Raw genomic sequence first — 56998 nt, 5'->3', positions numbered from 1 at the left:
AAGCAGATCAGTAATCAATGGTATCTATGAAACACAGCAGCGAGTGTACCACTTGCTATTTAATCAGCAACGCACCTCATTTGGAATAATCTTTGGTAGCACTGTGAGACTGTGAAAATGTAGAAATAAAACCAGAACAAGATTCCATGGTGGTAGTGGAAAAAAAAAAAAAAAGGAGGGGGGGGGGGGGGGGAGAGTATTTCTTTATTTCATTTGTAAGGATTTCTGTAAGAGAAGCTGGGTAAACAAAATCACAGATTTCTATTCTCCACATTCTGTAAAATGTATTTTCCTAAGCCAAATTCACAGGCTTTACATTGCAAAGTAATGAACTGAATTAAAAGGACAAAATTTACCCTGAAAAAAAAGCAACCCAAAACCAAGCAAACAAAACCAAGGTTAATGAATTCAGCCTTGAAACTCCTAAACTAAACATGTTAGCCAACAGGTCACTAATACTCATCTTCTAAATATATGTCTGTGTGGCAGAGTGAGGTGCCTGAACAGACACCTGAATTAACTAACCTGGTCTGCCCGTTTCTTGACCAGAAGATGAGTCACCCAATTTTCCTCAGGTTATCAATTTGAGCTTGACAGGCCCTTATTGTCCTTGGGAGGACAAAAAGTAGCAAATCATTTTCCTTCCTCCCTTCCTCCCTTTCTTCCTTTCTCCCTTTCTCCCTTTCTTCCTTTCTTCCTTTTGCAATCAAAAAATGTCAAATGCAGCGCCCACACTTGCTGTTGTAGCTGCTCTAGACCTTTCTTAACCAAAGTTATGATGGACAATGGTGCAAAGGACAGCAGTGACTGGAGTTAGTATTTTTCCTCTTCAGGCTGACAGTGAATTTCTGTTTTGGAGCCTTTCCTTGACATTGACTTGTCAGGTTACCACAATATGTCAAGTTCTTCTCCAATTGTGCTTGAAAATGCATCTTATACTTTTTTTTCGTGGTACTTCATGGTGATGATGGCCAAACATTTCTGTTGTAGCCAAGCTGACAAAAGTAGAAGACACATGTATTTCTTGCCTTAAAAATAAAGCAGGAAAGATAGTTAGCATCTTCCTGTCAGTCCTCAAAAGTCACAGCACAAACCGAGTGAAAGTTATTTAGTCTGTGAAAGAAAACACCTAAGAATATTATAGTCTGTCTAATAAAAATTAAAAATTGAATGTTTCCTTTTTTCTACAAGTGATGCTAAATTACATGCTCCTAGGCCATGGCCTACAGAGGGAAAAGAGTATATAGTGAAATACAAAACAGAATAATTGCTATTTTTCTATAAATTGAAAACTTTTGTCATTTAAGACATTCATCCTCTATATTCTGTTTACTAGAAAGACAGTATTTTAGAATTGTATTCTGTTTACTTCCCTGGGTTCATAATTCCATTGCATTTTAATGAACAGTGATCAAGAATATTTCTTCGCTTTCCTCTCCCCCATATTAAGTTCTTAGTATATAGACTGTGATTAGCAGCTTTGCACGAGTTTACCAGTCTAATGGAAAATTGCCTATTTTAAGATTTTCTTGAGAAGGCTTAATGAATATTAGATGGATTCCTATTAGCTTGATTTGTGTTTACAAAAGAGTTCAAACATGTTTAATATGGCCGATCATTTTAACAAACTGCACACTGAGAGAAATGCTTGAACAGTAAAGATTACTGATTAGAGGAGTTTTATTTCTAATGTAATATCTTCTTCATAGAAACTTGGCATTTTAAAGTGTGTTTTCACCCTTGTATTATACAGGAATGTTCTAAATCTTAGAGGATGCTTTGTAAGCAATGTATTATAGCATGCTGAATAGATAAAGCATGTATTTAATGAAATAAATTGAACTAAACTTTGAAGTGCTGAAAAAGTGTCATATGTATCTGGATAAAAAGGCCAAAAAAAAAGAAGATGTCCTTTATGCTTCCCCTGTACATAATAAAGTTTCTAAGACTTTCTGGATCTAATTCTCCTGTGCACTAGAATATGATTATTAATAAAAAGCAAGGAGTCTTGATTTAGAGCACTGTCAGTGATGCAGAGTCTTTTGCCACATGGGACGATTATTCTAACAGCTGCCTAGTTTTATATGTTTAAAAAAATGGATTTATTTCTGTTCTGATTTACTCTATTTCAACTGTCTGTTGCCAGGACTAAAACGACCATCATGAAAGTGTCTCTCCTGTGTAAGTTTTTACCTGACCAGCAGGCCTCCCTTAAGCTCTTCTTTGGAAGCCAGGCTAAATTCCCTGATTTTTTGTTTGAAGGAATTACATTTCTTTTATTGTTTTTCTATTTCCCAGTTAATTGATTTATCTATCAAATTTGTATCATTCTCTACTAATGATTTTTTAATGAGAAAAGGCTAGTAGCATATCCTTCCCTTTCTCATTTTTTACCTATGTGTTAAAAGATAATTGTTTTTCCACAACGTTTCTGAAGCTGATGCTGCCACCATGTAAGCAGAGACTGCTTTCTTTGTTCCTAAACTTGTAATTTTACCTTTGGCTGCATCATAAATACCTGGTTTTATTATGCCCACCTTACAATAGAATTCAGATTGCTTTGCATCAGAGGCTTCTCCTTTTCATTATCTAAAGATCCTCAATCTTTGTCTTATTTTTAAGTCTATTACAAATGACTTTGTTTCCCAGATGTACTAGACGGAATTGTTAAAACATGTACAGCCAAGGAAAAACTCTGCTAGACTACCTTATGATCATTTCCTCTCACCATACGTTTGAGACCTAACAAGTAGGTTAATCCATTTGATGTGCAGTGTAAAACTTGTTTTGTTGCAATTTTGTAATCATATATTGCATGTTAACAAAGTCACATACTGTATAGAAATCTACATATTTTATATTGAGGATGTTATGCACCACCTTTGTCAACCTAACTTGTATCCTCTTTTTAAATAAGAAATCAAGTTACTTTGGTGGGATACATTTTCACAAATCCAGGTTGGTTGGCATTAATCATGTTATCCTCCTTTAATTCTTAATTATAGTCTTGTAACATCCATTCCACTATTTTACATATGATTGACATCCAGCTGACAGGTCTATAATTGCCCTCTTTAAAAGCTGAAACACGTTTTCTCTCTACCCGCTGTTCTAGAACTGACAAAGTGCTTCAAGAGTTACTGAAAAGCAATGTTAATGGTGCACAGGGTTTGTCAGGCAGCATTTTAAAAAGTTTTGTATGCAAATTATCTGGAGACAGTGATTTTAGAATTTAAGTCTGCAACATTTTCTGGTATTACTACTAGAATGTAAAGAATTCAGCCCTCATTATTGTGTGACATAAATACGGAAATATTTCTGGTTTGTATTTTGGCAGAAATTAACTGTTATGTATAATAAATATTATTTTTCATGTGATCACCTAATGGATCAATGTGATTGGAGGTTTTTTCTCCTGATTAATGGATTTCATTCCGCAAAATATTAAAGAGTCAGCACTTACCATCTTTAACTCTGCTAAGCGACTCTCTTGAGATACATAGATACATAAGAAGTATCTATACTTCTTATCTCCTTATTTAGAGTAATTATTATCAACTTGCATTTTTTTTTTCATTTCTGGATTTTTTTTTTTTTTTATACTTTTTCTTCCCTTTTGAGACTAATGGTGTGTTTAACCAGCGTGGCCTCTGTCTTCGTTGACTCCCCTGTGGCTCCCTGGGCAGCTGGCAAGATGTTTGCTGGTGTTCTGGATTGCAGCCTGTATCCTACAGCCATTTTTTTTCTCTGTTATTGTTAACAAGTATTAAAGTCATAGTTCTCTACAAGTTACTTTGTTTTAAAATGTTTAGAATAATCTTCTCCTCTCAAAAACAAATCAGGTCTATGAAACTGCTATATCAAAGCAGCAATTCTCCAAGGAATGCCAGTTTTAGGATGCCACCCTGCATTTTTTCCCCATCCTTACAAAAGGGTATAAAAATACTGTTCATTTCCCAAAAAACTGTTTTCTTTCTCCTCCAGGGAAAAGTAAGTGGTACTGACAGAATTAGAGAGCCCAGATTCACCATGCGGACCACTAGTAATCAGGTCATACTGAAGATGATACAGTCTGATTAATTTTGTAGTTCTGGCTTCTGTTAGTGTAAAGAGATCACAGAATCACAGAATCGTCTAGGTTGGAAAAGACCTTGAAGATCATCCAGTCCAACCATTGACCTAACACTGACAGTTCCCAACTACACCATATCCCTCAGCACTATGTCGACTCTACTCTTAAACACCTCCAGGGATGGGGACTCCACCACCTCCCTGAGCAGCCCATTCCAACGCCTAACAACCTGTTCTGTAAAGAAATGTTTCCTAATATCCAGTTTAAACCTTCCCTGGCGCAACTTGAGGCCATTACCTCTTGTCCTGTCACTTGTCACTTGGTTAAAGAGACTCACCCCCAGCTCTCTGCAACCTCCTTTCAGGTAGTTGTAGAGGGCAATGAGGTCTCCCCTCAGCCTCCTCTTCTCCAGACTAAACAACCCCAGTTCCCTCAGCCACTCCTCGTACGACATGTGCTCCAGACCCTTCACCAGCTTCGTTGCCCTTCTTTGGACATGCTCAAGTGATTCAATGTCCTTTTTATAGTGAGGGGCCCAAAACTGAACACAGTAATCGAGGTGCGGCCTCACCAGTGCCAAGTACAGGGGCAAGATCACTTCCCTGTCCCTGCTGGCCACACTGTTTCTGATGCAAGCCAGGATGCCATTGGCCTTCTTGGCCACCTGGGCACACTGCTGGCTCATGTTCATCCTGCTATCAGTCAACACCCCCAGGTCCTCTCTGACTGGCAGCTCTCCAGCCACTCCTCCCCAAGCCTGTAGCGCTGCTGGGGGTTGTTGTGGCCAAAGTGCAGCACCCAGCATTTGGCCTTGTTGGAACTCATACCGTTGGCCTTAGCCCATCGCTCCAGCCTGTCCAGGTCTCTCTGCAGAGCCTCCCTACCCTTGAGCAGATCAACACTCCCACCCAACTTGGTTCATCTGCAAACTTACTGAGGGTGCACTCGATCCCCTCATCTAGATCATCAATAAAGATGTTAAACAAGAGTGGCCCCAAAACCGAGCCCTGTGGGACACCACTCGTGACGGGCAGCCAAACGGATTTAACTCCATTCACCACAACTCTTTGGGCCCGGCCATCCAGCCAGTTTTTTACCCAGCGAAGCGTGTGCCCATCCAAGCCGCGAGTAGTCAGTTTTGTCAGGAGAATGCTGTGGGAAATGGTGTCAGATGAAGGACAGCAAAGTACTTTTAAAGAACCTCTTAAAATACTTCACAAAAGTAGTGTCTCTACACCTTGTTTTATTTTTAAAAAGCCATTAATAATTGTAAGGTCATGAGTTACATTGCCTGTAGATATGGTGAAAGAAAACTAGTTAAAAAGCCTAGCAGGCTGATGAGTAATTGTAGAATTGTTATGTTTTAGGAGGCCTTGACTAGGTAAATGACAAATCAATAAATGGAATATTATTTACCTTATATTTTCTTCCATTTATATGACATGGACCAAAATATTGTAGCTTGTTTAGTACAGAAACCGGTTTTGCTCTTTCCCTTTGTTAAAGCTGTTCTGTTTCAGCTGATGATGTGCTCTTTCTATAATTCGGTGATTATTTATCTGAGTTAATATTTAATAGAAATACTGCAAGAGACATTCTGTAATTAGATATGAGTAAACAGAGTTATGAAAGGCAAGAGATTGACTTGTTTCTATACAAGACTGATTTTTTTGTGCTTGGATACCTAGCATAAAAGTGAACGTTGGTCTATCACAACCATTTATTTTAATTTTTTATTAAATATGTTGCTTACACATCTTAAAAAAATCATAACCCTTTTAAGGATTGGGGATCATAAACATAAAAAAATGCTCTCTCTCCTTTTCATACTGTACATATGTTCCTTATCTTCCACCAGGGTGGAGAAAGTATATGGCATTTTTAGACTAACAATCTGACCTGATTTTTTCCAAATTAGTGTCTCTGATTCTGCTTTTTTATAGGGTCATTCAACCAACATAAGTCAGTGTGAATTGACTTCCAGGAAAAAAAAAAAACAGTTCTTTGTATGAAACCACCAAGTATAACATGTTATTTTACATCTGTATCATCACAATAGTTGCCTGGAAAACAAGTGATTGAATGATAAATACCAAAAAAAAAAAAAAAAAGAAAGAATTATTTAAAACAAACAAACAAAACAATGCTGTATGTGTGAAGGGATGAAATAAATAAATACTTTTATTTTTAAATATTACTTCAGACAGGCAAAGAGTGGATAAGTCACTGAAGGAACAATACCTTTCAGCTACCGGCAGTACATGAAATGAGTACCTACTAGTCATAGATGTTTTGAATTGTACAGAACCTGCAACACCAGAGTGATAATTAATTCCATATTTTTGTCTTATTTCATACTAAAACTGTTTGGTTTTTTTTTCCAAGTTTGCCTTTGATATAAAACCATAGTTGCCTCTGTACATGTGGTGATTTTAATTACCTCTGCTTTAGTGAGGATAAACATTGCTGCTGAACTGCATTATGCTGTGTGCCATGTCTGTAATATGCAAGGCCTGGAGATGCATTTTCAGGATGACAGAGGTCTACTCAGTGATGCATTGATCAATCCCTTTTACCTATTGCACTTTTTCCATGACACTAAAAGAATGAGTTTATGAAAAGTTACGAAGAGTGAGAGTCTATAGAAAAGATAGTTCATTTGCATTATTGTTTGTCTTTGAGATGTCATGGAAGACAGACAGGTCTCATTAGAGAAGGACAGACCTAACAGGAAGAAGAGGAAGACCTGATTGATAATCGCTCACTATGATATCCAGAAAAATTATTGCTAACTATTTAATTTATAATGTCTATAAAAAAATAAGAAAAAACAGATGGGATGGATTAATGGAGAAAATTATGTCAAGTCAGATAGCTATTTTTTCACAGGGTGCTTGGCCTGATGAATACGGGGGGAAAAAATCAAAGGATGCAGCTCACTTTCAACTTTAGCAGGGTTTTTGACAATCCTAGATTCTTATAAAAAGCTACAACTACATTGTAAAAATCAGTGATTCCCAAGCTCAGGTTTGAAGGCAGGTGGGGAACTTCCTCCCCCAGTTTTCATGAGCCTGTGTATTTATAGTTAATATCAGCAACCATCCTGCGAAGTGCTCCTGGTCCATCTCCACCTTCAAAAGACAATTTCTGAGCTACTTCAACCTGTCAAGCATTTGGTATCTTTTCAGCTTCTAAGGCATCAGCCTTTTGGCCTGATTTGCATTTGAAGTCTGAGCAAATCCTGTGTTACTAAGCTCCCCAGGGAAATAGGTATTTCCTTTGGTGTCGCTGTAAATAAGTCAGTCACTGTCTGCTGCAGCTGCAAGTTCATTAGGCTTCCTTCCAAGACACATGTCTGCTATCTGTCCTCATTTTAGGGATTCCTTGACTGTGTGCTGTAGGAACAAAATCTCTGTGTGCCACAAGAAGTGTGGCATGCTGTGGCATATGGTCACATCCCTATTTGTTCCCACACCAAGGTCTTTCATCTTCTATGGTTGGATCCATTCCATTCTGCTGCCCAACTGCTGCCTGAGGTTAACCCTTCCTTCATATTTGGTAGTTAGAAAACCAGTCAGAGTCACAATTGCATTAACTGGGAATAGTTGTGGGAATGCGATACTGCAGTCATACTGAAGACAGTATGGATGTCTCAGGGACTCAGCACTTTCCCATGACAGGTCTAGCAAAGAAATAACATTTTCTTAAAACTAATGTTTGGTTTGGAGTAGCACGGCTTCAAAGTTTCTGACCAAATGTAGGAACTCCAGAGAATAGGAACAATAATACTAAGAGTTTTAGAAAATGACTTTGCCAAACTGGTAAAAGTTTAGTTTCTTCTAGAAAATGGAAAGCTAGCCAGCCTGTGATTGCATGGCCTGTGCACTTAGCAATGCAGTTGCCCATATCTGATGGGTTTGTGTACTGCAAATCTGTTTCATCATTGCGTTCCTGCCATCCCAGCCACCCTCAAAACCATGTGATACCTCTCAACATTTTAGTGAACAGGGGGCTGCTAGGTTTTTCTGTCAGAAAAGCATCAGTCACATCTTGCAGCCCAATGCATACTTTATAATACAGTATGCAGCGGTAGCAGGAAGGTGGAGATTGATGGGAACACTAGCATTTCTGAAAGTTGAGAAAAGCAAAGAGGATATATACAGCTTAATATGTCTAATTCCATTATCCACAAAAAATGGCCTCACTTTAATTTCCACATACATCTAATAGAGCAAAACCTTATGTAACTCGATAGACCTAACTCACCCCTAGCTTTCCATTGATTAAATGTATACTTTAGGGTAACTTACAACTGTAGCTGAAAGCAGTAAGAACATAAGAAACACCTCATTGGGTGAGATGAATGGTTTGCCCAGACCAGTATTTTTCCTTCAGCAGCAGTAGCAGGTGATGCTATTTACTGGGAGCATGCAGGTTTGGCCGAGGCCTCCAGTGCATTCCCCTTGCCTTCAATCATGCCCCCCTTTGCCTTCTCTCCAGGGTGAAGAATACCATCCTCAGTCCCTTTCATCGTTTTCGTTGCCATTTGTTGTATCCTCTTTAACTCTATTGACTCACCATCTCTTCTAAAGGTCTTATATTCTGGAAGCAGAAAAAACAGTTTAGCACTTTATTGTTTAAACATGAGATCCCTATATATGGGACAGTCCTGAGGATGACAACAGTATTCATCATGGCATATGAACCATATCTGGAGGAACACAATCCATGTTCCTTGCTATTTCTATTCAGTTACCTCCAGACATAGATCAGGACGAGGTCATTAATCCTGATTTTAATTGCTTTTCTCTCTCATTAAGTTGTCTGTGTTAGAAAGCTAGATCCATCCAACTGTGGAGAAGGGACAATTAAAATCTTTTTGATAGTTATTGCCTAATAACCATCAGTTGCAAGACAAGAAAATGTTTCTAAGCAGAAGAGAAAGGATTGTCTATACTGGACATAAGTATTAAAGGTATTCCAAAAGGACAGCTTTGAGGATTTGATTTTTAAAACACGATAACTTGTGAATGACAGTTGTATCCCTGCTTCTTACTTTCAATGACAATAGAAGGATACATGCCTTCGGTACCATTGTGCTTAATTTTTTGATCTGTAAAAGTTTAGTATGAGCTAGCAATATCTATGTTGTATGACCTGTCCAGCCAGATAAAAGAATATCTCTGAAAATTACATGATACATTTCTGGTTAATTCTTCAATCTGTAACAATAACAGCTGCTTAATGGTACAATTCATGACAGGCTTTTCTATTTTTCGGAAAGGAATTTTAAAAGGAGTAAACTGATATACAGCAAGCACTGTAGTAAACCTTGCCAGAAAACTTTTGCATTTTCTCCTTTCTTAGTTATCCTAGCAATTTTAATTTTTTTCTCATTATTTAGCTTAATGCTAAAATAAAGTTAATAGTGAACAGTGATCATTTTAATAAGCGCTTCCAAAAGCAGTTCACCCATTAGAATTTTGGCTCTGATATTTGTACACCTGTAGTTGTAGTATTTACTTTTTATTTATTTTTTCTGCTATGGATCTTTTCTACGTTGAGAGAAAAAAAATACCTTGCCTACTTGTTTGCTGAACTTCTGCTGTTAGCTTTTAGCCAATAAATTTTATCTTGTTTCTATATCCATCTCTTATAATGGCTACTGTGATATAGAGTAACAACACATAAAACCTGGGCTAAGGAAGTGTTAGCTATGAAGTCTGAAATGTTTGAAAGCATTGGGAGTGAGATTCTCTTTGCAGATATGATTTGGATTAATACTGCTCATTCATTGTCATACTTGATCAAATACTTTTTCTTTCATAGACTGTATCTATTTTTTTCCTAAAATGATTCTCAGAAAATAGCAAGCATTTTTTTTCACTGAATTTTATTCACCTTGAAAATAAATGGCGTGGAGAGTCTAAGCTCAAATACTTAAGATTTTACAAATTTATAAGCAACAAGGTCTTTATAGAAGGTCTTTAATTACAGCGTGAGCTGCAGCACTAATCCATTGCTTGGATTACAACTGAGTGTACACTCTGTGTCAAACAAGCCTGTACCGTGGATGACCTTGGCTGGGATGAATCCTGAATTTACAGATCCCTGTCGCTCCATTTTGACATCCAACATTCTGTCAGTGTGTGGAATTTGCTTCTAGACAAATGTGGATTGTATATCTTTTTCCTATTCAAATTGGGCTGGGCCCAGGCAGGGCTCATCTGTGACGGCAGATTTTGCTGAGCAAGGGAATAGACCCTATGCCTCTGTCCCCTTTCTTCCTATTAGTAACTTGCAGGATCCGTGTGGCATCTGTCTGACCTTTGGCAAGGTCAGGATATATTCAGCTAAATAGAAATTCATTAGGAGGCCCAGATTAATTATTAGTAAAGGCTTTCTCTGGTGATTTAGGTTTATTTCCAAGATTTGGATTTATTTCCTCTTCCCTTTCCTCCCCTCCTGTGGGAGCAAAATAACAACAACCAACAGAGGCTTTTACTATATGCTTTTCTCTTAGTTTAACATTTCTGTTCTACGCAACCCCTATATACGTAAAATAATACAAGCAAAGCAGCATATATCTCCAGAGGTCTATTACATGTTTTACAAATCACCAACACCTTTTTTCTGCTCTTTTTTTGGCTCCGAGCCTGGCTACGCTCCTCTGTACATAATTACTCTGGGCAGAGAAAGGAAACTGAAATTTTGCCTGAGAAGCCCTTTAAGGATGCCAAATTCATCTATGTGTTTTTCCAAAAAGTAAAGCTTACTTTCTGGAGTTAACATTCCCTTTAGGCAACTTGTGATCCATAGATTATTGACACAAAATGCTGTAGCTGCTATTTTGAAACCTTTATAGCTTACAGAGCCTGTGTGTGCTAATTCTAAAGAAATAATTACGGTTTGTCCTTACAGTTTTGTGACCTCCATACAAAAGAAACTTTTTTGCTGAAATGTTACCACCTCTGCTGTTCCTGGTCCAGTCATTATGATTACTCAGGATGCAATGTTGCAGTTTTGTTATTCCACTAAGAGCCCTGTGAATAGTAGGTATTCTGCAACACACTTCTTAAACGTTGAATAACTTTATTGTGTTTGTTTAAATGATGTTACGTTCTATTTTAAAGATTGTCCATAACACTTGCCACATATATAAGGCTTGTCCATAAGGCTTGCCATATATAAGGCTGGCCACAGAACCAACATTTCTATGAATAGTAGAAAAAAATCTGTCCTAGGTCTCAGAAGTTTAAAATTTCACTCCCAGCTGTATTGCTGTCTTAAAAAGTTTAATAAGGTTGCCTAAACTCCCTTTTCAATTTTATAATAGCAATGATACCTACTTCCTGCATAAAACACTTCACAATCTACTGAGCAAAAGCTCTAACAAAACAGTAAAAAAATGGTTGTATTTTCTATATGTTACCTATTGTTTCAGTATTCCTGGAAATTATATTCTCTTAATTTAATGCAAGGATAAACCAGTATAATTAGGTACCTACACTTCAAACAAGTGTACCCCAAGAAATGAGTTTTCTTCATCCATAATCATGATTTATTTCAAATTGAGCTCTCCTGGAATGTAAATACATATTTTACTTTATATGCCTCTATATTTTGATCCCTCCACAAGAAGATGAAGATTTGAAAGAAACTGCACTAGACGGACACAACAGAAAGGATACAGCAAAAAATCAAAAATAAAATTAAGATGTTACTGTCTTTTCTATTACATAAAAATCTTTATTTCCTATACATAAAAGACTGCTGCACCATGCTGCTTATCTACCTGTTTTGTCATTCTCCACAGCAACTTTTGAATCTGTAGGCTAATTTTGAATATGTTGAACAGAGAGGCAGAACTCTTAATGCTAATTAAGTTTCTACAAATTTTATGAGAATAGACAGCTACTAGGAGGTAAGAAATCTTGTTAATACTTCTGTTGAGAAAAAAATTAAAACACAACTCATGCTTATTAGACACCAAAGAATCAACCTGAGGACAAGCTATTAAATGCAATTCAGCCATAAAAAAAAAAAAGCTTCAGCTGAAGTTTGTGTCTTGGTGGGTATTAGATATTAAAGAATTCAACCACAAGATATTAATCTATTGTCAGTCAGGCTCTGTTAGTTCTGAGAGCATAGAACTAAGATTTCTCTCAAAGTTATCTTTTCTCTCATAAGAAACGTCAACAGCATAAGCAGACTTGTAATGCTTTGCTGGCATATCCATATCCAGGCAGTGCCTCCAAGGAACAGAAACTGAACTCTTCAAGATATTTTGTACTTAAGGCAAAGAAGCACAGAAGTTTCAGGTTTTTTTCCAGCAATTCTAGTACAGAAATATTATACAGGAAAGAGATTGGTCAAGTTGAGAAACTCTGGAAAAAATCAATAAAAGTTCCTTTCACTTTTTTGGAAGTCATTAATCTGAGCAGGTCAGTTAACCCAATTTTAGAATTTCTTTTCTGCTGCTTCCAGCAGAAAAAAAAGCTGGATGGGGAAGTATTATGAGTCAGAAGCTGAAAGGCAGTTAACTCAGAACAGAGATATGAGAACAATGACTCCAATCTGAAGTAAAAAGCTGTGTGGAAGGAGAGGTATAGTTGAAGCCATACAAAATAGTAGTTTTGGTAACTGTTGGAAGTGAACAAATCCATCACACATAGAATTAAGGATGTTATGATCTCATGCAGTGGCTTTCCTCCTTCACAAACATAAAGAATATGAGTGGCCATATAAGTCAAAAGAGAAAGGCTCCTCAGCAATGACAGTGGTTGAATGTGTGGGGAAGAATATGAATGCTTCCCCTGAATATTTTCCTAGTCTTCTACTAATTCTAGTTTATGGACTTCTTGAGCTGCATACTGTTCCTATGCATTTAGTAATTCTTGGTGGATTTATCTTTCATGGACTTGTTCCAGATCCATGTAAATATTCAACATGCATAACTTCCTTTGACGAGGAGTTCCACAGGTCTGTCACCCATAAACCTTTTCTTTCTTTGTTTTGAACCTAATACCAACACTTTGTGGCTTTTGTACTTTCAGAAGAGAGTCAACAGTTTATCCACCAGTCCATGACACTCAGTTTTGTAAACCACTACTAGTTGTTGCTTTTCCAGCCGAAGGACTCCTCACTGTCCTGATTGTTCTTCACGTGAAGCCTGTTCCATACACACCTCCCCTGCCTTTCTCTCAGTACATCACCTTTCTGCTAAACAGTTTCTGAGGCAGGGGAACTAGAGATGCTCACAGTATTCAAGTTGTCAGTGAATCACAGATTTATACAGTGGTATAATGATGTTCTCTGTTTTACAGTTTCTTCCTTTCCTAATAAATTGTAGCAGCAGAATTGTGTTTTAGACTGCTAGTGGGTATTGATAAGTAAAACCACTCATGCAGGAACCTATAACTTCTCACTTGTTTGTTCAAGTCTAACAAACCTGTTCAGCATAAAAAAAGGAAAACACTAATAGCTTTAGATTTCACTTTTTTTTTTTTTCCTCTTAGCCACCCTCTGAAGACCTGTCCTAGGAAAGAATTAGGGTGTTACAGTAGATGTGTCTGAGGCTTGTGTGAATAAAATTCATTCAGTATACACTTTATATAATGTAAATAATTAATTTGGTAAAAAAATATTTTGTGTAAGTAGTAAATGGTATAATTTTTTGCAATTAAATTTTGCTCTCTTCTTCAGCAACTTATTTTAATAATGTCCCACTTATAAAATTATTAATGCAGCCAGTATATGTAAGTAGTTAAGCTTAAGTCTTATTGAATTAATCCTTAATGTGATTAATTTTTACATTCAAAAAATTATAGACTAATTGACCAATTATTATAATGGTTTGCCATACTCATCAGTTTACTTTGAGTAATAAATATAGGGTTACATATCTGATTCTAGACTCAGAATTCTGTAGTCTTTTCTATCTTATCCCATTTAATCTTGTGCTATTTTTTTAAAAAAACATTTACCAAAAATTTGTAAAATATTTTAGTTATTACACCATTTTGTCAAAAAAGCTGTGAATGAAAATGTAAGTTTATGAAAACGGATGATATTTCACTTTTCTCTGCATTGTCTACTTTTTTTTTCAGGAAAGATGGAAAAAGTAGGTGAACAAAACCCTAGTGGTTTAGTTTAGATAAAAAGTTTTGAATTTCTTGTAGAAATTCGCACATTTTTTAGCAACTCTGTTCATCTTTCTTATACTCATCACCTTCAATCCTTATTTTCATTTTTGTTGATTAGACCTCATCCAAACAATTTTTTCCCTAGATTATTAATGTCCCGTGTACCTGTCAATCAAAAAAAGTGAGGTTATTTTCACATTCTGTTCTAAAGCCTTGAGGTGCAAAAATTTCTTTTTTCCTTATATTAACATTTGCACAACAGCCTTCTCTAATTTGGTGTGTCAGGTACCTGAAGAAATGCTCAGCTCAGGCACCCCGTTGCTTAGTCTACTGACCTGTACCAGTAAATATTGACTGGGTGCTCCTTTCACACCAAACTTCAACATTTAATATTTCCTATAGCTATTGTGATCATGGACACATCCATTTTTCCTAGCCCCTCTCTGATCCTTTTCTGCCGTATGGGGTTTTTTTAACACAGAATGGTTTAATTAGGCTTCAAACATGTCCCTGAGTAAAATAATTTCTTATTCCTAGACTGTAAGACTAGAAAGGACCTCTGCTATTGTGGTGGGATGACCTTGGCTAGGCACCAGGTGACCACCAAGCAGCTCTATCACTGCCCTTCTCAGCAGGACAGGATGGGGGAGAAAATAAGATGGAAAAAAACCTCATGGGTCAGTTTAATAAAGCAAAAGCAAAGGCCGTACATGGAAGCAAAGGAAAACAAAAGATTATTCTCTACTTCCCATCAGCAGACGATGTCCAGCCACTTCCTGGGAAGTAGGGCTTCGGTACGTGTAGGGGTTGCTCTGGAAGACGAACGTCATAATAACAAATACCCCCCCTCCTCCGCCTTTCTCTTAGCTTTTATTGCTGAGCAGATGTCATATGGTGTGGAATATCCCTTTGGTCAGTTTGGGTCAGTTCTCCTGACTGTGTCCCCTCCCAAGATCTTGCCCACCCCCAGCCTACTGGTGAGGGGGGGAGGTTGGAGAGAGCCTTGATGCTGTGGGAGCACTGTTCAGCAGCAGCCAAAACACTGGTGTGTTATCAACACCCTTCACAGCACTGTGGGGGCTGCTATGGGGAAAATTAACTCCATCTCTGCCAGATCCAAGACAACTATCTAGTTTGTAGTCCTGGATAAACAAAGGTCATGGGGCGTTACTGAATTAATCCCCTACCTGAACTAAAATATAATATCTCATCTGATCATTAGATGTCCTGTTAGAGGAAACTTGCTAGCACTTTTGGGAAACTGCTCTTGTGGCCAACTGCTGCTGTCACTGCAAAAATTTTCAAGCTCTTCTGCTCTGAGTTTTATTTTACAATTGACTAATAGGTTCAAGAATCTTTTTATTATTTGCTGTCTGTTTTGCCCTAACAGATTCTGGTCAAACCACCCTGTGACTGGCTCTGGTTGGTAGATTTTGCTTCCAAGTGTGAGGTTGGTAAAGTTTCTATCCTGTGAGGCACCATTGGAAATTGTCCCCTCTTTTACAATTACATTCAAGACACATCAGATAGCACTTATTTAATCAGTATAATGGTTGTCCCATTAAGCAGTGATGGTTCTATATTTATGGAAGCAAAATCAAGTAAAATGCCTTGTATAAATATAGGTCATCAGTGGTTACCTTTCCCAACTACAAATCTTATTAGAAAATAAATTAGTTTGAAATGAGCTAGATTCCAAAAGCCCATGTTGATTGGATTAATCGATTCAGTTATTTATTATTTGAGCCCATAATTTGCTAGGATTAATCTCATGGTGACAGGCCAATAATTACTCAGGGCATCTCATTTAACCTTTTACAAGATGCTGTATTTACTTTGTTTTGATCTTCTCAAATTTTCCTGTTGTTTCACAACAATGTCGAAAGTTTTTGTCCAGCTTTTCTAACACTTTTAGTTGCTGGATTTTAAAATGTTGATTTGAGAATTTCTAATTAAATTTTTCTGTCTTTTTGTTTTATTGGTCTCTTTTTCATCTGATAGGAGAATGGCAGTACTGGTATGATTCTGTCTGCTTCTAATACACTTGGACAGCTCTTGTTGCTATCGGTCACTTTCCTATGAACTACTTAATCTTATCTTTTTATTTTTTAAAATTAAACTAAAATTAAAACAAAAATTTAAAAACCTATTTAAACTATTAAAATATTCTTCAACCATTCCCCACTACCAGTCAGTGTAATTTTTTCTATTTAAATTATTTCTCTGAAGCGACTTGTCTGATAATTATTCCCAGTTCTTATCTGGCAGCCAATATGCATGTATGTATATATGTGTATATATTTGTATGCAGTGTGTATATATCTATAACTTTTTCGAACAGAAAGTAGCAAAAGTAACCAAGTCTTTTTGTAATTAAAATAAACACTCATAACCATAGCAAATGAGGATTTTTCTATCCTTACAGTATTTTTTTTTTAAATTATCTTCCTGAAGGACAGAAATTAATCCTGTATCATTGTCCCCACTGATTTGGTATAAACAAGATCAAACCATATTATCTAAACTGAGACGATTAGACATCATAGAGATTAGCGGTTTGCTAAGAATTGAAACTGAGAATTCATCTTGGTGGGTGTAGCAGCATGAACTCTTACTCTGGAAATGACAGGAGAGAAGTTTAAGAGCATGAGGGAGGCTTAACAATAGCTCTAATAAATACCATAGTTAGATTACACTCAATTAGCAGAAATAAATGTTATCTTTTTCTAGTTCTTATCATCCTTCACTTCTGGGCTTTTTTTTTGGACATATATACTGAGGGAAAACTTTGTATACTTCATTTTTTCTTATTTAAAAATGCACCTATATTATAATTCTTTCATAACATTGTAGGTCATGTACTAACAGGGCATGATTATTCTAATGAAATGGAAGTCATTTGGCCTTCAACCTCACAGAATTTACTATGTACCTGAGGCATAGATTAATGGCCTGGTAATACATCCCATTTAATATCCCATTCCTTAAATTAACCAGCCCAGGCACTCATTGGGAAGCTATCCAATAAATAAGTGAAAAAGGCAGCACCTGTTATCACTGGTTAAGTGTCTGATACTAAAGCATGTGTAAATAGAAAAATTGTCTTTGAAGTTTAAATGCTATTTCAAAATCCATACTGTGCTACAAGTTTTCTAGTAGCCAGGACTATAGAACAGAGGTTCCTAATGTTTTATTCATAATGGGTCAGGTAACAAAGGGGATATCACACTGGGCATTGCATGAAAAAAATTAACCATGAATCTGATGCCTACACATTGAATAAAAGCCCTCAAAAGCAGAGCAGGGTTCCCTGTCTTTTAACTAGAGACTTGTCCTGATCTTGGCATGGTGGGTGCTGCAGTGCAAGAGCCTGCTTTGCAAATGGGCAAGAGCTCCTGGAGCAGCAGTGGGGCAGGAGATGTGCTGGAGAACAAGGCCCTGGCCTTGGACCAGTGGATGGGCTGGGCCCCCATGGTGCCTTTCCACTCCTTCACTCCACTGCCACAGCCTCAGGGAGCATCGCCTGCTCCCCAAGAGCCACGCGAGCCGAAGCTCCTGCTACCAGACACAAGGAATGGCTCTAAGGCTGTGTATGTCCCATAGCGCATGCTGCAGGAGCGCCTGCTGGAAACACACCCAGGTCAGTGTATTTACCCTACTAATTTAACAGATATTTCACACATTGTTAAAACTTTTTAATATCTAACAGCTCAGGTCATGAGGGCCCCACTAAGATCTTCATAGATAGCTGCTTAAGAAGGAAGCTCTAAACTACAATCTAGATTATTGGGTTGAAATATATGGAACAGTATTTGTTCATTTTGTTCTGCTTTCCTTGAAGATTCCTATCTGTTTCTGCTTATTGTTGTTAGTTCTTGTTAAATGCTGGCCATGATATTGACAGGTTGTGGGGGTTTTTTCCTTCATATGCATCTGTTCAAAGATCAGATTTAGAATCTTATAAATAGCACTAAGCTCATCGCTGTTGAAGCAAGGGGATATTTTAGGTGTTTTCCAACACGTAAATTCAACTGACTGGAGTTTTCATCAAATATCTTAAAAAGTGAGTAACCTTAACTCCAAATTCTTTTGGAAAATAAATTTATCTTTTCTGAACTCTGTTATACAGATTGTAGCATACCTGGTTAAGTAATTACTTCATTCCTTATAGTGACAGCAAAGAACATTAAAGACTTATTGGAGTTGAACTATTGGGGTAGAGGTACCAACTAAAGTATTTTAAAACATATTCCATGTCAAATCTTTATTGAACAAATGCATAACTGGTGTGCAATTCCAAATAAAACCACAGTAAATAGCTTACTACAATTAATTTCTATTAATTCATATTTACAATGTAAAAATTATTTCTCTTCTAAATTTGGAAATCCTGCACCATTGGTCAGCAGTTAAAAAAATAATATAAGAATAACTTCTACTTTGAATGCTCTAGGTAAATGAAGGAATTGGGTGCCCACAGATTAGTCTGATTTTGGGATACAAATTAGAAACTTTAATATGCAGCATTTCAAGGTCCCTGATGAAATACTAGTCTTTATAACTTTTACCTTACAAAGAGATTTGCAAAGATCTTTTACATAAGCAGCGTGTGCTTGATAAATTTAGAGATACCTATGAGAGTAACCGTGAGAGGAAAAACATGTTTTTGCCAATGGCGTTTGGAAAGTTGGAAAAGAGGGCAAAAGTGAAGAAAATGGGAAATGTTAGGAGAGATTAATTTGTTACATGAAAATCTAAGTAAATTGGGTATGGTTATGGTTATCATGTTATACAACTTCTCTGTGAGTTTTAAGAGTTTGACTAGCTGGGTGGTGAAACACATGCATACATCTATGCATTTATCAGCAAATCCTGCTCAGACCTTTGCCTAAATTGCGGAGGAACTTTAGCTGTGATGAGAGAGGGATCAGGGGGATCTAATCAATGAATATAACCACCTATGGGAGGAAGTAAAGATGGCAAATCCAGACTTTTCAAAGTCCAATTAGACACGGCCCTAAGCAGCCTGGTGTCGATGATCCTGCTTTGGGCAGGGGGTTGGACCAGGCAATCCCCAGAGGCACCCTGCAGCCTCAACCCCTTGGTAGTTGGGGGACTCCCTGAACCAATGCACTGCTCCGAGCAGGTATAACATCTTTGCCCCCTGTGGCTCAGCATAAAGGTGACACTGAGGAGAAACAGGGTTGGTCCTTAATCTTGTGGATACTCTTACTCATGGCATGGGAGGTGGACCTGCCAGTTTTGAAGCTGTTTTGTGGATTTATAATCAGCCATGCTAATAACATAAGCACCTAGACTAAATCTATAAAATATCTTTGCAATTTGAAGCAGTCTATAATGCCAAAAGGAACATGATGTGTTACAGAATCAATGATGTGCTTCATTTCTAATGTTGCTTATATATGATCCAGACAACCAGTCCTGCCTATACACAGGATACGTGAAATGGGCCCAGTCTGTGCAAAATTCAAATAGTTATAAAAACAGTCACAGTGTAGAAGGGAAGACAGACAAGTTGTTCCTTTCTTAGTCTAATCAGTCTGTAGCTACAGAGCTGAACTATGGGTCAGAGAGATGAAAGATGAGTTTTAATGTGTTTTCTTTACTATTCAATCATTCAGTACGCTGTCCTTTTCAAAGGCATGTAGCTAACCAGTGAGAATGTTTCTCTGGTACTCCTAATATACCAACTACAGTATCCTCAAACAGAAATCACAAATTCAATGAATATATTTGTATTTTTCTATTGTTTTATGATAGTCATATATAATACTGCAAAACATAAATAGATGAAAAAAGGAATTTTTTTGAAACCCAAAATACTTCTTAAAAACATTAACTTCTAAGCATTCAGACATGGCCATAAGTTTTTATTTTAAAGTAGGAAAATGAACAGTTTGAAACAATAATTTACATGATATATATCTTCTTTCAAAATTACTTGCATTGTTTTTGGTAACAATAACAAGAGAGAAAGTCTTGTATATCACTTGTAAATTAATATACAATAATTAACAGTAACAGAAGATTAATTTCTCTTGTTACAACAAAAGAAAGTAAAGAGTTCTTTTTTGTCACTTCCAAATTATCATGAGTTTCTACAGAAAGATTCTCTTGAGTTTGTGGCTTTAGGGTTTGCTATTTTCATTTAAGTTTAGGACAATTCAAAACATAGATATTAGCTTGTTGCAAAGGCTATTTTATTGATATTTGCAATTATTTTTCCAACCAGAATGTCAGATTTCGAGCAGTTTCACTTTGACTTTTACCAGTCCAATTATACCATAGATGACCAGGAAGAAAACCTCTATGGAAGCAGAAAGTAAGTATGCCTACAAAAAAAAAAAAAAAAAGAGAGAGAGAGAAAAGGAGATATATCTCAAAGCTCAGATGAAATTAATGACAAAAAACAACATGCAATTGCCAGAAAAGGGCTATATAATCAATACAGTGGAAGTTTTAGTGGAGAGATAGGAGCCATAGCAGTAGAAAGACAGGAAGAATCTTATTTCATCTTTTTCTTATATTTTTTAAACCTATTGGTGACTTCTGCCCATGGAAGGGGACACTGAGGTAAAGAAGTTCTGAGTGTTTTCCCCATAAGGAGTTTTCGACACAGCTGCAGCAGGAGGTTGGGTGTTGCTACAGCTTCCCTGTTCAACAACTGATGGATCTGGTTGGCTTTGGGGCTTGCAGAAGTAAGAAAGAGCTTCATGAGATCATCTAGACTTTCCCCAAGGCAGAATTACTTATAATTGAACCTTTCTTTATAAAGGATTGGGTTTTGTGCTACTTTTATATGTACAGATGTTACAGGTTGTTTACATAATTGGAGTAACTGAACTTCATGTTATTAATGTGGATTTTAGGGCACATATTGCTAGAAATTCTTTAAGCTCCTTATGAGATTCAAAAAAAAAAAAAAATCTAAATATATGGCTCTTCCATTAGCAGTACGGACATATCTCAGGAGTGTCACCAGGCTGCTTAGTAGAAGAGTCAGGAATACCTAAACTTGTGAGTACCCTCACAGTGCCTAAATTTGTGGGTTCCCTCACAGCTCCTAAATTCTCTTTCTCCTCATCCCCAGCCTGGAGGCCTGTGCTGTGCCATTGCCTGAGCTGGATGAGCACAAAAGTGGGTGCAGTGGGCTGCAACGTGCTGGCAGGAGCCCTGCCTGGTTTCAGAGGGGGTTACAGTGAAGGGAAGCAAAGCCATGGTCAGCAGCTTGGCATTCACTACACACAGTGGATACTGTGCCCAGAAAATTTCCAGGTTCCCCAAATTGAAAATAGGTGAAAATTTAAACTGTGGTACATGATGAGCAGCTCTAAGCTATTGTGAAGTCACTCATTTCAGTTACTTATTTTGCTGTGATTTTCTTCTTTTCGCAGGAGCCAGACAGGAGAGAATCCTCCAACCGGTGCTTTTGCCCTATCGGAAAAGCTTCTGTTCCCTCAGAGTTACACAGGCCAGATTTTGCAGCCAATGTACAGTCCTGACACTCTCTCTCATCTTAGTTATGCTGATGGATTTGACGAGGAACCTCCTTTGCTGGAAGGTGAAAATAAAACTATGGATGATGTGTGTGGTTCCTGGGGGTGCCTATACTTTTCTTTGCCAGATAGTGGTAGTCACTAGAGAAACTGCATCAGAGCTGCCAAGCCTGGCTGTGTGAGCTTGAGCCAGCAGCCCCTGGCCCCCAAACCTACATTTTCTTATTTGAATTTGCCAAGGATTCATTCACCCTTATGGCTTATATAGTATATACTTTACTACCACTAGATGACAGCATGACAGTAAGTTTTGCATTCACATTTCCAAATATTTTTCTCCATCCTGCATACATATTGGAACATCTATAATTAATAAATACTGATAATAATAATTTTTGCATATCTAGTAATAAATTTAATAGTTTGAAGATGCTAAATAGCTTGTTTCAGTGGGAAAGAAATTGAGAAATCTGCTTTCAGCTTCAATTAGTTGATCATTTAACTACATGAACAATATCATTCTTTATGATGATTGAACCATCCTAATGCTAGTGGCTGATTTTGTAGTCTACAAAATAATTGTACTACATGAAAAAAACCTGGAGAATTTGTGATTATTTCAGCATAATATAAAAAGAGCATATTTAGCCTGCTTTTGCATACTGGAAGGCAAGTGGAGTTTTTACTACTTAAAAGATACTACTACTACTTTAAAACCAGCAAGATCACTCTGTTTGATATAGATAACTGCTAGATCTCTACCTCTCAGACCTCCAAGCATTTAACTCCACATGCAGCTCACTCTGTGAAAAGGATGTTGAAATATGACTGCTTCTGATCTGCAGGGCTTCAGAGATGCTCGTATCTGTGTACCACATAAATCTGACCAAAGACACACACATTTTAATACAGAAAAACTTTATTTATATAACATTTTGGCTCAGCTTGAGGTGATGGATTGGTGGAATAAGGTAAAGACTTAGCTTTCCAAGCAGATTTAACACATTGCCAGTCTCAGTAATTCTGGCACCCAGTTCTAAACCTAACTTTTCCCTTGCTGGAGCATCTCGGGGAAGATGTTCACGCTTGCAAGCTGAAGGGCTTCTGCAGGAGTTATAAGAGGAATCTTTATGCCAGTAAAGTTAATGGCAGAATTCCCATCAACTTTAACAAGAAAGAACTTTGTTCTGTTTCTAGGGGTCCTCAGTAATTACTTTTTAAATGCAAAAAGAAAAGCTTATAAAGCACTGTAGGAAGTATTATTAACTTGCCTTGAAGGGAAGAATGTCATTTTTAAGTGCCTCTGGCAGTTCAGGCTTAAGACACATCTCTTGTCAGATTTGCCAGAATTAAAGCATATGTCTCTGTCCTCAGTGTTCTACAGTATCTTGAATTCTGCAGTTACTGTTAATTAGCATATTATTCAACATCTAACTTAGTGTGGCATTAGATATATGTGTTTTAAATATAGAATAAACAAATATTAACTTAAAAATGCTGAGGGCATTTTTTGGTTCACTGCCTAAAATGGGATTTAATAAATTAATATTCCAATTTAGCATCAGAGCTAACTCTCAGATCTACTGGGTATATAGCAGGGACATCGTGTTGCTTCTACAGAATACGTCATCCTACAATATTATCTTCATTAAGCAACTAATTTGTTTGCTTGTTTGGGGTTTTATGGTATCTAATTGTGTTCTTGTGAGTAATTAACAATGCTGGAATTTCTCGTTGCAGAACTTGGGATCAATTTTGAGCATATATGGCAAAAAACATTAACAGTTCTAAATCCAATGAAGCCTGCAGATGGCAGCATTATGAACGAGACAGACCTCACCGGACCTATGGTTTTCTGTTTGGCCCTTGGAGCAACATTGCTGCTGGTAGGTTGTGGTAGAAATCTTAAGGGATTTCTTTTCTAACAAGCTAATGCCTAGGTGATAATTCATGTGAAGTTGCAGAAGATGTAGTACTGGCATAAAATGAGTCATTTGCTGCCGTTTGTTCTGAGATTATTAAAAAGTCTCCTTGCTTTGAAACTACCTGCTTAAAGTTTAAATGTAATATAGATGTAATATGGGTGAAGTGATGTATTACTTCCAGTGGCAAGAAAAGATCACACCATTTTTTGGGGTGGGATTTAATATGAACAAAGGACAGATCTGTACAGTGTGTATATCCTGGGGAGGCTCTGAACACCCGAAGCATAGCAGTGTGCACTAGCTAAGGACCTAACAAGGAGATTTTAAAAGAGGGAATAAAAAGGCATAGCAGACCAGCCTGTTTTTTTCTAACACTTACTACTGTTTTGAAATTATCTTCCCTCAGTGTTATTTTGGGTAGTGCAGAGATATCTAAAGAATTATGTATCTAAAATAATTTTAAAAAGGAAATGGAAACAGCCTTTTCCTACCCACCTCAAATTTGCAATACCTTCCTATAAATTTTGCTAGTCCTTTCCTAGGTTATATTCTTTTCCTACACCATCTGCTAAACAAAATATGGTAGCCTGTGTTTAACCTCTTTCCTCTTTATGAATATAGCTTTCCTACAGGAGGAAAGTTGAACAGGATTGTACAGTACTCCCAAATTCATCTATTTATCACTGACAACAGGGGCTCACCACTGCTGCTGAAGTACAGCTCTGATTGTCGGCAGCAATTCATCAGACAGGGATAAGGTGGAACCATTCTGGGAAGGGCTTTACTGTTCTGCAACTGAGGTGAGAGAAACGGGGCTCTAATTCTCCATTTCCTCTGTGATAAATAGTGCTGAATCAGAAGACTCTTGCAAGTTCATACTCAATTTGTAATGTCAGTACAGTACCTTGAATGTGCAAACTGCAATATAAATGGCAAGTATTATTATTATTTATGTCCCTATAAAAATAAAAATCTTTAAAAAACGTGGAAGAGGCAGGAGAAAAAGGAATAAAAGGAAAAGAAGATGGGAAGCTAGAGAAGACAGGCTATTTTCCACCTAGACAAATAAAGATAAGAGGGGAATAAAAGGAGAAAACTCTGAATATATAATCAGGAAAAATGGAAGGAAAGCTAAAAGAAAGAACAGGAAAAAAAGGGTTGTTGTTGATTTTGCTCCCTGAATAGCCAACAGTTATAAGGAATATTAAATTACTATTATTGAAATAAAGTACTTTAATTATCATATTTATTCTGGGATATTAAGCGTTTTAAGTGTCATTAGAAAAACAACTATTTTCAATGCTCCAGTTTTAGGCCAGCAGAACTTGTCTGATACAATCTAACGTTTTTGTGCCACAACTTCACAGCAATAAGACAATGGGATTTCCATGGGCCATCTTATAAATTCAGGCTGCATGTTTTATCTCAGATGCATTTGAATACTAAAGTGACTCTTCAGCTGTGTAAGCTATGATATCCTTCTGTACTTGAATAATTCTCTTCTAATAGCACCAGGAACACAATTTGGTTGAGAGCTTGTTTCCAAAAATAATTTATAAATTTTATTTAGTTTCAGCTTTTTATCTATGGAAAAATATGCAAATATATTCTTCAAATGGTAGCAGTTCTTTCAGAGGACAGAGAAAAAGAGGAAAGGTTTGTTAGCCTGGCAGCAGGACTTGATCTTCCTCATACTGGCGTAAAACAGGGCAACTCCATTGCAGATAGTGAAACAACAGCAGTGTGAAAGTTAGCAGAAGCCCGAGTCTCAGCTGCTTTGCATTTTACATAGTCATTCATACGAAATCAGACTTCCCCATCCACTTAAACTAAGGATAGTAGTACCCACTCTAGGCAGATGCAAACAAGCACACAGAGTCTGACTTTCTTCTAACCTTGTTCCTTCCGCAGGACAAATTTAGTTCTTTCCATTCATCAAAGCCTGCCAGACTAATCAAGCTTGATTCTGGTTTTGCTTACATCACTGTGAATTGGGAGTATTCCTGCGTGTATGAGTCAATATATTTACATATGTTAAGAAAGACTAGAATTGGAACCAACGTGTTTAGCTGCTTTTTTTTTCCTCTCTCATTCCCCTGCACTGCAAATCAAACATTTCACCAAGTGGAGATTTCAGTTAAATGCTAGTGCTAGTGTTAGTGCTGCCTTCATCTCTGTCTCAGTAATTTCTTAAACTAAGATGCTAAATATTGCTGTGTAGAATAACTAAATACACTGAAACAAACAGTCTAAAATATTAGCCTGTAGTGGTTGTTGCATCTGTTTGAGACAGAGCTTTTCTTAGGTGGTCAGCAGTAAAGCTGCCCCAAATCATTGTAGATGTTAAACTTACTACAAATCTTTAATGACTGAAATTGTAATTGACAATAATCTGAGCTGGTATTGCTCTCCCACACTATCTCTAGCTATCATTAATTTTACTTGGAGAAACAATTTTTCCTCATTATTTTATACCAGTAGTATGCAAATGCCAGCAAAGGACTCTGTACCTAAATAGGAAGATTTCTTACACTGTTAGTTCAGGAATAGATCATTCCTTTATGGTGGAACACGGGGGCAGGGAAAGGCCAACAATTGGGACATTGTGAGGATATAGACAACTTGGCTATACCTGACCTACCTTGAGAACTGGAACCAGAGGAGAGCTCAGGTCAAGCTGAAAACAGGATAATGGTGTGTAGGGCTAGGGCCTGAATAATAGACTCTAAAACAAAGTTGACCTCTAGATGAACCTCACAACTAAACATTATCCATTATTAGTATCTGTTAATTAGTAAAATCTGTATTACCATTAGCATTAATTGTTAGTATCTGATCATTAACAAAATACGTATGCTCACTAGTGAAAGATGTAGCTTAGAGAGAATATAATCAGTAGTGAGGATGAAGTGCTGTGAGAACATGTATCCACCTTTCCTTGTTTAGCCTTGTTCAAGGCTGAGAACCCAGTGTTTGGCCTTGTTAGAAACTCCCTTGGTTCTCCTCCATCGAGCCCTGGCCAGGCTTTGGGTGGAATCCAACAGGAGGATGAAACCAGATGTTTCTGCTCAAAACAAAGGTGCAAGTCATTCTGACTTGCTGATTTTTGGTATGTAAGGCTGGACCCTCTTGCCGCGACTTTGGATGCCTCACCTACGGATGGACACATCGCGTAGGACTTCCCACTTGCCGGGACAGGCTCTCCAAATCCTCGCTGCAACCGGGGCCCCCCTGCGACTGTGGATCTGGATGTTGGTAACCTATGCAAGTGGCGATGGATCTTTCTTAATCATTATTCTCCCCATTGTGTAGCAATGATTAGGTGCATTACCTTGCTTGTTCTTATTTTCTATAATTGACTGTATGTAGTAATAATTAAGTGTACCATTCTGTATTTTTCTTATTGATTATTTTCTGTATTACTTGGTTATATCCTTTAATTATTAACAGTAAAATAAGCCTACTCTATTCACTCTGGTGTCTTGAGTTTGACATCCTCGATCAGCAGAACATGGTGCTGATGTAGAGGCAGGTCATATTAACTGAGGCTGCCTTTCACATAAGTGTTCACTGCTCCCCTACTAGAGCTGATGAGCTGTCACCAGCCCACAACATTAGGACCTTCAAGCTGTGCCATCACTAGATTAGACTCTCTCCACTGCATTGCTTTGTCTCTGTTCAGCTCAGATACTGCTGGCATCCCATGATCAGTTTCCACATGAATGGATACAGGAAGAGGGGGCAGAGAAGGAGGGTCCTCAAAGTTGGTTTCCCTCAGATTTTATTAAATTGTATGGATAAGTAAAGTGGGAGGTCTTCTCAATCCTCCTTAACCATCATGGAGGAGATACTTGTAAGTATTGTAAACCATGAAAATAGCTTCAATAATGTTTTCACCTTATCCATCACAAAGAGAATCCAACCATAAGCTACAAAATTATTAGGAAACTGAGACCCTCTATTAGTTTTGGTTCTCATGTAGTTTATCATATGCAATATACAATGTGTGCAATATATGGGTATGCGTGTGTATGCACAAACACACCTGTGTTTTAACTACGTATATATATATAGCTATGTGTTAGGAAGGTGATACATTGTGGCCCTTCATTTGAGGAGTTTATTCCATGGTTCTGAGTTAAGGGTTGTCTCAAGTTTGATCTTTCTTCTTCACAAATGCATGTTCTCATTAGGATGCAAAGTTCCAAGACAAAGCAAACAAAACCATCTTCATCCCAATCACTGTTTATTTCTGATGTACAAATGTTTATTTCTGATACGGATGTGGAAATGACAGTATTGTATAGCCGACATTCAGTATTTCATTTGTTAGAAGCTTGAAGAGAGAGAAAAAATGTTTAACAGTCTTTTGTGAGTGTTCATTTTTGGGAGTGAACAATGCCCTCATGCCTGGAGGTGATCCTTCAAAATGATGGCAAGAGATGAAGAAATCGGTGGTGCTGGGGCCACTATTGCCTGTTGTACTAGCTTTGTGTATAAATTAGAAAACATCAGGCTCCAGGCTGTCAGGCTGTTACCTTTCACAGGCACTAAATTCACACAAAGGAATAAAACCTGGAAGAAAAAACACCTGGGGATTTTTTCATTCATTGGAACAAAAAAAGAACACAAGCTGACAGTTACTACTCAGGTTTATGTTGAAATGAATGTATTGATCTAACCACAGAGATGTGTCTTTCCTATGGTAGTCAAGGGAAAGAATGGACACATTCACCCTGAAAACCAGCATACTTTCAGCAAAGTTTTACTAGTTTTTTGCAGGTCTGCTTAAAGCTGGGGTTTGTAATAAAATGGGAAGCATATCAAGTAAGTCAGGTCATCATTTTACTCAGGACATTTTTCCACAGCCCCATATACACCTATTGGAAGGATGTTTCCTGGCACTAAAATGTGCTTTCCATAATTTCTTCTCAGCTGTTACCAATTAGACCTTCCCAAGTCTCCCCAACCAATTCCTGACCTGTTCAGAGCCCAATGACAGAAAAACTGAGAATCAGCCTCATAACTTTAAGTTAGCGAGAAGCACATTCTCAAAATTGTACCTTGGAATTTTTTTATGCAAAAATCATCCAAAAGTATCATCTGTGGTTTACAATTGAACTGATGTAGGCGAAGCAGGGAGTGTCAACAAGAAAAAGTAACAAACCTAATGCTTGCCTTCTGTCTTCTCCCACCACTTTGCGATGACTTGCTCACTTCTGATGCTTCATGCTTACTCATATTTATTCCAGGCAGGAAAAGTTCATTTTGGCTATGTGTATGGCATGAGTGCCATTGGGTGCCTTGCTATGCATGCCCTACTGAACCTGATGAGCATCCCAGGAGTCTCGCATGGCTGTGTTGCAAGTGTCTTGGGCTATTGCCTGCTGCCCATGGTGATGCTGTCCTCTTCTGCAGTCATCTTCTCGCTACAGTAAGTACCAGTCTCTGGCAGCAGGAATCATATGGAGGACAGTAAGTCAGAATGCTGGTGTTATGCAAAACATTTTGTAAATGGTTAGGTACCGAATTTTGGCTTCCAAAACTGTGAAGAAAAACCCCATTTTGTTTGCGTGTGTGGGTGGAAATGGACAAAACTGGACTGTGTTTGAGAGGGGTGATATAGATTCATTTTAAGATCAGTCCTTAATTCCACTGTTTCCCACTTGGACTGACAGTGCCTTTGGTTTTTGCAGCAGCCTCAGATGTGATTTCTGTTTTGCAGAGTCACCAGTGGCCAAACTCAGGGATCAATTTTAAGAGCAACTGCCAGACTTTGGTTTTATATAGTTGTTTCTTCTGTACCTTTTTTGTTCATAGTATCAGGCTTCCATCCTTATGTAGATCGACTTCTGTGTGACAGAATGAAATAATCAAGTAACCCTTAATGATTTGCAGCATTAGAACAAGTGTTTAAGATGTAGTAGAGTCGTATACCCTGGGGTATAGTTGTGGTGTAATTGCAAACCTGAAAATAACTGAAAACTTTGAAAAAACAAATGTGTGGTGGCATATGTATCTGTGCGTGTGTGGGTGGGTGTTCAGTAATATGCCTATGAATAGGAAATTTGTATGCAAGCCTCTCCCTCCTCGTTTGGTAAGCCTTTTGAGATACAGACTGTGTTTACCTCTCTCTTCACATACAGCAAAGTACAAGGAAGCTCCAGGTCTTGCCTGAAGGCCTTGATCAGTACTTTTATCTGTCATTAACAAGTTATTAATAATGGTTCCCCTCCTTAGCCTTTGTTGTTCACTCACATTTTTAACTCTCCAATGTGTAGCATATGGGACTTGGCAGCTGATGAATAAGGACTGTGCCCCTGTTTGTTTTCTTTGGAAAAGCAGCAATTTTATATATGTATATATTATTTTTTAAGGAAATTATATGGTGCGATGAAGATTTTGGCACAATCCTTGTTGCATGTTTTTGTGGAGGTATGATGGGTTAACCTGACCATATTCCGTGTATTAAAGTGTTTCTGAACTGTCCTTGATGAGATGAACAGTAGTGACACGGAAGAAGGCATTTATTCTCTGTTCTCCTACACTTCCCATATTTTCTTGATTAACCTGTTTAATAATATACCCTAATAAAAGGTGCAGATACATAATCATAGGACAGATGGGGTGAACTCTAAACCAGCTGTTACAACTGTGCAGGGTACTGTTGTCTGTACAAGGAATCCCCAAGCATACGCCACACATTTGTAAATTGTTGCGAAATTACAGAAAGCACATCTTTTGAAAACCTATAAATACTATACTGTGATAGCTTTTACAAAATTAAACTTATTTCTGAAATGAATTGATAACATTAGGTGCCTGTCTACAGGATTCTGCAGTCCCTTCTCATTCGCTATATGAAACTGCTTGAACACAGCAAGTACCAAGGTTAACTATTATGAACATGCTATTAAAATTAAGTGGCAACTTTTAAATCCAACACCTATTTCATTATTTTTAATTTAAAAATTTATTTAAAATAGCAAAGAGCAATACATTCATGATCTTTTCAAATATTTGTAAAAATGTTACTTCTGTCTATTTCAAAGTGTAAAGAACTAAATTTGATGTTTGTTTTCACAGAAAATATAAGTAAGATCATGCATACATCTATTGCAAAGATACATACTAATCCAACAATTTTCAATTTTCATTATTATTTCATGATTCATTTTAATGTTTTGGGTGCTGAATAGTACCAAAGAGAAAACCAGTTATCTTATGCAAACTTGCATGGAACCAGATTTGTTTGTGCCCATCTATGCTGATATCATGTCTGAGCCCAAGCTGATTAGGCCATCTTTCTGGAAGAAACATCAGCAGACTTTTTTCCTGGAAAAAACAACAAAAATTCTTTACTATCAAATCCCTGAAAAGAGTGGTCAAGCCATTTCTTTAACTAAACAGTGAAGGAAATTAATCTAAGAGTGGAGAAAGAAGTTCTTAGACCCAGCAGATGCAAAGGACCCGTTTGGTGACCACATCTGCAGGTTGTGAGAGAGAGAAGTGGAGAGGGTCCACTCATGTCTGTCCCCCTAGCTCAATCTCATGCCAGTACACCCCTAGTCCTCTTGGTCACTGTGAGCATGACATCTGCCTTCTGCCCTTCTCCCATGCTTGAGGATTTGGCCTTCATGGACATTGCCAGACATAAACTGTCTGTAAAGCCAAACCATTCCTTTTGGCAGTAACATGCAGTTAGACCAAGGATTGAATTTGTAAGAGGTATCTCTGGGCTCCAATATGATTTTATGTCACCTTTCCATCCTGTTCACTGCCAGTCCTGGAACAAACCATGAGAGGCCATTGTACTTCAGTGCAAGACAGAGCAGCTGCGGCTCTAAATTTTACTACCTTGTGATAGCCCCCTAAAGAGTCATTATACTAGCTGAAAATTGTCATCGCACAATATGTTCCTGTTGCAGCCCATCCCTCTGCCAGCATGTGTACCTGCTCAAAGAGCCATCCATACCAGCTATGAATTTCTGGCTACCTGTTTAGGTGAACATCTTAGCATCTCCATCCTGGACCAGCAGAGTCCAGAAACTTGGTTCACAGAGCCTGGTGTAATTTCCTTGAATGCCGCTGTATAGGTTTAAAGGACACTTAAACTGAAGGTTTTAAATCACACAGTCTTTAATGTTTTATTTTTAACGGGTTGAAGTTGCAATGAGGTGCTGAGTCACCTTAAAATCAATTCTGTCCTTCCTCCCCCAAAGTCCCAAGAGCTGACACCAAGTACCCTATTGGCTTGGAGACTGGATTGCCAAGAAATGAACTGTTTTATGTTATATGATTGCATTAAGTAAACTAAGTCAATTAAATAAGGAGAGCTTTACTCATAATGGTTTAATTGCAATAATAGTATTAGTGGAGATTATTTCTGATAAATGGGCCTAAGTAAATATACGTAGTCTGTTTCTCACTTCTGATTCTGTTTTGCTGATACTTTGGAAGAGTGGGGCACCAGAAAGTCCTTTAGCAAGTGGCAGAGGTTCATTCATTCTCAAAGTCCTTGAGCCTGACACAGCAAAAGTGTGTAACGCAGCCAATCTCATTATGTAATTCAGCAGCGTATTATGTGCATGATCTCATGCATTTTACAGAAGCAGGCTGCAAATACGGAGTGCAAATAAAGCATATGTGAAACATTACTTATTGGCAAGATTTTGTTCCTACAGGGTTTAATAGTGAGCTCTCTGTAATCTGCAGGAATATTTCAGTGGACTTTGGACCATAGCCCCATAATCATCAGTTCTCCATGCCATCCTGCACTTGAGAGGTGGCAAAATGTAACTTCAGAAGGGCCCAGCTGTCACCAAGAGGCAGTGTGGAAAGCCACTGTCCTTTTGGTGTGCAGAGAAGGATGCCAGGATGAACAAAATATTTTTCCTCAGTGGCTCTTTTCCCATCCCTTGCTTTCTACTCAGTGTGTACTTTTTTTTAAAAGACCAGTTGAGCTTTCTGCTGAGAGGCAGTTACCACCTTTCTGCCCAGTCAGTTGAGGTGCAATTCTTTAAGAGCCTTATTGCCTCTCCTCAGAGTCTGAGGCAGACTTAAAACCTGTGCCGTGTGTAACAAAAATGCAACCCCTCCAGGTCATCAGGCTGCCTGATGGAAGAGTAGGTCTGCAGTGTTCTTTTAGATCCTAAAAACTTCTACAAGATGATTTCTGCTGCAATAGGATCTTTTCTAACTTTAAAATTAAACTAGCTGCTGCATCTGCTAGAGTCGCAGAAGATTTATTTGGAAATGCATTGTCCTTTTAGCAGTACTTCTGATGAAGCTGCTGCTTTTATCCATGCTGAAGAAATTGCCTTTTTGTTTTCTGTTACTATTTTAATTTGTTTCTCAGGCTTGACTTTCATTATGTCAGTCACTCCTTGGTTCTTCCAGTGACTGTTACCTTATCAATAACAAGCTGCTAGACATGAACTTGAATTTGATAAAATTTGATGCTACATTTACTAACAAGTGGACTCTGTCGTGTTTCTTTTGTTTTTTCTCCTAGGGGGACCCTGGGAACTTTGTTAGCTCTGTTTATTATTGGATGGTGCAGTTTGTCAGCCTCCAAAATTTTTACCTCTGCATTGGCTATGGAAGGACAGCAGCTTCTTATTGCATACCCGTGTGCTTTACTTTATGGGCTTTTTGCACTTCTAACAGTTTTCTGAGATATATTTTCTGGTAGCCTTCTTACAGTCTGTTTATGGTTCTTGGAGGGGCGAGAGGTTATTTACTTATTTTTAGATTGCCTAGAGTTGCATTAAGTTCCATTAACAAAATTAGATTATATGATTTACATTTTTTTGCCTAATGGCTGATAATGAAATAAAAAAATCAAGCTAAGAGGTAGATTACTTCAATAATGGTGTTTTGAAAGTCTTACAGCTTAAAGAAAAACATTTGTATTGAGAAGGTAGTAAAAGTGAAAACATATGAAATAAATGATAATTTTAAAAAAGATTCTGTTCTGAGTGTTTAATATATAATACATATACTAGAGAGTAACTGGAAAGCAATAATGTAAATATTTAATAGACCTAGTAAATCAAGGAAAATACAAATTTATTTGTTTCAAAAAAACCCAACTTGCCATCTTATATGATTACTAATTCATATCCAGAATTTATGTGTGTGGGTTTGGGGTTTTTTAACAGAAGTGTGAGTTACCCTGCTTTGTGATGTTGAAGAATTGTCCCAGAGCAGGTTGCTACAACAGACGGAGGAAACTAGAAATGTCATCTAGATTTTGCTTTTTTTTAAGAGGTGTAGCTGTCCAAAACACTATTGTACAGTTTGTAATGTACAGTAATGTTATATTTTAAAATTGCCACTAAACCACCGCCTGCTGTCACTGCAGAAAAGCACCACACAAAGCAAGGGCAACACCTAAAAATGTCTCCTGAAAGGCAGAACTGTATTTGAGCAAGCAAAATACAAATCTCCACAATTTTATCTGCCCCCCAAAAAATCTATTTGCTGCTTTTAGTTTTACAGGAACCTAACATTTTTTATAATAACAATGAAGCACAGAATGCACAAGATGATGTTTCAAAATATAATATTAGAAGTAGCAAGCCATCAAGAGGAAATGGAGATGTGTGTGCAGTCATAACAAGAGCAAAATCCAGTACACAGTGGTAAAGACAATGAATGTAGCTGTAGAAAGGGCTAGGGAAAAGAAGTAGATGAAATAAAGGGAAACGTGAAGGAAATAAATGGCAGCAGATTATTTCATCAGTGGTTTAGGGTGTCTTCCTTCTTGATGCATATTTTTATGATCTTTATTATCCTCCAATTTATTCATTATTTTGAACGCTTTGGTGAAATGCTTACAAAATATTTCTCTCTCTAGACAGATGACCAATGATTCTGTGAGAGAGGGTCCTGCTACTGCATGCACTTACGCAGAAGCTTAGTATGGCAAAACTTCTCAAGAACTCATAAAATGAATTGTGTTCCTAATCCTTTTCAGGTCAGAGGTAAATCAGATGATCAGTTTGTCCTCAAGCTAATGTTTCTGTTTCTGAATTGAAGGACCCTTTGATAAAAATATTTCCCATTTCTGGCATATTTGTTTTTTTGTGAATTCTTGTACAAACCATTCTGGAATTCATTTTACTGAACTCCAGTGGAACTAGCTGAGACTAGGGGTCAAGATAAGTGAACAAAAGGTAATGTGTACTTAGCCAATCCTTCAAAAATCACAACTCATGGAAAAATACTTGCTATGTTTATCCATTTCTTTGTTGCAACGCTAGGAACACAGGCACAGAGAACCAAAGTTGAAAGCATGACCCTGGAGAAAATTGCAGCTATAGCTAGGCAGGATCTAGCTGCATATAAGTGGGAGTGTGTGAATTTGGAAGATCAGCATTTGTGAGCACAACACATTTGGCCCTGCCATATCAGGGAGTAAATTTGCCACTAATGGAGGCACAGATAAACATGTCAAGTGACTCCAGGGTATGGTTATAAAATCAGGCATTTTGATTTACCATGCACTAATGGCATTCTCATGTCTGAATAGGGAAAGATTCATATGGTTGCACTTCTTCTGAAGTTCAGAAAAGATGGTTTAGAAACATTTAGATCCATTTTTGTCTTACACTTCCTATTATCATTCATGCTGGCTAAAAAAAGTATAAAATGGCTCTGTTCCGCAGCACTTTATATTCATTTTCATCCTGATCTGCATGATATGAGTGGCAGGGGAACCAGTGAATCAAGCCATCAATTTGTCTTTTGATGTCATAGACAAGTCAAATTACTTATGGGTAAAATGAACACCTTGAAATTTTGCCACAACATTTACAAAGCAAATACTATTTTTATGTTTATTCTCTCGGAATTTATAACTTTTTCCTTTCTTCTCTGAGATGCATTTTCATCGTTTTGAATGCTAACTTCTTAATTTCAATAACTTCCCTTGCTTTACTGCTTAGCCATGCTCATTTCCTTTTACCTGTTCCCAAGGGATTTCCCGCAAGCAGTGTGCACTGGTGCTGTGCTCCCTGTATGGTGTCCTTCAGGGGTCTCTATGCTGCCTGTGAGGATTTAAATCTCTTAGCCATCCTTCTTTGACCTCTTAGACAAGATTCCTCATTTTTATATAGCTCTCCTTTATGAAGGTCAGCATGGCCATGATGATGCTTTTGGCCCTGTTATTCCTGTGTGTTTCCTGAATCTAAAAATATTATGGTCACTATTATAAGCAGTTACTTCCTCAAAAATAAATGTTGTTTTGTCCAAGATCAATTCAAAACATGTATAATTGGTAATATACTCTGGTTCTCTGCCTCTCTGGACAGGCCTTCCCAACGCCACCTAGCTTTCCTGTCTTTTCTCTTGTCTGGAACATTGTATTCCACTCCCTTTCATCATTTCATGAACGTTTAAATACAAGCCTGGCAAGCTATTACTTTCAACTTGCCAAAGGGAGGATTATAAAATAGTAATGGGTCACAGCCTGATTTTTAATTCATGCTACCCACCCCAAAGTGTTAAAAAAATCACAAGACTTAAACATAAGCTTCAAAGCAAAAGGGGAAAAAATAAAAAAGAATCATGGTTTTGGAGGGTGAAAGTTTCTAATATGTCTTTGGCTTCTTGATTTTCATAGCATGCACATGAAAGAGCAATTCTGAATGCACATTCACACACAAAAATGGGCACTTATTTAGTTCCTTTCTGTTATTTCAAACGGTGATACCAGTGTTGGACACAGGCAGTATAGGAGAGGTACAGAAGACAAAGTGCTTGTCGGTCTTCCACTGCACTTCTTGTGTGCCAGATGCACTCAAGGTCACCCTCAGAAACCAGCTTGCAGCATTCTGCTGTAGTCTAAGCATTTTGTTGTTCTATTGCAACAAAATGCGGGAGAGTATGAAAGTGAAAATATTCTGAGTGAGAGGAGACTATAGCATGGGTCAGAATATGCAGTGATGATATAACTAACGGTTATCTGAACAGCAGCTCCTGACAAAACGTCAGGTTGCATCCTTGGCAAGCCAAGGGCCACATTTGTAGTACCAAGGTTCTACCATTTATCAAAAATCATCTTGTCACATGTCATCTTTAAAAGGTTATAATACAGGCCTTGAACAGTTTAACTGTTGGTAAACTGAATTGAGGATTGAAAGCTGCTGACACATTGAATTGGACACATGCTGTGCTTCCTGGTGAAATAGCTCCATTAACAAAGGGTAATATTTTTCCTTTTTTTAGCATGGAAGCCACAGAAAGCTTATATACAAAAGCAGTGAAACTGATTTCATGACTGCACTGTTTATGTCATTTGAGAATGAGACATGACAGCTCTGTCTTGACTTAGACCTCTCTCGCCACCACTTTTATTTCAGCTCCTTGCTAAACAGCTGTCTTCACATGTTGGCATTTTCTGTCCACTGAACAACCTTAAGTGAATTTTGCAGTAATGTCGAATTACTGACCTTTATTCGTATCAATAATGGGTATAAGTGAAGCAAGAATTCAATGAATTGTGTTTGTTTTAAATTTCTTTTTCCTCCCTTATTGTCAGGAGCATATTTAGTGGCCAGGCTATTGTGGGTTTGTTTATGCCTTGTAGCCAAAAAAATACATATATAAGATATACATACACATACGTAAAAATAAAAATATACATATATATGATAGGTTGCAAGACACTGCAGCTGCAACAAGTTCTGGGCAGTACATCACCACTTTTTGAGGGCATAACATTAGCAGTCCAGTGACCCAGTCTGGGAGATGATATATATCCTTTCAAAGAAATCAGCAGTTGCAGCATCTGATAAGCTTATGGAGAATCACTGCACATAATGGCAAAGCTCACAGTGACATGATGCATTTGGTGGTTAATGTGTTTTCTGACAGACAACAAAAGGCTACTGGATCACCAGCTAGTGGGTTACTGCAGCATAATGGCTACGAAAATAAACTGGCTCATTAATGTCAACCTGCTTAGATCATTTTAATATGAAATTAATCTCTACCTCTCTTGGCATTACTAATGGATATGTTTCTTTTCAAAATCTGCTCTTTGTCAAAATTTGCCCTTCACTGGTTCCATGTTCATTTAGCCTCTTGCATGTTTATTCAAAGTAAACTGCAGTGGTGCTGTTAGAAATACTGATTTTGTAGCTGTAGGGCATGACTTGTCTGCTTAAACAATCTCACCTCAGTGTTCCTGATGGTGCATTCTTAGGAGAGGTCAGAGCATGCACAAGGGCTGTGTTTTAGTTGTGTTGGCCAAGTGATTTTGAAAGAATAACATCTGTGACAATGACAATATGTTTGCTGTGATTACCAAGCACATTTATTAGACTTATGGTCTCATCAGTAGCTTAAAAATGCCCAGTGACCTTGGTACTGCATCACTGAACTAGATGAACAATGCAATTCACAGAGATCTGCATACAGTTGCATAATAAAGACCTTGGCCAACATGTACCCTCTGCTATAGTAACATTTTAGTTGCAATTGCAAAAAAAGAATCATTACCCTTCTTTTGCTGTGATATTAAGTGTAGTGGTAACGAGTAAAAAGAGGTCACAGGAACACTAAACACGCATAACTGTAAACTTAACAGACCATATGGGAAGCCACCACTTTGCATAGAACAAGGGGTAGATTTTCAAAGTCTCTCATTTCAAAATGACAAAGGTTACTCCTATCAAAAGTACCAAGATCTGAGCTCCAGTGTGTACTTTGGTGATTTCCCTGACAGCCTCTTGACAAGCACTCCTGAGCAATCAAAGTGCAATGAGCCACCAGGCTACCACAGCCAGTGTCTTAGGGAACTAATGACCCACACATAATTCTGGTTAGAGACAGCTGTAGCAATCAAGCACAAGAAGCTATCCCAATGTGTGGTTGCAAAATGTGATCCCTGGCTACAACATGATTCCTTTGGTTTTTTTCCAGTTTATTTAACCCTCATCCCTGGACATTGAGCGGCCACAGCTTGTCTATCTCAAGCACTAGCTGCTTCTTATCGCAGCTCTAAATGTATGATATGGAGTTTGACTGGGCTCTAGCTCTCCTCTTGAGCTTAGTAGATTGTTGGTTGCTCTTGGTTCTGACCCTTAGCCCCTCTCCTGGCTCTGCTTCTTGGCCAAAAATTCTTCTTATTCCTGGTTTTTCGTTTCCTGGTTTCTGGTTCCAAGTTTATAGTTTTAGAGATAATCCCACCATTTAACAGTCTGCATCCTTGTGTTTCTTTGATACTCCACCTACCTTCTAGAAAATAAAGCACACACAGGAAGAAGGAGTGCTAGTGAACAATGTGGAAATATTTCTGAAATAAAATCCTATCAGCACTTGGCCATTGTTAGTCTTTTTGGTCTACAGCTGACTGAAATTCACTATGCAGTTAGGATTATATGTCATCTGAACAGTAGTATTGAGACACCTGTAATATGTTTTATGAGTAAAAGTAGTATTTTTAATGCATTGTAGTATTGATGTTGACACCCCAAATATGATCAGGGCCTTCAGGGTGATACAACTGCATATCTCAATGAAAAGGCTCCAGAAAAGAATACCCTAACATTTAAAGAGGCATAAAGTGATGCACTAGATTTTATCTCTCCATTGTAGAACAGTATGATAGTCATGCATTATTGTTCAATCGCTCTTCTGAATTGCTAACTGAATGGAGGAAGTACACTGTTGATGCACTGCAGAATGTGAAATAGTTTAGGCAGTTATTCCTTGTGAAAAGTAGTAATGGCACTTGGCTCTTCAGAAGAAGTAGGCGTGATAATGTGATCCACTTTAAAGTGCACTTGTGCATTTTGCTTGGTGAGTCAATTTGCTGGAGGAAGATGATACTAAATGACACTAATAACCACAAAAAGGATGAGTGCAGCATAAATTTGCTTATATTTCAGACATTGTGCACATGGTGCATAGATCTGCAGAGTGTTGCAGAGTAGCAGCACTGCGATATATCTCACCTGCATAATGAGTACTGCTGAATAACTGTTGGCACTGCGTAGGAAACCCTCTGACTGAGATATGAGCATACCTAATGCTTCCTGCCTTGTAAAAAGGACCACTTCTCAAAAGAGAAATTCACCCTGGAGACACATGAATTTCTGAGGGCAGACACTGAGGTGATATGTTTAACGGAGCACTTTGCAGTTTGCTTCACCACCATCGCTGCCTATATACTTGTGTTCTCTCTTTCCAGCACACCAGTCTGATTATTGATTGGATCCTGCTGCAAAGGAGGAGGCTTAGACCAATTGCTAAGGTCAGTTGCCCAGAATACCCTGAAGTGCAGGGTCTCCACATAAGTGTCCACCAGAGCCACAACCTGTGTTTGGTGAATAATGTAGAGACATTTTTGCTAAGATAGATCACACCTGTGTTGCTGATGTCTCTCTCCCTGCCGCTCTTGGCCAGAAGATACATGTATGTACAGCAGTTCAGCTCCTGCAGTATGCCTATGGCCTACCAAAGAGCTATGGTCCCCACATGACCACAGACTTTACTGGTCCTTAGTCTGGTTCCACCAGCTGAAATATTGCATGTGTCTTACATGATCAAGCAGAAGGAAAGACATTTTCCTGTTTCAGGCTAATTAAAACTGAACTTTCTAAATGTTATAGCAGTTGGAATACTCATAGATTCATAAAAAATCACTGTAGGAAAGAACACTGAGAGGCCATTTAGTCCATCCTCTGCCTCAAAGAAGGATTGACACAATTTCTGGTATCATGATATGACAGGGTGACTTTCTTTTAAAACTTTCATCTTTCTCTCAGTAGATCTTTCAAATGACTATACTGAAGATCTGTGACTTTTAATGGTAGGTGGCATATACTGGACAGTGTATGGTTGTTTTGCGTGTATATAGATATCTGTATGTACTGGCAGGGATGTTAAAGGTACACTAACAACAGACTGTTGGTTATCTGGTTTTGAGTCACTAAGTCACAACAGAGGCGACGATGCAAATCAAACTGCTAGAGGACACCTACAGAGCCTGGTTTCAGATTTCACATACATACTGCTGATTGCTGGAAACTCAAAGACTGTATCAGGAAAGGAGTCACTCATGCCCGATTTCTCACATTTTTTGCTTAAAAATATACTTCTGGCCACTGTCAGAAAATGAATACTGAGCTAGATGGGGCTTTGGTTCGACCAAACCATAATTCTTATGTTTATAATTATTATCCTCAGCCTCATGATTATTATGTAGTGCCTTATGGCAATCACGAATGATACCTAGGCAAGTTACAAGCAGAGAATATTGCCTCTTTCCCAGAACAGCTTATGCCAGTAAAATATGACTGTTATAGCAGTACACAATTGATGGCAACATTGCATTAAAATATTGCAAGGCTTTCACTCTATATAGCCTGACTGGTGCACCACAGAAGGCATTTTGCTCTGTAATCACTGCGGTACAGTACTAATGAGCTTGTTAGGCTTTGTGTGCTTTACTGCACAGTTTGCATACTTTGTGTACTTGGGATACTTCTATGTTTTCTAGCTGTGCCAGTCGTATTTGCATTCAAAACAAAACAACGCTGCACATTTAAGGAAGGTCGTAATGCAAATACAGTGCACGGCAACAATAATATCCTGTGTGCCTACAAATCCCAATGCACGTAATATCATGCATTCAGATATGAATGAACTGGACAATGTGAAGCTACAGGCATCAGTTTATACAGAAATTTCGTATGCATGTATTTACCAACATTTTTTAAACAGCTCAAGCTCTTCAGGGAAGAAGGTTTTGTCTGTGAGAAAAAATGGATTGTGGTTAACACACTGGATTGAGACTTGGTCCACACAGGCATCTCTTAGGATCTGGCCCCGTGACTCCTCAGCAAGGATAATGATACCTTCACATTTTGCAAACATGCTATGAAGAGAGTTTTGCTCCTTAAACGTTACCAGGCACTCGGGAAATAGACCCTAAAGTCAGCTCTCAAAAAAAAGTGTCACTTCCCAGACTAGCAAGTTATCTTTTCATTGGGACACAACCTCCCTGTATGCGTGGCCACCAACTTTTAAATCCGATGAACTGCATACCAGATGGGATGGCCCCAATCACGGATTACATGTTTCCTTTCTAACCTGGTGGAGCCAGATGGGCAGCCTCCAGCTAGCAAGACGCTCACCTGCCTGCCATGTTCTTCTCCTCTGACTTTTCCCTGTCACTGTGCAACACCTCACTTCTTCCCAGTGGCCACATCTCCCTAGTGTGAGGAAGAAAAAAAAGACCTCAGAGACAGAGACATCTCTCTGCCTTTGATGATCCTCACTAAACCCTCCAGAGATCAATCTGAAGAGTGGAAAACATAGATGTTCCAAGGCTAAGATGGGGATGAACAAATGTGACAACTGGCATTCCTCACTTGGGGGTCTTGATTTTAAACTACAGGGGACATAAACTACAGCAGGACTGGGAAAGAGTTACACAGTTTATTGACATGAGGGATGCATCGTATATAGGGCAGCTGAGAGCACTAGAGGTGTTTATGCCAGATCTAAATCCAGCACTCACACCTGTGTACATTGGCCAGTGTACTGGCAGGCAGGATGAATCGCAGGAAGATAGCTGCCTGTCCTACCACAACTAAATGTTAGGAAATGGACTCTACCAAAAATCAATACTGCTGAAATCCAGACTCCAGTTCTGGGCTACTGAGTGACTCTTAGCCAGGCATTCAGCATCCCCAACATATGATGGGTCCTGGTTTCCTGTGAGGAATTCATTATGCCTGCAGGTCTTCTGAATTTTTGGTTCACGATCACTGTCCACAACCATGGGTCCCACCTATGCAGCATCAGCGTGTCTGGCAGAACTGGATCCTGCACACTGCTCCCTGTTAGATGGAGCGTGGTCAGTTGCTCAAGTGACCTTAAAAGGTATCAGTTCAGAGGTTGTGAGCTAACTCAATGAAGGGCTTTATTTTATAAATAGTCTGTAATGTTTTAAATGATCAGATATCTGTAACTCTTGTCAGTCAGTGTTTCTGCAGGTAGTAATCAGTTCAATGAGTTCCAGAAATATTTTTGTGGTAAAATCCACTAATATTTTTATTCTGCAGTCCAGCGTGACAAGACAATGTGCATGGTCAGCAATAACTCTTTACAATGGTTAATCCATCATATGCTGTTGATATTCTGTTTATTACTGACTATTTATAGTAACTTCTTTGTCCTTGATAGGGCATACACCATTTTAGTAAATAGATGCACATGTGATTTTTTTGATAGATCTGGTGTAAAGTTTTCATCTGAGATCATTTTTTCTGACAAGTCTGCCTATTTGTTCAAAGCAGAGATACAAATCCCCTTTTCATCTGAACAAACAGCAATACAACATGAGTGCTGGAAATTTGAGGGAGTATTAGGCTTTCTACCATCATAAAAAGTTTTGAAGAACTGGAAAATCTTTTCCTGTTTTACCTTAATATATTCTAAAATTTGCTTAACTGAACCACATTTACAAAACAAAAAATAAATCACCACTGGACAGAAATTTTGATGCAGGCATAGCACAAGCAGATAAGATGACCAGAAAGAATCAGATGACAAGGCTGGTCTGTTTTCAATTTCAGGAATACAAAGCTGACTTAAGCTCCTGTGTCTCAGATTTCAGTTGACTTGGATCACTGAAAAAGCATTGCATAGCTTTGTGTTACTTAGAAGTATGGAGAAGAGGAAATTGTGCTATTCTCATACTTTTGAATACAAACACAAAGAACTGGGTCAATGCCTTAATCACAGCAGAGCTTGTATTATTTTGCTTATCCCTTTTCTCGTGCAGTGGGCATTTTATGAAGTTACATTCCATTATTAAGTAATTTGAACTGAAATCAAATAGCAAGGAAAAGGAAAGATAAGATTTTCTGTCAGTCCAAAATGTTTTTCATGCCAATTAATCTGATCCTAGACAAATATTTCTATAACATCAGAGAAATCAGACTGAATAAACTATTTTCATTATTTTCTTTTTAAGTCAGCTGTTCTTTAGATCAATTTCTAATAAACAGCAAGCAGAGAAAATAATTTTCTACATCATTTGGATCCTGATCCATCGCCCATCAAAGTCAACAGAAATCCTTTCACTAGATTCACTGGTGTTAGGGTAGAGCTTTTATTGTTTGTTATGAAAACTGAGAACATATATATTCCTGGTAGTGATGGTGCATACCATTTCAGCTGTTCATAAACTGTACACCAAACACAGTATAATGGATATCATCACATATGCCAATATTATTAAAACTTTTTCATAAGGACTCAGTGAACCTTGGAAAACTGCACAAGGGAAGAAGGGAGGTTTTTCTCTCTTTTTTGTTCCACTTATTAATCAGTCTGGTTGGTGGATAGGCTGGGGCCAGTCCTTAGGATTTTTATACTGGTGATAACCTTGTGACCCTGCTGTACTGGGTCATTTTGTTGAGGCACAATTAGGCATGCACAAAGAGATGCTGTGATCAGGATATATCTGCTTTCAAAGTATAAGGCAATCATTTGTTCTCTAATGGACCTAAGAGATGTCTAGGGGATCCAGTGATCTGCTAGACTATGCATGCTCACTACCCCAAGAAGACACCCGGAGAGCCTCTGCTGGCCAGAGTCTTTCTCAGTCTTCAGTTGCTGTCCTCCAGCTCTTTGTGTTTCCCTTAAAGAATTTATACCCTTCTACATTTTTCCTTATGACTCTGTTATAGAATTCCTTACAGCTATTTCTTGCAACAATGAATTTCCTCAGCCATCTGAGCCAAAATTTTGTGGCTTGGCTGGTCAGAGTTAAGTACTGGGCCATTCAGATGAACTGCTGGGGAGGTGGGTAGGCTGCAGTTGAAACCACAAGGTGATGATGGATGCAAAGGAAATGTGACCGTTTTTTTTGCCATTCTACTTTTCTCTCTTCTTCCACAGTCCTTTATCCTCCCACTCTGTCACTATACTGCCCTTATCCATTGTCCTCCCTAGGCCCACTGGTCCCCTTCCCCCTACCTCAGCTTCTAACCAGAAAGAAGTTCTTGTCAGGGTCCTGCATTATGCTGGAGAGCAGCAGACGAGGAAGGAATGAAGCATGCTGACTACCTCCTGTCTCTTCTCCCCACCACTGGTGGGTGGTACTGAGAAGCCATTTAGGCAGCACCATCCCATCTCTGGCGAAAAAGATTGGGTGGACAGAAGTGAAAACAGAGACAAAGTACAGGGAGTCTGGGCAGTATCAAGCATGGCTAGGTTGAGCCCCCAGTTACCAGATCATTTTGTATTGTTCAGTATCATATGCATTTACAACAGAAATACTACTATGGTAGCAATGCCTCACTCACCATACTCTTACAGTGGCATCCTCATCAGTAAATCAGTGAATTCTGGCAACTCTGGTGAAGCCATACTGTCTGCCAATCCAGCTCATCATTTTAAAGGAAGCGCTGATAATGTAGGCTGACCTCCAAGCTGGTGCAGAATGTACAATTCCATCCACATGTTACTGTAGTAAGGGGAATTACTCTTTTGTCCAAGTCCAAGAATTATACTAAACCCCATTTCTATGGATGGGAAACTAGTGCAAAGAAGATCAGATTTCACTCTGAGTTACAGTGCAGTGAATTTGGAGTAAGGTCATTAACAAATATCAGTGCGTGGATCTTAGCAATATCAAGACCTGACATGTCTGGCCAAAATCACATTACTGGGCAATAGTGGGGGTTAGGTTTAAGGATAGAAAAAAGGACAGTTTTCAACTTTCTGTGGAGTGTAAAATAGCTGTGACATGCCTGACAAAGAATAGTTTGTGTTAGCAAAATTGCTTTCACATTTTTAATGAAAAAACTTGAAAGCAGATTCCTTCTGGTTCAGACAAACATTAATCAGTAGAAGCAGGTACTTGTAAATAAATTAACTTATGCCATAGCCTCCTCTACACCTTTTTCTCTTCACAAGCAAAGAAATCACAATATACCTCAGGGAAAATTGTCTTATTTGGTGTTAGAATCTAAAGAGGTCCTTGGGAAGAAATAAATACAAATCAGAAGTAAAATAAAATGCTTGTCTCTAATGAAAAGAGGGAGACTGTGATTGGTTTGTGATTCTTAGCATCTACAAAATTGAGGTCACTATTGTGAAGGGAATCAGTCAGTTTCTAATCTATTTCTTTAGTGCAGTACTACCATTTCATTAGAAATTTATAGGGAAAAGTCCAATGGAGCTTGAGGCTTAGGCGGAATTCCTTATTCAGTACCCAACTTTCTCTTCATGAGATGCATATTTAGTGCAACAGCTATATTTTTATCCACCAAAGAACCCTACTTGGATCCAAAAGTTTTTCCTTGCTAAAGCTCTGAAAGGTCTCTTGGAGGTATCTACTGTATAGAAGTCCATACATATCCTTCAGGGAATCATGAAGTGTGCCCTTACTTACTTTTAAAGCTATATTTGCAAACTATCAATGCAATGCAAAGATTTACAAGCATAGCAGGTAAGGTCTTCCTACTGATCCCATAATCATGCCTGTAAAATCCCTTTCCCAAACAATGTTTAATGTACAAAGAACATATATTTAGTCCAAGGAAAAAGTAATTATTTAACCTTGTGAATTTTGCTGTCTTTGTGAATGCCAGCCTTGATTTCTTCCTGTAGGTTTTATTTTCTTCTTCACATGAAACTTAACAATAATGCACCATATGCACACCTTTTCTGTACTGCTGTACATAGGGCAGCAAACACACACTGATCCCAGCAGTGTGGGCTCAGAGGCTGGCCATTACGTGCTGGGCTACCACCTGGCTACGTAGTCACAGGTAGCTCCTCCATGGCAAAAATAAAGTATTATATGGTTGGAGGAGATGGATGCAAGAAAGGAGTGAGACTGAGAACCCATTTTTGTTGCAACATTCTGTCTGTCTGCTGTAGTAGTTTGTATTAGATGTGAATGTGGATGAAAGGATTTAATTGAATGCTCCTTTACCGGTATTGTCTCTCTCCGTCCTTTAATAGATAGCATAAAAATTTCAGTTTTAGTTAAGAAAGAAATTATGATCATTGGCTAATAAGTCAGTTATGCTTCTTGAATATGGGAGGGTAAGAGGCAAAAGAGGATTTTGAGTAGAGAATAAATCATCCCTCATAAATGTCTAAGACTCTCAGGGTTTCAGTCTGTATTCCTTTTAGGACCTAAGGCTCCATGTAGCTAATTCACAGTCTCTGCCTTTCCATCATCACCATGTTTTTCACATGCAAAATAGAATTATGGATTGAAGCTTTAGTGTTGAATGATAGTCCTTGTTGCTCTTCATGTATGTGCTTATTTTTTGTAGAAAAAATGCAGTTCTATTAAACTATTTTAACAATGAGCCTAATAGTCCATTTTTAGAAAAAAAAAATAGTTTTCCACATTCATTTCCACTGATTTAAGACGGGGGAATGACAGAATCACATCAGAGTCATAGAAATGTTGTTTGGAAGGGACATCAGCGGAGCACACTGACCAGTCTCCTCCTCAAAGCGTTACTATCTGCAGCACTGTGTTATGTCAGCCATGGGTTTGTCTAGCCAGGTCTTCAAAACTTCCAAGTGTGTCCACATCATCCTATGGGCAACCTGTTCCAGTGCTGCATCATGCTCCTGGTGAAGTTTCTCCTGATGTCCAACCTGAACCTCCGAACCCACAATTCATGGCTATTGCCTCTTGTGCCATCTGCCACAGTTGAGGAGAATTTGTCTCTGCGTTTTTGTATCTTCTTTCAGAAATCTCTAGGCTGCTATTAGGTTGCTCCTTAGCCTCCTCTTTGTCAGACTATGCTGCCTTCACCTCTCTTCATGGGACATTTGATGTAGGCCTGCAAATACATCTTCTGACTTCTAACATCAAGATAATTCTCAGCATTTTGTTGAGAACATTGGGAACTGCCAATAACTTGACTAAAGTAAACATCTGAGATGAGACATAAGGGTTTAACATCAGGGCCTGTACAGTATACTGAAATATCCAAAGAGGTCTAATCTAATGAGTCTAGCCTTACCACATCTTAGTGAATATTTAAAATTAGTTTGTCTGCTTTTCTCATGGGAAGTGGTCATACAACATGAAAGATTGTTGGCTGAAGAAAAAGCAAGAAAGAAACTATGGCAGATACAGAAAATGTTCAGATCAACACAAAAAGCAAGCCTCCATCCCAGGAGGACATTATGGGAAGATTTCAGTTTTATCAGCTTGTAGATAGCAACACTGAAGTCTCTGGGAATGTTATAGCAATTCTACAACTGTTTAATTTAGCAGACAATAAATGAAGCGCTGTTTGGTTCCCTTTACAAGTGGAAGGGGGAAAACTTAAAACAGAACTTACTACAGAGTATGCTGTTTCTATAATTTCACAGCAGGACAATCAGAGACCACTAAAACCACAAAGTTGTGGAAAACCTCAGTGCTTCTAAAGCACATATCACTCACTGGGGCCTTCTTATAGAGAAGGTAATGTAAAACTGTAAACAGCATATGCTGAGCTTCTGCATTGTACAACAAATTCCGTGTTGTGTATTGTCTTCTGTTTCAGAAAATGGCTGTAAGAAGTTCAGCTGTAATCGGCAAGATATAAAATTCCTGAAGATTCTAAAAAATGATGAACACAACCCAAAAGTTACCTGTACTCAAGACAAGGCATCTGGGGTCTTTCAGATTACAGCTGAAACTTTAACAAATACAAAAACCAGATATGTGCTTGAGTTTGGCAATGAAGCTTGCACATTCAAAACTTACATACTCCAAATTTCCATATAACCCTGGTGAGGCTATCTAAACAATACTAATTATAAACAGAAGACTGGTAAACATTAATTCTGATCCAGTAAGTATGTAAGTATTTTGCACAAAAATATTGGAAGAGATCAAGAGACTTCCATGTGATATAATTCCTTATTAATATTGTGAGAGATGTGGGTCTAATTCAGGTAAGGAACTGCCCGTGAGTCTCCTCCTTCCATACAACCATTACAGGATTGAGTAAATAGTGGCATTACTATTTCCATGCTAATACTCTGAGCACAGGTAAGTGACAAATGGTTTTGACAGCTAACAACCATACTGAATACTGAATTCAGCTTAGCATAAGGGACGGAATGTTTCTCAGCATTCAGGGATGTCTTGTTTAGCTTGCTGGCTTTTGTGAGCCTATTTATTGTGAGCTCAGATGCCTAATTCTGAATATGGATTCTGCTAAAAGTTAGATACCACAGCTATTAGGATTAGTCCACCCCCTTCATGTATTCCCTCACCAGTTTTAGGGAAAACACCTCAAGTACCCCCACTTACCACAGGAAAAAGTCAGACACACATATGATCAGAGCAATAATGGATTTATTTTCCTTCTCCAAGTGCAATCAACAGAAGGCTGCCCAACAGGTAACCCTAAAGAGCTAGTTAAATTATACACTTCTGCCTATATTTCCTTTTTCTCCCTTTTTTGCTTCTTGAGTACTTTCCTGTACCACCCTCATCAACTCCCAAATAAACAGTTTGTCCCTATTTACTCTTTCTGGTCCCTAATTTTGGTACTTTGGTATTTGTGGTATGGATTCACCGGTAACTTCTACCTCCATCAGCAATTCCTTTAAGTGACCCCCTTTCATACTTCTCATTTCTACTACTTCTGATGTTGCTATCTTGTTAGTGTAGCCATGTCAGAGTTACCCCCTTTTTTGCTCTCTGTAGTATCTTATAAGTTCTTGTGTTGCTATTTTGTTAGTGTAGCTGCATGCCACGGCTGGCCACCTGTGCATATACCCTAACAAGTCCTAGGCTTGTCTGTGTTGTGAATCTAGTATGTTTTAGATACACTCCTTTCTGCAGTGGAAGATTAATCCCTATTACATGAGCAGTACTCCAGGAGTGCTCAGTTATTATCTGTCACTGTTGGTTAGCACACCAGGAATATTGCCTCCTTCATACTAACTTTTAGATGTGAGATGTTGGTGCACACATCATCAGAAAGTTTCTGATGGAGACAAGAAGGTTATATCATCCCAAGCTGTCATGATACACTGAAATGAAGTTAAAGTTATTTTAAGCTGATTTTCCATATTGAGGAAGAGTACTAATTCATATATAGCAAAAGATGATATTCCAAGGCCCATTGACTTTGCTTCTAAATCTCTTCCAGATTTGTCCAGATTGAAAAAAAAGCTCTTAAGTTAGTTTGGGGAGTTAGAAAAAATTAACCGAGACCTGTATTTGGCTGCAAATAATCTGTTTCTTGTTTCTTTTTTTTTAGAATTTCAATAATAACAGAAAAATATTAGCAGCTGTCTCTGTCCTCATTGAACTATCTCTGCTTGGAAAATTACTGCTGCTGGCTTTGGCTCCTCATAATTGACTGTACACTTGCATTCATTCAAGCCTTGGGGCTCTGCCACCTTAAAACATCTTCCCTGAATGCTGGAATGCCCTTCAGAAGTCAGTCCCAATACCTAGCTTCATGATGAGGACTGTACCTAAATTACATGGATCACTGGTAGAATATATATCTCTCTATCATACATATACATATATTTTTCTGTAGCAGATGACTAATGTAAATGGCTTGAATTATTTCATATGAATTCAGCTAATTCAGCCCAGATGGTGAATTCTTAAGACTCTTGTCTTCAAGGACAGAGAGCTTCTGAGCAGATTGTACGTGACAATGGATATCAATTCATGTTCAAAAAGTTCCTATTATTTGTCAAAAGAAATTATATCAAACATGTCACATCAGCTTTTTACTGTCCTGCCACAAATGGGTTGACTGAAAGATCTACCCAGACACTTCAAGCAAGCTCTATTACTGGTAAAGCCCTCCTGGAGAGAGCTTGTACTACTTTGTGGTTTGAGCTGCCTCTCTTCTCTTGTAGAAAAGCGGTAGATAATTTGACAAATTATGTCTTAGAAGTGGTTTTATAGAACATAATTTAAGAGTTTATCTGATCTGATCATCTGATTAGCAGAGTGAGCAGCAGTGTGTTCAACTAGCTGAACAACAGCAGGAAACTGAGTATTGTCATTTAGTGGTCCACTCTCTTGTATAATTTTGTCATGGAGAAGGTACATAAAATATGTGGTTATAATACTTAGATACATTCTTTTTTTGTAACACAAAAAATACTGTGCTTCCATTCTTTGTACAGTACATCGAGTATGCTAAGATATGTATTGCTATTGTAAGTAACGTTGGTTGATGAATCTGCTGCAAATATGATATGTGAAAAATTTATTAGGGTTTATTAGGCTCATGATTAAGTTTCCAAATTGCTCACTTTGACTCCTAATATGTGACTTCAAAGCGACAACTTATATGCTTAAATATTGATATTTGCTGAACTGCAGTTTTCTGTGACTACATTATTCATGATGAGTGCAAAAATCATAATAATAACATCATGAATGAATAAGTGAATGAGCAGATGAATGAATGGTACTGTTCCAATAAATTAAAAATCTACAGTGCCTCTCATTATGTCTACATGCCCATTTCATGTGATCTTGAAGGACAGCTACTTTTATGGATAAAAATTGAAGCACAGACTTAGCCAAAGTGAATGTACCAGTTGGGGGGAAAAAAATTGTGAATGCTCTTTTGTTGTATTTGATTGGCACCAGTAGAAAAATCTGATGATTTTTTTAATAGATGATATGATAGATCTCTTGACTGAAAAAAAATGTAAGATGAACTTTCTTGTGAAGATGAACGTATAACCAAATATCTTCAATAGTAGAAAAGGAACCTAAATGCCCTGATGAACTAGGTCTGCTTGTTTTGAGGTGAGTCTAACAGATTTACATTTATTCCTCGGGATCTGTATCATCTAGAGAAACTCGGGCCACTGAAACCAGACAACTTGCCTGAGCCTGAACTATCAAAAAACAGTAGTAAAAAACCCCAGTATCTTTTAATCTTGAATTTTCAAGCTCTATATTCAGTATTTATTAAGAAAATTATCAGTTAGAAAATTTATAATTAAAATTTAAACTAGCAATTGTTAGCATTGTCTATATGACTATGGATATTAGCTGAACTTGTCTGGACATTACTTTAGTTGCTGAACCATAATGTTTAATGGGGAAGGGATTCCATTGAGTGACTAGAGGGAGAATGAATGCAACTTATACTGTTCTAAGAGCTTATCTGAAATTGTCATGCAGTGTATTTTAACATTAATTAACCGTATAGATACAGTTCAGTATATGATGTATGCATAAAAGTAGGGTTTTACTAAGTTATGAAGTACCTGCATTTATGATCATTCCAATATTATATACTGCATCACTTATAGTAAAAACGAAAGGGAAGCCTCTAACCCTGACACATCAAACTAATTAAAAGTAAATAAAACCACAATTATATATGATTTAATTCTTTCAGGCACTCAAACGCTCTATCCAACTGTTAGCGCTACACTGTCACTAAAACAAGATACTGAGAGGCATAAGTCATGACGCACTCCTCTGCAAAGACCTCTTCTCCATGATGGTCCTTCATGAAATGGGAGGGCATGGGATAATGAGCTTGCTCCCTCTCACTGTGGTAATCTAAATATCAGGTTAATTTCCATGGGGATGATTTTGCTTCATCACTTTTTATCAAGGAATATATACTTTTATAGTATAACAAGATCCAGCCCTTGGTTAGAAGAGAAGAAAGTTCAGAAGGAATAATCAAGTGGGTATCGGAGTCTATATCTGCATCATGGGACATGGGAACCCTGCCCAGCCCTTGTGCTGTGCGAGATGACCTCCAGGCTTTCTGACTCCACGCCAGGATGAGACCTGAGCATGTATCCCCCACATTTACACACCTTGATTTCTGCAGGGGCTGGCCAGGGGGGAGCTGCCAAGTGCCCTGCTGGGTACCTGACTCAAACTATCAGTGATCTCAATGGCACATCAGGGTCATCTGACCTGAAGGCTGATTAGATGTTTCCCTCCCATTTGTGTGCTCCCTTACAGCAAGGAATTTAAGTATATGAATGCCTCCTCCCTATTCTGAAAAGCCTATAAACATTAAATAGCTGTGGATTCCTGAACTGGTTTTCTGTAAAAACATCTCCCACCCCTTTGTCAGCTGGGACAATGTAGTGTTCCCTCAAAGGGAAGAAAGATAATGTTCCATTGCAGGGAGGAGGAACTAAGGAATGTTATTTGGTTCACAGTGGAAAATTTATAAGATGATTTTGATTGGTTTGATTATAAATTGTCAAAAGACTTGATTAAATTACTTGAGTCTCTGTTTTCTTGATTTAAACAATTTGTTTTCTTGGTTTTTAGAAGAAAATACATGTTAAATAATCACCTATTTCTGTAGACAAAAAACTTATCAACACTTCATTATTTTAGGGAGAAGTTGAAAAAAATCAAGCATGGTGTTTAATAAAAATATAATATTTAATAAATTTATTTCAGAGAAAATCAAACCCAAACAATACTGATCACTTCTGCTGAGATGTGATTCTTGGTGAGAAGATGAAGGTCTTTTTTTATAAGCGTATTTATACTGATAATATTTGAACATGGCTCATTTCATAAAAGCAAACATTGAAATCAATCATTAAAACACAGTCTGTTTCACCAAAACCCATGTCTGGAAAATGATAATCTATTGTAGGATAATTCTGCAGACAGTATATAATGTAAGAAATGTCATTATTGTTACAATAACTCTTTATAGAAGTATTTTAAGGACAGTTACTTCTGTCAGTAGTTACTCTGTCCCTTTTCCCTACCAGGTAAGAGAGTCACGTTCAGAAATATAAAAAAAGTCATATATACATAATTATTCATCTTGAAGTTGCAACAGAAGTGGTACATAGCAGCTAGTTTATACTCTTTTGTAGTGGAAATTGATGGAAAGTACATTTAATGTGGATAATTATATTGATTTGCCATTTTAAATATCTTGACTGATTTTTTTAATCTTTGCAGTAATTATATGAAATAAATGACAAGTTGATATAAAAAATAATGCTTAAGGCAGGACCAAATAAACAATTAAAAGCTAGTTCAAGGAGAGAAAATTTGTTTACAAAACATAACTGTTTTTTAAATTCAGAATTATTTTGCTATCTATTCTTTCCTCCAGTATAATCTGGGTATTGAATTCTGCTCTGCTTCTGTTGCTTTCACAATTGTTTTTTAATGCAAAGCCTATGAAGGCACACACTTGTTTTGCAGGGGATTAACAAAAAATATAACAAAAAGCAAAAAGCAGTAATTTGTATAGTCATTTCATTTTGCTCAATAGAGCAAAATGGAGTTACTCAAAATTCCTATATAATTTGTGGTGTGCATCACAAGAACAGTATGTGTCACCATAACTACATAATAGGTAATTCTCTGGTATTGTGATGTTGTAACTGTTAGCTTTCACATAACCCCTGGTTTGTTCAGTGTGTTGCTCTGTCATGACTTGTTGGTGCTAAAATAATTAATAAATTAATTTTTGGATATTAGCAAAGCAGAACACATACCCAAATTGCTTTTTCTTTTCTTTTTTTTTCCTACTGAGGAAATGGCATAGCAGGAACCAATCTAATACTTATGCAGAACAGCATCTATTTTTAGTAAACCAGTTTTCACTAGATATAATTTGGGCATTCTGAACAGTATATGTGAACCATTGCAAATTTAACTCCTCTAGGTTAGGAAATAAAGTCCATAGTGTATGTGACTTAAGGTGATTTTCTAACTTTAGGATATGATCTTGGTTTTGATCTGTTGTTGCAAGGTCACAAATTATAAGAGACTCCTGTATAAACAAACAAACATGATATTCAGGTACGTATCCTATACAACAAGAATACACATAGATAAACGGAGTGACCCAAATTAATGCAAATTCACGTAACTTGTTTTCATGAGAATAGATTGGCCCCAAATATCTATACGTGGAGGAGGCATCACAGCAAAGCATAGATATTTTCATTTCACATTGAGTGAGTGTTATATATATTCCACATTTGTTTCTTCCATCCCCAAATATAGTTCAAAAGAAGTGATTTGTGTTTGTCCATTGTGGGTTCAGCCTATTAACCCTTATCTATTTATTTGCCTGTATATGTAGATTTTTCATATGAAGCCTGTGAAAGTAGTATCTAAGCAACAGCCTGAACATTTCAGCTTTGTCCTGAGGACTCTATTCAGCATTTAGAATAGAGCATAAATGTAGGTAAGTTCTAATGGCTATGGGGAGTTTAACCACTATATTATCTTACCTTGGCTTGTGCTAAGCAGCTGTAAGCAGTGTGTTATTTAAATGGTTACTATTTCCTGCTTGAAACAGCACTCTCGCTGTTGTTACCACTAATGAAACTACCTCAGAGGTGCTAACCTAGAGAAATGTTAGAAGAAAGAAGCAAATCACACAGGAAAAAAAAAAAAATCAATCCTATACTCTGTTATAGTCTCTGCATCTGGTTGCAGGCATATGTGGGATTTATCAGGATTTACTTTTCAGATATTCAAATCAGGCTAACAAGTTTTGAGAGCTTATGATGTTATTTGAATATTATTTTATTTTTATATATATTTCAAAGACCTGCTGTATTTTTTTACCTGTAGGCCAGTGTGTTTCTTGGAAGGCTTCTCTAAGATTTCCTGCTCATTCATGCCTCTTCCCCACCAATACCTGAGACAGTGTGGTCCTCACCACCATGGCAGATTTGGTTCTCTCAGCTACAAGGACTATGTATGAAACATGAGCTCTTCTGGCTGGCCATATATTGTGAGAAAGTTATTTGGCAGACCCATCTTGAATTTTTAAGAATTGTGATAAAAAATACAATAAAAATTGTTTGAAAGATGACATGAAAAGAACTACTAACAATGATGTGTGAGACTGAGTTTTCTGTTGTTGGATTCATTTGCCACCGGTTTTGAAGGGAAGAAAAAACCCGCAGTCTCAACTGGGCAAGCAGCAAAACAATTCCCTATATGTAGATCTCATCTATATTGGAAAAGTCACACTGATTGCATTGCAACTTTGATAGTGCTTCCACAATTTTTGCTGCAAAATATGGGGACATCAGATGTGAAATATTTTCAGTTTAGAGAAGGACTGGAATATAATATTCAAAACCTGGCCTTAGGCTAAAGCAAAGCTGAAGTCTAACAATATTAAAAGTGAGGGCATGAACTTAGGGGCTTAAAGCAAGAATTTCTTCTACAAACAGTGGGCTCTTCTGCCGGAAATGACAGAGTAGTAGAAATACTTGCTTTTCTATTAAATAACTTATTGCATGCCACCGGATAAAGATAAGATGCCATTGTAATATTGCCATGAAAAAGAAATGGAGGATTATCTATGAGAGAAATCTAAAAGACTTGGTTTGATGTGTTTGCCTGTAATAATGAGCAACTAAAATTGATGTCCTGGGAATTTTCACCAAACAAATTCCCAGTCACTACATGCCTCTGGGACAGCGGTGATTCTTTGGACTCTCTGTTTTAGCCCTTATGATACAAATTCTTACTTTCTATGTATACTGAGAAGTATTTTGTAGTTTTGTGGTGACAGAGCAGTACAGATGTACATATACACTTCTGAACTGAGTGCTTATAACATAGTTCTTTGCAAAATTTTCTCAGAGAAAAAGAAAGTTGTTTATGAATAACCAAAATTTTCATGGGCACAATGTCACCCTTGTGTGTGGGAGTACAAAAAACATATATTTCAGCAAAGCAGAGAGAACTTAAGGATAGTTAGGAGAAATAAGGCTGAGAAAATTAATCTTAAATATCTTGGCAAAGGTCCACATTTTTACTGTGCCTAATAAAGTCTTTGTATATATTGACAAGCTTGAATTATAGCTATACTATCCTGTAATAATTGTTTTACAGAATAGGTTTGATTCAGAATTATTGCCCATCCTTGACTGTCCTGTACTTATATTCCCAAATTAATAATGAAAGCTTTGCTATCATTTCAGTTATCCAAAGGCAAGCAAGTTACTAGTAATTATCATTTCACTGGAAATGCAGATTGTTATTGTTCTTGTCCTTGCGCACTCTTTGAGTCCCTGTTATTATTTTCCATCTCTTTGAATAGGAAAAAAAAATAATTTAAAAGAGATGTATTAAAACTGATGGTCAGACTAGATAGCCAAAGACTATGGCGATTGTGTTATGAATTGCACTGATGCATAATGAAGGTTGATGCACCACAGCAAGAAAGCAGTAGTGAGGGGATGCCCCAATAATCTAGAAAAACACTAGGATACCTGGCTAAAAAAAGAAAAAAGAAGTTACTCAGGAAAAAAAGTGTGGCAAAGAATTTAATTGGCACAGGGCAGGAAAATACCAAGAAATGGAAAAAA

General features: G+C 37.7%; 1 protein-coding gene across 1 annotated transcript; it reads left to right on the top strand.

Moving 5' to 3' along the window:
• The first annotated feature begins 20317 nt into the window (after positions 1 to 20317).
• On the top strand, positions 20318 to 33618 carry YIPF7 (Yip1 domain family member 7). Its single transcript, XM_074865058.1, has 5 exons — positions 20318 to 20560; positions 21633 to 21799; positions 23475 to 23620; positions 28912 to 29093; positions 33174 to 33618. The coding sequence occupies exons 1-5, from the start codon at positions 20472 to 20474 to the stop codon at positions 33334 to 33336; spliced, it is 747 nt and encodes a 248-aa protein (XP_074721159.1). The 5' UTR covers positions 20318 to 20471; the 3' UTR covers positions 33337 to 33618.
• The last annotated feature ends 23380 nt before the right edge of the window (positions 33619 to 56998 follow it).

This window comes from Strix uralensis, chromosome 4 (assembly GCF_047716275.1).
Source record: "Strix uralensis isolate ZFMK-TIS-50842 chromosome 4, bStrUra1, whole genome shotgun sequence".
NCBI lineage: Eukaryota > Metazoa > Chordata > Aves > Strigiformes > Strigidae > Strix > Strix uralensis.
This window is presented reverse-complemented; position numbering and strand designations above follow the sequence as displayed.

What these genes read in the sequence shown, in the direction of transcription:
- YIPF7 (XM_074865058.1), top strand. Translation starts at nt 20,472, where the DNA reads ATGTCAGATTTCGAGCAGTTTCACTTTGACTTTTACCAGTCCAATTAT. An exon ending in TTGGAGCAACATTGCTGCTG is followed by an intron (nt 23,621 to 28,911) that starts GTAGGTTGTGGT and finishes TATTTATTCCAG; the next exon opens with GCAGGAAAAGTTCATTTTGG. An exon ending in GCAGTCATCTTCTCGCTACA is followed by an intron (nt 29,094 to 33,173) that starts GTAAGTACCAGT and finishes TTTTTCTCCTAG; the next exon opens with GGGGACCCTGGGAACTTTGT.